This window comes from Coregonus clupeaformis, unplaced genomic scaffold (assembly GCF_020615455.1).
Source record: "Coregonus clupeaformis isolate EN_2021a unplaced genomic scaffold, ASM2061545v1 scaf0200, whole genome shotgun sequence".
Classification (NCBI taxonomy): Eukaryota; Metazoa; Chordata; class Actinopteri; order Salmoniformes; family Salmonidae; genus Coregonus; species Coregonus clupeaformis.
In genome coordinates, this window is record NW_025533655.1 from 420,465 (window position 1) to 492,553 (window position 72,089).

General features: G+C 46.3%; 1 protein-coding gene and 1 non-coding gene across 3 annotated transcripts; both read left to right on the forward strand.

The window, feature by feature from the left end:
* The first annotated feature begins 27,606 nt into the window (after positions 1–27,606).
* LOC121555785 (polyadenylate-binding protein 1A) lies at positions 27,607–34,935 on the forward strand. 2 transcript variants are annotated; one of them, XM_041869622.2, is made up of 12 exons: positions 27,607–28,069; positions 28,170–28,409; positions 30,106–30,299; positions 30,470–30,585; positions 31,027–31,165; positions 31,387–31,488; positions 31,610–31,843; positions 32,121–32,484; positions 32,617–32,730; positions 33,266–33,484; positions 34,242–34,465; positions 34,565–34,935. In XM_041869622.2, exons 2-11 carry the CDS (start codon positions 28,217–28,219, stop codon positions 34,457–34,459), a joined length of 1,893 nt encoding a protein of 630 aa, XP_041725556.2. In that variant the 5' UTR covers positions 27,607–28,069; positions 28,170–28,216; the 3' UTR covers positions 34,460–34,465; positions 34,565–34,935. The 2 variants fall into 2 exon arrangements, with proteins under 2 accessions (XP_041725556.2, XP_041725555.2); XM_041869621.2 differs by having other exon boundaries at positions 27,607–28,409.
* LOC121555786 lies at positions 34,066–34,144 on the forward strand. Its single transcript, XR_005997996.1, has one exon. It is a non-coding gene; the product is annotated as a small nucleolar RNA SNORD72 (small nucleolar RNA).
* Positions 34,936–72,089: the final 37,154 nt, after the last annotated feature.

The window sequence follows — 72,089 nt, forward strand, 5'->3', positions numbered from 1 at the left end:
TGATGTGAGCCATGACCAGCCTTTCAAAGCACTTCATGGCTACAGACGTCAGTGCTACGGGTCGGTAGTCATTTAGGCAGGTTACCTTAGTGTTCTTGGGCACGGGGTCTGCTTGAAACATGTTGGTATTACAGACTCAGACAGGGAGAGGTTGAAAATGTCAGTGAAGACACTTGCCAGTTGGTCAGCGCATGCTCGGAGTACAAGTCCTGGTAATCCGTCTGGCCCTGCGTCCTTGTGAATGTTGACCTGTTTAAAAGTCTTACTCACATCGGCTACGGAGAGCGCGATCACATAGTCATCCGGAACAGCTGGTGCTCTCATGCATGCTTCAGTGTTGCTTGCCTCGAAGCGAGCATAGAAGTGGTTTAGCTCGTCTGGAAGTCTTGTGTCACTGGGCAGCTTCGCTTTCTATCAACGATAGTGTATTGGTTTGTGGTGGTAAATAGACAGCTATGAAAAATATAGATAAACTCTCTTGGTAAATAGTGTGGTCTACATGATATACTCTACCTGTCGGGGAGCAAATCCCTCTCGTCCGACTCATTAAAGAAAAATTATTTGTCCAGTTCAAGGTGAGTAATCGCTGTTCTGATGTCCAGAAGCTCTTTTCGGTCTGTAGTGTATTAGGATTATGTCTTTGTTAATGTTTTTCATGTGGAACTGAAAGGATGTTTATTTTAGTTCAAAAGTAGCCATTTGTAGGGTGACGCCCCAGGGGAGACAGGTGATTGGACAGCAGAGGGAGCAACCCATATTTTTGCATTGTTTATAAGTATATGCTGGAGGGAGAGGGGGTTAGAACAGACAGATTAATTTGGGACACTGTTTCTCCAGACACTGCAGGTCTGTAAACTTATGCTGAAATCTTGTGATATAAATAAAACTTATAATCAAAGTGCAGCCTAAGCGGACTCTTTGTTTGACAGCAATAAGTACCAGCATCGACGCGATACAACAGGTCATAAGAGACGGTAGCAGCAACAAATGTACAAAATAAGTTAAAAACAATATGAAAAAACACACAAAATAGCACGGTTGGTTAAGAGTCCATAAAACGGCGGCCATCCCCTCCGGCGCCATTATCACTCCTCAGTTGTCCAGTGGTGGTGATGGCGTGCCCACTGGAGCCACTTCTTCTTGTTTTTAGCTGATAGGAGTGGAACCTGGTGTGGTCGTCTGCTGCAATAGCCCATCCATGACAAGGACCGACCAGTTGTGTGTTCCGAGATGCCGTTCTGCACACCACTGTTGTACTGCGCCGTTATTTGCCTGTTAGCTTGCACCATTCTTGCCATTCTCCTTTGACCTCTCATCAACGAGCTGTTTTCACCCACAGGACTGCTGCTGACTGGATGTTTTTTGTTCTCTGTAAACCCTAGACACTGTCTGTAGGAGTGAACCATTGTTGTGAACGTGGTGGCGTGAAAATCCCAGAAGGCCGGCTGTTTCTGAGATACTGGAACCGGCGCGCCTGGCACCGATGATCATACCACGCTCAAAGTCACTTAGGTCACAATTGTTTCCAATTCTAACGTTCAATCAAACAGTAACTGGATGAATGTCAGCCTGCTTTATAGAGCAAGCCACAGCCACACTGCCTGTAGGAGCGAACCATTTTCGTGAGCGTGGTGGTGTACCTAATAAACTGGCCACCATGGGCAGCTTAATATTGTGTATATATATATATATTCAATAATAATCATGACATGGGCCTGTTTTATTAATGACTTTTGCACAATTTTTCTGTTGTCATAATAATCTGTATTGAGCATTTGGCTGACCTACGAAGATGGGCCAGCACGGTTTTCTGATTGGCTGAGCTGAGGTGTGGGCCGACCTCGTATTCTGATTGGCTGAGCTGAGGTGGCGTAAATTCACATTCAAAGTCAAATCACGTGCATCATCAGAGGGAATGACGGTGCTTTTAAGACAACTGGGAACTCGAAAAAAACAAGGTCAAATCATAATGTCAGTGATCTTCAGGTCGAAAAGTCGGAGCTCTAGAAAGATGCCAGAGTTTCCAACTTGGATGACCGTTGAAAATTATTTTTCCCAGTCAAGCTAGTTTTTTTCTGAGTTCCCAGTTATTTTGAATGCATTGACGTTGGAGATTTCCGAGTTCCCAGTTCCCGGTTGTTTTGAAGGTGGCATAAAACCCGCCCTGACTCTGTGAGTCACTCAGTCAGAACAGAAAACCCCCGAAAGGTAGTGCTGAGAAAAAGGGCTCTTGATGCCGATGCTGCTAAATGTTTTATTTGGTTCTGCTAGTCCGAGTGCTGTGTTAGATCAGCTGCTGTGGTGCAGTCGAGGTAGGAAGAAAACAGAGAAAGACACACTGACACAGACCATGTCGCCTAGGCCTAGTGTTTACACAGCGGGAAATGCAGAAGTATTTTCTTTTTTTCGCAATGATCAGCTTGTCAAAAAAAATGGACCGGTACAAACTTGAAACCACTTGAAACTCCCGGACAGCAGTTGTGATTGTCCATTCCATATTGTCCATTTTATTTGGACCTGTCCTGTTTTTAGGATATGTTGTTTGTTAACATGACAGCTCATTTTTTATTTGATTGAGCGCCATTTAGTTTAGGCTATTTGATCGGAGAAACCTGCAGAAAAAAAGTGTCCGTCTCATTACATTGTCATACATGTTATCTCCAGCCTGTAGGCTACAGAAAACGTTGTGTGCCAAACAGGTGATGTATAGATTACAATATCCATTTTTTTTAACCGTTTGGAACAACGTAAACAACACTAAATGAAGTATAAGCGGACCAGAGAGTCTGTTAAGCCTTTATAACAGCAAAGACTAAAAACAGTCGCATTCATTCGTGAATGCAATTTCCCGAAATGGAACTGTTTATTGTTTAAGCTAATTATTAAAGGCTCACTTTTTTATTTTATTTTAAAAAACGAAAATGCTTGATTGCATTTCAGATCATGAATGACTCATATGCTGTGTGATGACCTGGACGAATGAATGATTGATTGATAGAGTAGCCGATATAAATATCGAAATAAGGACATTACTTATTATAATGATCATAATAACAGTAATAACGACAATAAGAAGGAGATCAAGAAAAAGGAGCGTTATTTTTATAATTATTATAAATATCATTTTTCGGATAATTTGGAATAAATTATAAATAATACCAGAGAGTTCTAACGAAAAAAAAAAAGTGTAAAGCCTTTATTACAGCAGAGCAAAGATTAAAAACAGACGAATTTGTGAAATTGTTACTTAACAAGTCGTTGTGTGATGCTTGGTGCTCAAGGAATCAGTAGACTATTAAATATGTGGTCCTCTGTAGCTCAGCTGGTAGAGCACGGCGCTTGTAACGCCAAGGTAGTGGGTTCGATCCCCGGGACCACCCATACACAAAAAAAAAAAAATTATGCACGCATGACTGTAAGTCGTTTTGGATAAAAGCGTCTGCTAAATGGCATATTATTATTATTATAAATAAACACTCAAACAGGCAACAGAAGCAAGATCTGTCTTATTTTCTGTAGATATATTGATGATTTCTAAAGCCAAGCCCATTTAACAGTTAAGCTATTGATTACAGACCTAATTAAGTTAGGGTTTCCTCTCTCCTCACTTAGACGATAAGGCGAGGGCTGTTTCCTCTCTCCTCACTTAGACGATAAGGCGAGGGCTGTTTCCTCTCTCCTCACTTCGATAATAAGGCGAGGGCTGTTTCCTCTCTCCTCCCTTAGACGATAAGGCGAGGGCTGTTTTCTCATCTCCTCACTTCGATAATAAGGCGAGGGCTGTTTTCTCATCTCCTCACTTAGATAATAAGGCGAGGGCTGTTTCCTCATCTCCTCACTTAGACGATAAGGCTAGGGCTGTTTCCTCTCTCCTCCCTTCGATAATAAGGCGAGGGCTGTTTCCTCTCTCCTCCCTTCGATAATAAGGCGAGGGCTGTTTCCTCTCTCCTCACTTCGATAATAAGGCGAGGGCTGTTTCCTCTCTCCTCACTTCGATAATAAGGCGAGGGCTGTTTCCTCATCTCCTCCCTTAGACGATAAGGCGAGGGCTGTTTCCTCATCTCCTCACTTAGATAATAAGGCGAGGGCTGTTTCCTCATCTCCTCCCTTCGATAATAAGGCGAGGGCTGTTTCCTCATCTCCTCCCTTAGACGATAAGGCGAGGGCTGTTTCCTCATCTCCTCACTTAGATAATAAGGCGAGGGCTGTTTCCTCATCTCCTCACTTAGAAAATAAGGCGAGGGCTGTTTCCTCATCTCCTCCCTTAGACGATAAGGCGAGGGCTGTTTCCTCATCTCCTCATTTAGATAATAAGGCGAGGGCTGTTTCCTCATCTCCTCCCTTCGATAATAAGGCGAGGGCTGTTTCCTCATCTCCTCCCTTAGACGATAAGGCGAGGGCTGTTTCCTCATCTCCTCACTTAGATAATAAGGCGAGGGCTGTTTCCTCATCTCCTCACTTAGATAATAAGGCGAGGGCTGTTTCCTCATCTCCTCCCTTAGACGATAAGGCGAGGGCTGTTTCCTCATCTCCTCATTTAGATAATAAGGCGAGGGCTGTTTCCTCTCTCCTCCCTTAGACGATAAGGCGAGGGCTGTTTCCTCATCTCCTCCCTTCGATAATAAGGCGAGGGCTGTTTCCTCATCTCCTCCCTTAGACGATAAGGCGAGGGCTGTTTCCTCATCTCCTCACTTAGACAATAAGGCGAGGGCTGTTTCCTCATCTCCTCCCTTAGACGATAAGGCGAGGGCTGTTTCCTCATCTCCTCACTTAGATAATAAGGCGAGGGCTGTTTCCTCATCTCCTCCCTTAGACGATAAGGCGAGGGCTGTTTCCTCATCTCCTCATTTAGATAATAAGGCGAGGGCTGTTTCCTCTCTCCTCCCTTAGACGATAAGGCGAGGGCTGTTTCCTCATCTCCTCCCTTCGATAATAAGGCGAGGGCTGTTTCCTCATCTCCTCCCTTAGACGATAAGGCGAGGGCTGTTTCCTCTCTCCTCACTTAGATAATAAGGCGAGGGCTGTTTCCTCATCTCCTCCCTTAGACGATAAGGCGAGGGCTGTTTTCTCCTCTCCTCCCTTAGATAATAAGGCGAGGGCTGTTTCCTCTCTCCTCACTTAGATAATAAGGCGAGGGCTGTTTTCTCATCTCCTCACTTAGATAATAAGGCGAGGGCTGTTTCCTCTCTCCTCACTTCGATAATAAGGCGAGGGCTGTTTTCTCATCTCCTCACTTAGATAATAAGGCGAGGGCTGTTTTCTCATCTCCTCACTTAGACGATAAGGCGAGGGCTGTTTTCTCATCTCCTCACTTAGACGATAAGGCGAGGGCTGTTTCCTCATCTCCTCACTTAGACAATAAGGCGAGGGCTGTTTTCTCATCTCCTCACTTAGACGATAAGGCGAGGGCTGTTTTCTCATCTCCTCACTTAGACGATAAGGCGAGGGCTGTTTCCTCATCTCCTCACTTAGACAATAAGGCGAGGGCTGTTTTCTCATCTCCTCACTTAGACGATAAGGCGAGGGCTGTTTTCTCATCTCCTCACTTAGACAATAAGGCGAGGGCTGTTTTCTCATCTCCTCACTTAGACGATAAGGCGAGGGCTGTTTTCTCATCTCCTCACTTAGACAATAAGGCGAGGGCTGTTTTCTCATCTCCTCATTCTGCTGCTACCTCCGCCACATTGTTCTCAACACCAATATGCTGGTTAACTTGGCTGCTATGCACATAGCAACATGGTCTAGGAAAAGGCGCCAATTCAACAGCACACTGATGTGTTTCAGAACAGTGGACAGCGACCGCCATCAAAAGAGGAAGAAAATTTGTTATAAAATAATATTATTTTTATTAGTGTTGCACCATTGTTCTTATGTAATATAACCATATACAATTTCAGGAGCACATGTCTTAGACTGATGGTCTGTGCCATCCCCACGGCCTCCATAATGGATCAGTCCACTCAGATAGGAGCCAATCAGACAGACGCCAATCAGACAGGAGCCAATCAGACAGACGCCAATCAGACAGGAGCCAATCAGACAGGAGCCAATCAGACAGGAGCCAATCAGACAGGCGTCTTGTACACCATGATATATTTTATTTTTGCTACCGCTCGACTAAAGAAATCTCGGTCGTCTAACAACCTATCGACCTATCGACCTATCGACCAATCGACCAATCGACCAATCGACCTATCGACCTATCAACCTATCAACCTATCAACCTATCAACCTATCAACCAAACAATCGACCAGTCGACCAAATGGGGTCAGCCCTACTATAAGACTAAGACAGTATAAGGTACTGGGGCCTTTAGGAGCCTGATGGGAATGTTAGGCTCCGTAACATCTTGGCAGGGGCGCAACTTTGGTTTTAGAAGTGGGGGGGACATTCATTATTATTATTATTATTATTATTTTTAATCAGTCGGATAAACACTCCAAACAGCCTACCCGACCGCTCGGAGTCGTCCGCATGGTCTTAAAGCACACCGTTGCCTCGTTTTGTATCACATTTCAATTATAAAACTGGGGGGGGGACAAAAATGCAATTTCAGAATGTGAGGGGGACATGTCCCCCCGTCCCCGTCCCCAGTGAAAGTTGCGCCCCTGCATTTTGGGATAATCTTGACCTTCCAGAATACAACACACACGTTTTCCACTGCCAAGGAGGCCAAGGAGGCTCTAACTTCTTCGAGAAGCACATCAAGCCCAACACACAAGGGGACGAGCCGACAGATCTAGACTAACCCCAATACGACTGGCTCAATATTCTGGTATGTTATCCACACAACATCACACAAGGGGACGAGCCGACAGATCTAGACTAACCCCAATATGACTGGCTCTATATTCTGGTATGTTATCCACACAACATCACACAAGGGGACGAGCCGACAGATCTAGACTAACCCCAATACGACTGCCTCAATATTCTGGTATGTTATCCACACAACATCACACAAGGGGACGAGCCGACAGATCTAGACTAACCCCAATATGACTGGCTCAATATTCTGGTATGTTACCCACACAACATCACACAAGGGGACGAGCCGACAGATCTAGACTAACCCCAATATGACTGGCTCTATATTCTGGTATGTTATCCACACAACATCACACAGCCTAGCCTAAAGCTGTGATGCTTCCCTCAGCATAAGACAATGATGAGGCACCCCCTCAATTGGTAAAAGGAACAATATTATCATTATTATTACCTGGGGCGGCAGGTAGCTTAGTGGTTAAGAGCGTTGTGCCAGTAACCGAAAGGTCGCTGGTTCTAATCCCCGAGCCGACTAGCTGAAAAATCTGTCGATGTGCCCTTGAGCAAGGCATTTAACCCTAATTGCTCTGGATAAGAGCGTCTGCTAAATGACTATTTATTATGTTATTGGACTTTGTTGTTATTATAACGTCTATGGTCCCAGCCTGGTCTCATAAACTAGATGTAACAGAGGAAACGTAAATCCGGGACCCTCAAATTAGTATGATATGTTAGGTTTTGTACAGTTACATAAGACAGAAGGTTACATAAGGAAAAACCTAAAGGAGGGTGGATGGTCAGGGTGGATGAGTAAGTGTATAACACGAATGTCTAGCAACCAAAAGGTTGTGTGTTTGAATCTCATCATGGACACTTTAGCATTTGAGCTAATTAGCAACTTTGCAACTACTAGCATGTTAGCTAACCCTAACCTAACTCCTAACCCTTTAACCTAACTCTTAACCCTAACGGCAGGTAGCCTAGCAGTTAAGTGCATTGGGACAGTAACTGAAAGGTTGCTGGTTTGAATCCCCGAGCCGGCAAGACAGTTAACTCCCAACAACAGCTGCTCCCTGCCCCCAGCAACTCTCTGATTCAGAGGGGTTGTTTTAAATGCGGAAGACACATTTCGATTGAATGCATTCCGTTGTGCAACTGACTAGGTATTCCCTTTCCCTAGTGCACACAAAAAGTCATTTTTAATTCAATCTGTTTTGCATTTTCAACTCTACGGATAGTTTTGTCACAAAAACTGTTGCGTTGAAAAGCGAACGTGCCTCCTCTGGTCTTTGGCACCTGCGCTCTAGCCAACAGCTGGCAGATAGTGCTGCTGCGTGGGTTGGCTAGTCTACATGATGACATTATATTATGGATAAGAGCGAGAATATTTTTATTTGTCAAACGGCAGTCAAGCGTCGATCATCACGTCACCAGAATCAGACCCTGGATATTTATTGGAAAGGAGCATCGAGCTCATCACCGTGCCCTTTCACCGCCCTGTGAAGTTCATCATAAATGATTGAATCTGTAGCCTAATAAACTGCATGGGTTCCTGAGTCGTGGTGGGAGAACCACACACCATGTCATCGCGTTTACTTCCATATGATGGTTATTATATCAATATTTTCCCATAAAGGTGTTTCCACCTCCATTTCTCGCATCATACAGACGGGTTGCTTCCTTGTGTAGCTATAGTGCATTGCATCCCTATTGGCTAAACTGTTTAGGATAGATGGCCAATGGCCAGTCCCATATGGGCTTCCCCCTCCCTTTACATCTCCCAGGGAGGACATGGCCTATAGGCCATGATTCATTATTGTGAAGATCTAGATTATAGACTGATCTAGATTATAGACTGATCTAGACTATAGACTGATCTAGATTATAGACTGATCTAGATTATAGACTGATCTAGATTATAGACTGATCTAGATTATACATACACTGAGTGAACTAAACATTAAGAACACCTGCTCTTTCCATGACATAGACTGACCAGGTGAAAGCTATGATCCCTTATTAATGTCACTTGTTAAATCCACTTCAATCTGTGTAGATGAAGGGGAGGAGACGGGTTAAAGAAGGATTTCTAAGCCTTAGAGGGTGAATGGACAAGACAAAAGATTTCACTGTAGTTATACAAATCTTTGTCTTCATCTTGTTGCAGGTTGAGGGACTAATTTACTTCCATTAGCTACTACTAGCTAGCATGACTATAGCCAGTAACCAGGTAGGGCTTTTGTTCAGTTGTTGTTGAGTTTGGTTTCATTGGCATGTTAACGTAATAATCTCACCATTTTAGCTAACATGAGTATTGATGTTATGTTTGATACCGGAGCTCCCGAGGCGTACATCGAAATCGCTAAACGGTTAACTTGGAAGCAGTGTGCCGATGCGAGTATTACTTTATCAGAAGTACGTCATCAATGACGTCCAAAGCTTCGTTTGATCAATATGCGAGATCCCACTGATTTCTCCGTGGTTCAGAGGCCTTCTTCTTCTTCTTCTGCTTCTTCTTCTTCTTCTTCGGTATATTGGCGTTCGCAGAATTAGTGTGCATCCTACCACCTACTGTGTGGGAGGGAAACAGGATCCCCCCCCAAAAAAAAACAGAACAAACTAAGAAGTCAAAGAAACTGGACATTATTGTGGCTGCGGCAGAAAAGTTTTTTGGGACTTAAGGATTTTACATCTGAATCCTTGTGATGGGTATTTGGCGCCAGAAGATGGCCCTTCCTCCCAGGCTTCCCTTGAGCCTGTGTAGGGATCAGATTTGTTTTATTTTTAACAGAAAGGTTGTTTGATTTACTTTTTTTTGGGGGGGGTGGGGTGTAGTTTGGTAGTTTTTGGTAGAGACTTGAGCTGTACGGTTTCTAACTGGGGCAATGAACGCCACAAAATCCACCTTTTTAACACACAGGGTATCTTTTGACTGGCAGCAGACATGTACTACAGGCTGTGGTGCGTCCACTACCATATCTTCACTAGCATCAATTGTTTTCTCCACTCTTTTAATCGCCTCCACGTAGGAGATTCGATTGACCGCTCTAACTTTTGCCATGTCAATCTCCTTCACCCTTACAGGGCACTCCAGGACCTCGGGGTCATGATCCCCGCCACAATTGCAACACCATTGTCCTTCTACGCACCGTTCTTCAGCATACTCTGTCCGTCTGCACACACTCTCCCTCAATAACTTTAAGCATCAGTTGTCAGAGCAGCTTACCGATCACTGCACCTGTACACAGCCCATCTGAAATTAGCCCACCCAACTACCTCATCCCCATATTGTTATTTATTTTGCTCATTTGCACCCCAGTATCTCTATTTGCACATCATCTCATTCCAGTGTTAATACTAATTGTAATTATTTTGCACTATAGCCTATTTATTGCCTTACCTCCATAACTTGCTACATTCGCACACACTGTATATATATTTTCTGTTGTATTTTTTTTGACTTTATGTTTTGTTTTACCCCATATGTAACTCTGTGTTGTTGTTTTTAATCGCACTGCTTTGCTTTATCTTGGCCAGGTCGCAGTTGTAAATGAGAACTTGTTCTCAACTGGCTTACCTGGTTAAATAAAGGTGAAATATATATATATTTTTAAAATTAAATTTTTAAAAATCACACGCTGCTATTTATTGCTGACCAGCAGATGTCACTAATGTGCATTGTGAACAGATAATGATGCTCCGAGTAATGAACCATTTTTCCAGGCACAATTTGGTGAAAGAGCCGAAGCCTTCAGAAAGCCTCGGTTTCCCATCATTAAACATTAGTATTTTTTTTTTCTTCCTGTCACACTCAAACAGTCTAATGAGTGTTAAATGTGGAAGACACATCTCAGTTGAACGTCTTCAGACTAGCTGTCCCCTTCCCTTTCTACGTCTTCTTCTTTGGTATTATGGCGGTCCGGTTATAGCTGCACGCCGCCACCTACTGTATTGGCTGTGTATCAGCCTAATATTCTGTAGTGTGAATTCATTACTTTGCGAGAAAATTACCCTGGACAGGTGTCTTTTATACAGGTAACAAACTGAGATTAGGAGCACTCCCTTTAAGAGTGTGCTCCTAATCTCAGCTCGTTACTGTCAGTAGCTGAGTGTAGATGCGGTGTGGAAATCAAGCGCAGGAAACACGGGCGTTCGTGAACAGACTTTAGTAAACAAAAGCAGCACCAAACAGGCGAACAGCCAACCCAACCGGGAGGCAAAATACAAATTACGCACAATAAACACGGTGCGTAAAATGACGATAGCGCACACAGTGCGGACTCTCGAAAAACAACAAAACACGAGAGTAATACAGAGAGCAACAGCTTGACAATAAACAATACCACATAACACCTGGCCCCACACACGAAAACTAAATAGGCAACCAAATCAAACACTAACAAGGGACAGGTGTACAAACAGACAAAACCAAACAAACATGAAACATCGAACGGTGGCAGCTAGTACTCCGGGGGACGACGACCGCCGAAGCCTGCCCGAACAAGGAGGAGGAGCAGCCTCGGCCGAAACCGTGACAGTACCCCCCTTGACGCGCGGCTCCAGCCGTGCGCCGATCCCGGCCTCGGGGACGACCAGGACGACGCGGAGCAGGGCGCGTAGGATGACCCCGATGGAACTCGGTCAGCAGGGACAGGTCTAATATGTCCCTCCTCGGCACCCAGCACCGCTCCTCCGGGCCGTACCCCTCCCACTCCACGAGATATTGGAGACCCCCATCCGGCGTCTCGAATCAAGGATGGACCTCACAGTGTACGCCGGAGCCCCTCGATGTCCAACGGGGCGGAGGAGTCTCCTCTATCTCATAGTCCTGGAGTGGACCAGCTACCACCGGCCTGAGGAGAGACACATGGAACGAGGGGTTAATATTCCTGTAATCAATAGGCAGTTCTAGCCTGTAACACACCTCGTTCAACCTCCTCAGGACTTTGAATGGCCCCACAAACCGCCGACCCAGCTTCCGGCAGGGCAGGCGGAGGGGCAGGTTTCTGGTCGAGAGCCAGAATCGATCTCCAGGTGCGTATACAGGCCCCTCACTGCGGTGGAGATCGGCGCTCGTCTTATGCCGACGGATGGCCCGCTGCAGATGAACGTGGGCAGCGTTCCATGTCTCCTCCGAGCGCCGCACCCACTCATCCACCGCAGGGGCCTCGATCTGGCTCTCGTGCCAAGGTGCCAGAACCGGCTGGTACCCTAACACACACTGGAAAGGGGTTAGTTGGGTGGAGGAGTGGCGGAGAGAGTTCTGCGCCATCTCGGCCCACGGAACGTATCTCGCCCACTCCTCCGACCGGCCCTGGCAATAAGACCTCAGAAACCTACCCACATCCTGGTTGACACGTTCAACCTGCCCATTACTCTCCGGGTGGTAACCCGAGGTAAGGCTCACCGAAACCCCCAACCGTTCCATAAAGGCTCTCCACACTCTGGAGGTGAACTGGGGGCCTCGATCAGACACTATATCCTCGGGTACCCCGTAATGCCGGAAGACATGGGTAAACAGAGCCTCAGCGGTCTGTAGGGCAGTAGGGAGACCCGGCATGGGAAGGAGACGACAGGCCTTCGAGAACCGATCCACAACGACCAGGATGGTAGTATTCCCCTGTGAGGGGGGAAGGTCTGTAACAAAGTCCACCGAGAGGTGGGACCAGGGTCGTTGTGGAACGGGCAGGGGTTGTAGCTTACCCCTGGGCAAATGTCTGGGCGCCTTACACTGTGCACACACCGAACAGGAGGAGACATAAACCCTCACATCCCTGGCTAACGTTGGCCACCAGTACTTAGTGCTAAGGCAGTGAACTGTCCGGCCGATACCTGGATGTCCAGAGGAGGGGGACGTATGAGCCCAATAAATGAGGCGATCGCGTACCTCGAGCGGAACGTACGTCCGACCCACAGGACACTGTGGAGGACTTGGGTCGGTGCGTAACGCCCGCTCGATCTCTGCATCGACCTCCCACACCACCGGTGCCACCAGACAAGACTTTGGTAGTATGGGAGTGGGCTCAACGGACCTCTCCTCCGTGTCATACCGCCGAGACAGGGCATCTGCCTTCCCGTTCTGGGACCCAGGGATGTAAGTGATTTTAAACACAAACCGGGCTAGAAACATAGTCCAGCGGGCCTGGCGAGGATTCAGTCTCCTAGCTGCCCGGATGTACTCCAGGTTACGGTGGTCCGTCAAAATGAGGAAAGGGTGTTGAGCCCCCTCAAGCCAATGCCTCCACACCTTTAGGGCCTGTACCACGGCTAACAGCTCCCTGTCCCCTACGTCATAATTCCGCTCCGCCGGACTGAGCTTCTTAGAATAAAAAGCACAGGGGCGGAGCTTAGGTGGTGTGCCAGACCGTTGTGAGAGGACGGCCCCAATACCGGCCTCGGACGCGTCTACCTCTACCTGGAATGGTAAAGCGGGATCCGGATGCGCCAACACCGGCGCCGAGGTAAACAGGTCCTTCAGTCTCCCAAAAGCCCTGTCCGCCTCAGCTGACCACCGCAAGCGCACCGGACCCCCCCCTTCAACAGAGACGTTATGGGAGCTGCCACCTGTCCAAAACCCCGGATAAACCTCCGGTAATAATTCGCAAAACCCAAGAACTGTTGCACCTCTTTCACAGTGGTTGGGGTTTGCCAATCTACGCACAGCTGACACCCGGTCAACCTCCATCTTCACCCCTGACGCAGACAACTGATAACCCAAAAAGGAGACCGACTTCTGAAAGAACAGACATTTCTCTGCCTTGACATATAGGTCGTGCTCCAACAGCCTCCTCAACACTCGGCGCACCAGGGCTACATGCTCTGCTCGGGTAGAACTGTACACCAGAATATCGTCGATGTACACGACTACTCCCCTGTCCCTGCATGTCCCGGAAAATCTCATCGACGAAGGATTGGAAGACTGAGGGAGCATTCATTAACCCATATGGCATGACGAGATACTCGTAATGACCAGAGGTCGTGCTAAACGCTGTCTTCCATTCATCGCCCTCTCTAATGCGCACCAAGTTATATGCGCTCCTGAGATCCAATTTTGTGAAGAACTGAGCACCGTGTAATGATTCCGTCATAGTCGCAATCAGAGGAAGTGGATAGCTGTACTTCACCGTAATCTGATTGAGACCGCGGTAATCAATACACGGGCGCAGACCTCCATCTTTTTCTTCACAAAAAGAAGCTTGAGGAAGCGGGTGAAGTGGAGGCCCGTATGTATCCCTGTCTCAGAGACTCGGCGATGTAAGTTTCCATTGCCTTCCTCTCCTCTTGAGACAAGGGATACACATGGCTCCGCGGGAGGGCTGCTCCTAACTGGAGATCTATCGCACAATCCCCCTGTCTATGAGGCGGCAGCTGCGCCGCCCTAGTCTTACTAAACACCAGTTTCAAATCCTCATACTCGGGGGGAATATGCAGTGCAGGCATTAGATTCGGACTTTCCACCGAGGTCGCCCCTATGGAAACACCCAGACACAGCCCCTCACACTGAGCAGACCACCCTTTAAGAGCTTTCTCTCGCCACGAAATAGTAGGGTCATGGGTAATCAACCAGGGAAGCCCCAGCACCACCGGATACGCAGGAGAGTCAATCAGATAGAGCTGAATCGTCTCCTCATGACCCCCCTGCGTCACCATCTTAAGGGGCGCTGTGACCTCCCTAATCAACCCAGATCCTAACGGACGGCTATCTAGGGCATGTACAGGGAAAGGCTTATCAACGGGAAGGAGAGGAATCCCTAATTCTACACAGAACTGGCGATCTACAAAGTTCCCAGCTGCGCCTGAATCGACTAGCGCCTTATGCTGGGAACGAGGTGCTACCTGTGGAAAACAAACAGGCAAGGTTATGTGAACGACAGAAAGCTCTGGGTAAGTAGGGCGCCTACTCACCTGGGAGGACTCCCCAATGCGTGGCCTGCCTTCACCTCCACCGGGGGACCTTCCCCAACACCTAGCCGCGGTGTGCCCTCCACGGCCACAGTTGGTGCAGGGGACGGCCCCCCTCGGGTTCCTACTCCTCCTTTCTCTAGCGCCAGCACCTCCGAGCTCCATAGGGCTCGGCTCGGAGGTGCTGGAGGGTGAAATGGGCGACCCCCATCCGGGACGTCCACGGGTGGCGAGCAGGGTGTCCAACCGAATGGCCATGTCGACTAGTTGGTCAAACGTCAACCTGGTATCCCTGCACGCCAACTCTCTTTGGACGTCCTCTCGGAGGCTACAACGGAAGTGGTCTATGAGGGCCCGCTCATTCCACCCTGCATCTGCCGCTAGAGTCCGGAATTCCAGGGCAAAATCCTGTGCGCTCCTCATCCCCTGTCGGAGGTAGAACAGACGCTCCCCCGCCGCCTTCCCTTCTGGTGGATGGTCGAACACGGCCCGGAAGCGGCGGGAGAACTCCGCATAGGTGACGGTAGCGGCGTCCATTCTCCTCCATTCGGCGTTGGCCCACTCCAACGCCTTGCCGGTGAGACAGGAGATGAGGGCGGAAACGCTCTCGTGTCCCGAGGGCGCCGGGTGTACGGTGGCGAGGTAGAGCTCCACCTGTAGCAGGAACCCTTGACACCCGGCAGCGGAGCCGTCGTACGCCCTCGGGAGCGAGAGCCGAATCCCACTGGGTTCCGGAATGTGGACAGGAGGACTGACCGATGGGGATGGTCCGGTAGGTGGGGGCGTGGGTACCCCGCTGCTTTCCCATCGGTGGAGAGTGTTCATCACCCGATCCAAGGCGTGACCGATCTGGTTAATCCGGTCCTCCTGCCCACGAAGACGGTCCTCCATGACCTCTGTCGGCGCGGGTGCTCCTGCTGACTCCATGATGAGATGTGGTATTCTGTCAGTAGCTGAGTGTAGATGCGGTGTGGAAATCAAGCGCAGGAAACACGGGCGTTCGTGAACAGACTTTAGTAAACAAAAGCAGCACCAAACAGGCGAACAGCCAACCCAACCGGGAGGCAAAATACAAATTACGCACAATAAACACGGTGCGTAAAATGACGATAGCGCACACAGTGCGGACTCTCGAAAAACAACAAAACACGAGAGTAATACAGAGAGCAACAGCGTGACAATAACCAATCACACATAACACCTGGCCCCACACACGAAAACTAAATAGGCAACCAAATCAAACACTAACAAGGGACAGGTGTACAAACAGACAAAACCAAACAAACATGAAACATCGAACGGTGGCAGCTAGTACTCCGGGGACGACGACCGCCGAAGCCTGCCCGAACAAGGAGGAGGAGCAGCCTCGGCCGAAACCGTGACAGTTACCTGTATAAAAGACACCTGGGAGCCAGAAATCTTTCTGATTGAGAGGGGGTCAAATACTTATTTCCCTCATTAAAATGCAAATCAATTTATAACATTTTTGACATGTGTTTTTCTGGATTTTTTTTGCTGTTATTCTGTCTCTCACTGTTCAAATAACCCTACCATTAAAATTATAGACTGATCATGTCTTTGTCAGTGGGCAAACGTACAAAATCAGCAGGGGATCAAATACTTTTTTCCCTCACTGTATATATATATATATATATATATATATATATATATATATATTTGCGCCCATCTCAGTGAACTAATCCATTGTGGAGGCCTAGACTAAAAGCCAATTTATGCTTGATTTGAAAATGGGGTTGGAGGCTCCATATCGAGGGCATGACGCAATTTCTAAGCCTCCAGAGGCATACAGAGGCCAAACCGAGCTCTGTACCGCATAGCCATGGGCCTCCCAAATGTTGTAACAATGCGGAGGGCTCTGTATAGCTCTGCATTGACATGATATTCTTCTTATCAGGACTTGGACTGAAATAGGTGCCAGTACTCATTTTGGGGGCTGAAACTGTTTACATTTAGGTGCAGGAGCTCCACAATACTTTTGAGCTCATATTCAATAAGAGGAACAGGAGCTCAAGCAGTAGAACTCTGAGGTGCCGGTACTCAGCTCCGGTGAGCTCCAGCCCAAGTTAAACACTGCTTCTTATCCCTTAAATAGCCAACAGCTCTGTCTGTCCCGAGCTCACTGGCGTGGGAAACTCTTAAGGGCCCAGAATATTTTATACAATGTTGCAAATTCGCTAGCTCAAGCTTCCAGACCCAAGTTAATAGTGGATACAATGTTTCAAGTTCCTTGCAGACAGGCCATGTGATGCCAATGTGATTTATATAATATTTATTTTAATCAGGATATTTTCTACCTGCAGGCTGCAATGTTTTTATTTGTTGGCTTTATGTAGGCTATTTTTACATAGTTGGCAATGGCAATAGAAGTACATTTTTAGGTTTGTATAATTTTTCATTTAGATTTTGATAGAATTTTGATTAACCACATGACAATGATTTTGAGATATGAAGACTTCATTATAAATTAAATGAAACTCTTTCACGAACATGTGCATATGAAAACCATCACTGGCACGCAGGTCGGTAGAAATGGTAAGATAAATTGGCATTCCACAATTGGCATTCCGCGTAGCCTATTACCGGCAACTTCAGGAGAGTAACTGCAAAAGCCAGAAGGAGCGGGAGGAGAATAGTTGGGTCAGGTTACGTTTTTTTCTTCTGCTGGTTATCTAGATCTCTGGCTCCCTCTTGAGGCATCAAACCGTAAGCTTAAAGTGTCAGACAAGTTCAGTTGATTTTATTAAAACACATTGGGTGTGTCTATATATGGCAAAATACACGTTTAAACATTTTAAGCAATCGATTGGTTGAAAGAACAGAAGACTTTCGGTCAACTAAGATTTTTTTTAGTCGGGGACAACCCTAAAACCAATAGAATAATCTTAAAATGAATTCTAAAACTCACAGGCAGCCAGTGCAGAGACCTTAAAACCGGTGTAATGTGTGCTCGCCGTCTGGTCTTGGTGAGTACATGTGCTGCAGCATTCTGTATGTTTTGCAGTTGACCAATGGCTTTCTTGGGTAGACCAGACAGGAGAGCATTACATTAGTCAAGCCTGTTTGTAATAAAAGCATGGATGAGTCTCTCTGTATCAGCCTGAGATAGAAACGTCCACACCTTGGCAATGTTCCTCAGGTGGTAAAAAAACTATTTTGGTCACATTCCTATTTTGGTCACCTGGGTTTTTTACCTGGTGTTTTATCTTTATTGCCCGTGAATTACAATGCGTGGCCAGATTCTCTCTCTGTACTTTGGCTCCAATAATATGTACCTCAGTCTTGTCTTGATTTAGCTGGAGGAAGTTGTGAGCCATCCAAGTATTTCAATCACGTACAGTCTAATAATGTATCTGTGGAGCTAAAATCCTTGTGACACAGAAATGTAAAGTTGTGTATCGTCTGCGTAGCAGTGAAAATCAATGTTGTGCTTTCTGATAACGCTGCCAAGGGGTAACATATATAAACTGAACAATACCGGACCCAAAATGGAACCTTGTGGAATGCCACATGTGATGTCTATTTTCTATTTTCTCTTAGGAGTTATGTTCACCAAGGATGACAAAAGGGTGACAGAAAAACTCTTGACCGGTTAAATAGGTCCTAAACCAATTTAGAACTGGACCGGAGAGGCCAACCCACCTCTCCAGTCTGTCCAGAAGGACATCATGGTCAATAGAGGCCAACCCACCTCTCCAGTCTGTCCAGAAGGACATCATGGTCAACAGAGGCCAACCCACCTCTCCAGTCTGTCCAGAAGGACATCATGGTCAACAGAGGCCAACCCACCTCTCCAGTCTGTCCAGAAGGACATCATGGTCAACAGAGGCCAACCCACCTCTCCAGTCTGTCCAGAAGGACATCATGGTCAACAGAGGCCAACCCACCTCTCCAGTCTGTCCAGAAGGACATCATGGTCAACAGAGGTCAACCCACCTCTCCAGTCTGTCCAGAAGGACATCATGGTCAACAGAGGCCAACCCACCTCTCCAGTCTGTCCAGAAGGACATCATGGTCAACAGAGGCCAACCCACCTCTCCAGTCTGTCCAGAAGGACATCATGGTCAACAGAGGCCAACCCACCTCTCCAAGAGCACAAGGACAGAGAGCTGTTTGGCATCTGTGTTGGCTTTAACTAAGGCTGTCTCTTTTCTGTGGTCGGCACGAGAACCAGATTGGATTATTAATTTTTTTATACAGTTGGTACAGCTGTTTGAATTTTGCTTAGAAATGGAAGGTTGGAGATTGGGTTAAGAGCTGAAGAATCTAGATGGCTTTTCTTCAGAAGGGGTTTCACCACGCAGTTCTTAGTGCAGTGGGGAAAGTGCCTGTGAACAGGGAGTGATTAACAATAGCTTGCACTTCTTCAGATATTCAATTAAAAACTGTTTTGAAGAAGGTAGTGGGGATAGGATCGAGAAAGCAGGTAGAAGGCTTAAGTTGTGATGTCACTTTCTTGAGCATGTCTGTGTCAACCAGGGAAAATAAATCCATCGTGCCTTTGCGTGGTAGGCTAGGGCACATATCATCAAACTTCTCACCAGGCCTTGCTTGACTGATACCCAGCCTAATGTTGGTTATCTTATCTCTGAAATATGCCTCAAACTCATCACATTTAGATGTGGAGGAAAGTTCACATAGGTTTGCGGGGGTAGGATTTATCAGGCCATCAATGGTCGAGAAGAGCACATTATTAGTGATCAAGTTTTTTAAATGATCCCGTCTGGCATTTCTAACTGCCTTGTTATATATGCCAAGTATCTGTAGCTGTATCTGTATATGCCAGTGGTCCTCTGTAGCTCAGCTGGTAGAGCACGGCGCTTGTAACGCTAAGGTAGTGGGTTCGATCCCCGGGACCACACATACACAAAAAAAAAAAAATGTATGCACGCATGACTGTAAGTCGCTTTGGATAAAAGCGTCTGCAAAATGGCATATTATTATTATTATCTCTCTCAGAATATCATAATGTACCTACAACTTTGACTTTCTCCACTTCCGCTCTGCCTTTCTGCAATGTCTCTTTAATTGATTAGTTTCCTCACTCATCCAAGGGGCTTTCCGTTTGGATGTGGCCCATCCAAGGGGCTCTCCGTTTGGATGTGGCCCATCCAAGGGGCTCTCCGTTTGGATGTGGCCCATCCAAGGGGCTCTCCGTTTGGATGTGGCCCATCCAAGGGGCTCTCCGTTTGGATGTGGCCCATCCAAGGGGCTCTCCGTTTGGATGTGGCCCATCCAAGGGGCTCTCCGTTTGGATGTGGCCCATCCAAGGGGCTCTCTGTTTGGATGTGGCCCATCCAAGGGGCTCTCCGTTTGGATGTGGCCCATCCAAGGGGCTCTCCGTTTGGATGTGGCCCTTTTCAGCTTTACTGGAGCTATGGCATCAATGGTTGCCCTTCATTTGCTATTAAAGTTATCAACTACATCATCACAAGAGGAAGGCAGAATAGGTGATGGAGTGTTGTTCATACACTCAATTAAATCTGTAGTAACTTCAGAGGTAAGATAGTGTTTCTTAATAATACGTTCAGTATTACCCTGTGCTACAGTGCCTTGCAAAAGTATTCATCCCCCTTGGCCTTTTTCCTATTTTGTTGCATTACAACCTGTAATTTAAATTGATTTTTATTTGGATTTCATGTAATGGACATACACAAAATAGTCCAAATTGGTGAAGTGAAATGAAAAAATAAATAAATAACTGAAAAGTGGTGCGTGCATATGTATTCACCCCCTTTGCTATGAAGCCCCTAAATAGGATCTGGTGCAACCAATTACCTTCAGAAGTCACATAATTAGATAAATAAAGTCCACCTGTGTGCAATCTAAGTGTCACATGATCTGTCACATGATCTCAGTATATTTACACCTGTTCTGAAAGGCCCCAGAGTCTGCAACACCACTAAGCAAGGGGCACCACCAAGCAAGCGGCACCATGAAGACCAAGGAGCTCTCCAAACAGGTCAGGGACAAAGTTGTGGAGAAGTACAGATCAGGGTTGGGTTATAAAAAAATATCAAAAACTTTGAACATCCCACGGAGCACCATTAAATCCATTATTAAAAAATGGAAAGAATATGGCACCACAACAAACCTTCCAAGAGAGGGCCGCCCACCAAAACTCACGGACCAGGCAAGGAGGGCAATCAGAGAGGCAACAAAGAGACCAAAGATAACCCTGAAGGAGCTGGAAAGCTCCACAGCGGAGATTGGAGTATCTGTCCATAGGACCACTTTAAGCCGTACACTCCACAGAGCTGAGCTTTATGGAAGAGTGGGCAGAAAAAAGCCGTTGCTTAAAGAAAAAAATAAGCAAACACGTTTGGTGTTCGCCAAAAGGCATGTGGGAGACTCCCCAAACATATGGAAGAAGGTACTCTGGTCAGATGAGACTAAAATTGAACTTTTTGGCCATCAAGGAAAACGCTATGTCTGGTGCAAACCCAACACCTCTCATCACCCCGAGAACACCATCCCCACAGTGAAGCATGGTGGTGGCAGCATCATGCTGTGGGATGTTTTTCATCATCAGGGACTGGGAAACTGGTCAGAATTGAAGGAATGATGGATGGCGCTAAATACAGGGAAATTCTTGAGGGAAACCTGTTTCAGTCTTCCAGAGATTTGAGACTGGGACGGAGGTTCACCTTCCAGCAGGACAATGACCCTAAGCGTACTGCTAAAGCAACACTTGAGTGGTTTAAGGGGAAACATTTAAATGTCTTGGAATGGCTAGTCAAAGCCCAGACCTCAATCCAATTGAGAATCTGTGGTATGACTTAAAGATTGCTGTACACCAGCGGAACCCATCCAACTTGAAGGAGCTAGAGCAGTTTTGCCTTGAAGAATGGGCAAAAATCCCAGTGGCTCGATGTGCCAAGCTTATAGAGACATACCCCAAGAGACTTGCAGCTGTAATTGCTGCAAAAGGTGGCTCTACAAAGTATTGACTTTGGGGGGGTGAATAGTTATGCACTCTCATGTTTTCATTTTTTTTGTCTTCTTTTTTGTTTGTTTCACAAGAAAAAATATTTTGCATCTTCAAAGTGGTAGGCATGTTGTGTAAATCAAATGATACAAACCCCCCAAAAATCTATTTTAATTCCAGGTTGTAAAGCAACAAAATAGGAAAAATGCCAAGGGGGGTGAATACTTTTCGCAAGCCACTGTATCTAGTGTTTAAAAAAAAGTAAATCTCACTTTTTTGTGCCCCTGGTCTGGAAATGGTCATATTTTTTGAGCTATTTTCAACTTCAGTATCCAAAATGTTCTGGCTGCTCCCATTGGATATAGTCATTTCAAAAGTGTACAACGCTGAAAGTAGGGCTTAGGTATTTAAAAGCTCTCGTATGGTGTTTGTCATTAGAGTTTTGGTGGGCACTATGCTGGCCCAAAGGCTCCATGGTCACAATATAGCTAGATTATCAATCAGAATGTCATGGCAATTTTCTACCACAATTAATTTGACCATGACATGACTGTAAGTCGCTTTGGATAAAAGCGTCTGCTAAATGGATTATTATTATTATTATGGTAACAGAGGAGCTACTGCCTGAAGTCTCTGGATCTGCAGATAGATACAGAGAGGATATTGGCTCAACACTCACCTTCCAATCAGTGTTGGCAACTCGATAGCATTGGAAATGACACCCTTCAAGTACTGAGCAAATGCCCAAATTAATTAAATGGCCTTAATTTGCATTGCGAATGTTGCTTTGATGGTCGTGATCAACAGTACAAATGTATGAGTGGTAATGAAATATTTTTTATGATCCAGCAGAGGGCAGTAATCTACCTTCTATAACTGAGCAGCCCACATGAGCAGGGGCAGGTTGCAGGAGGTTTAGGCTTGAGATCCAAAGGCCTTGAATTCACACAAAATGTGCCTATAATCCAGGGTTTCCCAAACTCTGTCCTCGGGACCACAAGGGGTGTACGTTTTGGTTTTTTGCCCTAGCACTACACAGCAGATTCTATTAATCATCAAGCTTTTATATAATTTGATTCAGCTATGTAGCGTTTGGGCAAAAACCAAAATGTGCGCCCCTTGTGGTCCCGAGGACAGAGTTTGGGAAACGCTGCGGAATCCAAATGGAGCAGTTTGAGGGGCATTACTCGGTGTTAAGTCATTAAACCCACAGCCACATGTCTGAAACGTTTTACCTGCTGTCACTATACTATCCACCTAAAGTGCAACACATCCTCCTGTTTCCTAAAAAGAAATATGAACACAGAGCAGTTTACAAGCTACATGTCAAATATAACACCAGAATTGGATGACCTTCCCTTAGATATAAATCAACACAAGAAAAAAAACACTATAGATCTGGAGAGAAAGTTACTTTGCCAAATGTGAGATGTCTATCTCTAAACCTGTTGGAAACACGTATGACATGTGTATTAGCAGATAATGGCAATGCCCCATTCTCCACATATCTACCAGTGATATCAATGCTGTGGCAATGCATATTGATATGGCCTATAGTGGTGACAGACTGTACTGTCAAACAAAGCTGAGAGTGAAAGACTATTTGAGATGCACACGTCCACGAGTAAGTCTTTGTCAGAGCTAACAAGCCACAACTGAACGACGTATGTCATTTTGTTTCTAAACTCAGTTAAAAAAAACTGTAGACTATTTTGTGCTTAACTTTCAGAAACATGAACTTTAAGAAACATTAACACTAGAAAAAAATGGTTCTGAAAAATGTCAAGGTAGGAGATCCTTCATCACAGCCAGGGCTTCCCCCAGACTGACCACCCGCTGGGTTTCTGGTGGACCCTCTGCCGAGCACTTTAGGCACTGTGATGAGTTCTGTGCCCACTCTCTCCCACAGGCATAGCACCCCCTTCTGGTTATTGTGATAAAATTCATAATGCAGTTTCAAAATTGATATAGCAAGGTAAACGATCCTGGATGAAATGAACACATTTACGAAGAGGGAATGACATAGGAGGACTATCTAGGGGGGGCTAGGCGAAATGGGAAACAGGGAAACATGGTTTCTGGGGGAGGATGACGGTGGATGGGTGGGGACTGGGGCAGCAATGGGTTGGGGTTATCTTTGTATGCATTTCTTTGATTGTTTTTGTACCTGTAACCCCCGCCTTTGAAAAAAAAGACGGTCACAACCAAAAATTGAGTTAGAACCTATTAAACCTGCTCAGGAGGGAATGGCATCTCTTCCTCCTACAAAGGGATTCTTGCAACCTTGTTACAGGCTTTGGTTTTTCCATTTATATTCTGATTGGTGTCACCTCGTTAGTCAGTCTGTATTACACCTTGCTGGTTGGTCCTCTCGTTAGTGGGAAGGTGTTTCACCTGTGCTGGGCCAGGTGCTATTTAAGAGCGGCTGGCCCGATGCTCTACTGGTCTTGAGAGATGTGGAGGGTTAACGCCGTTAGTTGGCGCACCCTGGTTGAGTTCTAGTCAAACAATCCTGTATCGGTTCTTTCCTGTTCTTGTTTTGCTCCACTTTTTGGTTTGCTTCCTGTCTTTCAGTTTTGGTCTGGGGTTTTTTAATTTTGTTTGTCTGTTCTTGGGCAAATGTAGTGGGCGCTCATGGTGGGGTCTTTTAGGTCCCAGTTGTTGTTGCTAGTCAACTTCCAGTGGACCCCCCATGAGTGTCTCTGAACCCCTCCTGAACCCCTCCTAAAACCCTGCCTGTTTTGGTTGTTGGTCAGTGACTCTTTGTTAGTTCCCCTTTCTATTTGAGTGACAATTTTTGCTTTTCTTGCTGGTGAACGTACAACCTCAACACAATGACCTAGTAATATAGAGGAAAGATACACCAGAATTGGAATCAGAATGACCATATTTCAGGTCTAGGAGTGCCCAGGGGGAAGGGTGTAGGGGCTAGGGGTCTAGAGTGATATATGCTGTCGTTACAGTCAGTGTCTCATTAGAACCCTCTCATTGGGCTCCTCAGTGACTCATTAGAACCCTCTCATTGGGCTCCTCAGTGACTCATTAGAACCCTCTCATTGGGCTCCTCAGTGTCTCATTAGAACCCTCTCATTGGGCTCCTCAGTGTCTCATTAGAACCCTTTCATTGGGCTCCTCAGTGTCTCATTAGAACCCTCTCATTGGGCTCCTCAGTGTCTCATTAGAACCCTCTCATTGGGCTCCTCAGTGACTCATTAGAACCCTCTCATTGGGCTCCTCAGTGACTCATTAGAACCCTCTCATTGGGCTCCTCAGTGACTCATTAGAACCCTCTCATTGGGCTCCTCAGTGACTCATTAGAACCCTCTCATTGGGCTCCTCAGTGACTCATTAGAACCCTCTCATTGTTCCTAGGTGGAATGCATGACATACACAACCAGGACCTTAGCAACCTTGTTGCATTCCGCTCAGGCACACCGAGAGTGACGACTGAGAGTGAGACAGACTATTGTTGACGTCATCACTCCTTATCAGTGAGACTGGATCAAATCAAATCAAATTTTATTTGCCACATGCGCCGAATACAACAGGTGTAGAGATTACCGTGAAATGCTTACTTACAGCCCTTAACCAACAGTGCATTAATTTTTTTTAATAAAAAAGTAAAATAAAACAACAACAAAAAAGTGTTGAGAAAAAAAGAGCAGAAGTAAAATAAAATAACAGTAGGGAGGCTATATATACAGGAGGGTACCGGTGCAGAGTCAATGTGCGGGGGCACCGGCTAGTTGAGGTAGTTGAAGTAATATGTACATGTGGGTAGAGTTAAAGTGACTATGCATAAATAATTAAGAGTAGCAGCAGCGTAAAAATATGGGGTGGGGGTGGGTGGGGGGACAGTGCAAATAGTCCAGGTAGCCATGATTAGCTGTTCAGGAGTCTTATGGCTTGTGGGTAGAAGCTGTTGAGAAGTCTTTTGGACCTAGACTTGGCGCTCCGGTACCGCTTGCCATGCAGTAGCAGAGAGAACAGTCTATGACTAGGGTGGCTCAAGTGAATTTTGAGGGCCTTACTCTGACACCGCCTGGTATAGAGGTCCTGGATGGCAGGAAGCTTGGCCCCAGTGGTGTACTGGGCCGTACGCACTACCCTCTGTAGTGCCTTGCGGTCGGAGGCCGAGCAGTTGCCATACCAGGCGGTGATACAACCAGTCAGGATGCTCTCGATGGTGCAGCTGTATAACTTTTTGAGGATCTGAGGACCCATTCCAAATCTTTTCAGTCTCCTGAGGGGGAATAGGCTTTGTCGTGCCCTCTTCACGACTGTCTTGGTGTGTTTGGACCATGATAGTTCGTTGGTGATGTGGACACCAAGGAACTTGAAGCTCTCAACCTGTTCCACTACAGCCCTGTCGATGAGAATGGGGGCGTGCTCAGTCCTCTTTTTTTTTTCTGTAGTCCACAATCATCTCCTTTGTCTTGGTCACGTTGAGGGAGAGGTTGTTATCCTGGCACCACACGGCCAGGTCTCTGACCTCCTCCCTATAGGCTGTCTCATCGTTGTCGGTGATCAGGCCTACCACTGTTGTGTCGTCGGCAAACTTAACGATGGTGTTGGAGTCGTGCCTGGCCATGCAGTCATGGGTGAACAGGGAGTACAGGAGGGGGCTGAGCACGCACCCCTGAGGGGCCCCCGTGTTGAGGATCAGCGTGGCAGACGTGTTGGGGAGACTGGAGACGTGAGAAACTCTGGGTTTTTATTAACATATCTATAGATCCTGAACCCAGCCACACCTCCCACTGGGGTAAAACAATAGAAATACACTGAAGCAGACCCCAGGTTTGGGCTCAGACAGGTATGGTTACTGTATTCTATTATTTTCTCCTACTGACTGCTCCCCCTGGTGGCTGTGAGAGGAAGGAGCAGGCTGAAGGTGTCCTTGAACAGATCCTTCTCTACTGTGGGGAAAAAACATGAAAACTAAAACCACAGATAGAACAATGAGCCAGATACTTCACCGGATGTATAAATGTGAAGCATCTGGTTGGTGTTTCCACTCACTACCAAATATGGTGATGAGAGGAAGCCCAGTGACCGGCAGTGGGAGAATTGTATCAATGAAACATTTGATCTCCATACAGTTTTCTGTTTCCAAAACAAGAATCAATAACAAACAGAGTGGGCTGCGTTTTTAAAACTTGAAATGAGTTATTGTACACTCGCACTTCACATAGTAGGCGTTCCGTAACGGAAATATGCAAATAAATGCTAGAACACGCCAATAGAATCTCACTAGCTCGTGATCGGCTCTGCCCACCTCCTTGCTTGTTCTGTCCACTATGATTCATTTGCTCCCATTTTAAACGACAAGCTTTGGTCTATCTTGGGTTAGTTCTAAAAAAATGTTTTGCTAAAACAACTACTGCATGCATACTGCATCACACAAAATGGTTGTCATTCAAGGGATATGACTCAAAATGACATCATCTGCTGATTTACCAGACTGACTCCCTCATCAGCAGGGAAGGAAATTAACACCAGCCACCAGCTGGTAGAGTTTGGCATTGGCTGGTTGAATGTATATTCTTACCAGGCACATTGGCGGGTTGTCACTCAGTTCAATCCAAAGCCCACATGCAAAACATGTGCATGCGTTTTCTATGATTTATCTTCATTATTTTCGGAAGAAAATGTGGGCATCCACCAGCCAGCCTGCTCATCAGTTACCATCTGTGATAACTACGTTTCTGTCTTGAACCTGTGTATGCTGGTTTTTTTCCCGTGACTTCCCCCTGTTACAGATAGGTAGAAAACCTCAAAGACCAATGGCTGTGTTACATTTGGTGATGAGAGCAGCAATAGCGGTAAAATAATGCATTTTTCAAGGAATAGTTTTTGGTAGAATTGAAGGGGGAAAAAAAAAACAGTGTATTGATCATAGAGGTATTGATTTATAAGATCTCGTGTAGATAGGATGAGATTACGCGAGAGGAACGGCGAGATGTGGGTTTAGGGGGGTTCCACACCACATGACCGCGCTCTCATTCCCTTCTGCGTAGCGACGCTAGAGTGTGTTCCGGAGCTAGACTCGGCACACATTTTATTATCAAAAAACAAAAAACTAAAAAAATAAACACAGGGGAAGAATATTTTTGTAAGAAAAAAAAAAACTCGGTGAAGCAGGACTAACAAGTAACCCGTCGAAAATAGGACGAGAATTCGAAGAAGGCCATTTTGCTCCCTTGATAACATTATCGTTGAAGGCGTGGGTGATTTCATATTGATAGCTAGCTAACTGCTGCGGAAAAAAATACTTTTTTTTTTTTATAGATATAACTAGCAGTTTATCGGAATTGTCGATATCGCATCTGTTGTTATTGTAACGTTAACTAGTCGTAGTTTAAGAATATTGTAACTACTAGCAACTTTAGTCCGAAATTATTTTCCCAGAAGGTAACGTTAGCCGGCCCGCATTGCTTTTTAGGCCTGATTGCGAGGTAACGTTAAACCTTTTTAGCAAATAACGAATCTTCGGCGTCACCAGAGACCATTTTGCAGACGTTAGCCTGACAACGTAACGTTTTTTTTTCCCCCCAGCGTATTTTTATTTAAAAACGTCGTCTTGACAAAACAAGCCAGCAGACATGAATCCGAGCGCGCCCAGTTACCCGATGGCCTCACTCTACGTCGGCGACCTGCACCAGGATATCACCGAGGCCATGCTGTACGAGAAGTTCAGCCCCGCCGGGCCTATCCTCTCCATTCGAGTCTGCAGGGACATGATCACTCGTCGATCCCTCGGATATGCCTACGTTAACTTCCAACAGCCAGCCGATGGTAAGAATTGATGATTTAAAAAAACAACGTATTTCATGTTAATTTATGGATGCGCCAATGAAAATATAACATGACGTGGCTCGCACGTTCACGTTGCACCAAAAATGGCAACCCGTGGGATGAATAACATTAGGTCATCCAGTTGGACTTGGTTTCAGTTCAGCTAGCTATGTAGGCCAACTAGTCTTTGAGTGTCCTAATTTGCTGTAGCGTTAGATTCAATGATTCATTGGAGTATCAGCTGCATCACTGCTACAATATGACTCTCAGATCCACCTCTACGCAGACGACACCATTTTGTATACATCTGGCCCTTCATTGGACACTGTGTTAACAAACCTCCAAACGAGCTTCAATGCCATACAACAATCCTTCAGTAGCCTCCAACTGCTCTTAAACACTAGTAAAACTAAATGCATGCTTTTCAATCGAACGCTGCTGGCACCCGCCCACCCGACTAGAATCACCACTCTCGACGGGTCTGACCTAGAGTATGTGGACAACTACAAATACCTAGGTGTCTGGTTAGACTGTAAACTCTCCTTCCAGACTCACATTAAGAATCTCCAATCCAAAGTTACATCTAGAATCGGCTTCCTATTTCGCAACAAAGCCTCCTTCACTCATGTTGCCAAACATGCCCTCATAAAACGGACTATCCTACCGATCCTTGACTTAATAAATAAATAAATAATATGCCATTTAGCAGACGCTTTTATCCAAAGCGACTTAGTCATGCGTGCATACATTTTTGTGTATGGGTGGTCCCGGGGATCGAACCCACTACCTTGGCGTTACAAGCGCTGTGCTCTACCAGCTGAGCTACAGAGGACTTCTGCGATGTCATTTACAAAATAGCCTCCAACACTCTACTCAGCAAATTGGATGTAGTCTATCACAGTGCCATCCGTTTTGTCACCAAAGCCCCATATACTACCCACCACTGTGACCTGTACGCTCTTGTTGGCTGGCCCTCACTACATATTCGTGGTCAAACCCACTGGCTCCAGGTCATCTATAAATCACTGCTAGGCAAATCCCTGCCTTATCTTAGCTCATTGGTCACCATAGCAGCACCCACCAGCAGGTATATCTCACTGGTCATTCCCAAAGCCAACACCTCCTTTGGCCGCCATTCCTTCCAGTTCTCTGCTGCCAATGACTGGAACGAACAGCAAAAATCTCTGAAGCTGGAGACTCTTATCTCCCTCACTAACTTTAAGCATCAGTTGTCAGAGCACCTTACCGATCACTGCACCTGTACACAGCCCATCTGAAATTAGCCCACCCAACTACCTCATCCCCATATTGTTATTTATTTTGCTAATTTGTACCCCAGTATCTCTATTTGCACATCATCTCTTGCACATCTATAATTCCAGTGTTAATACTAATTGTAATTATTTTGCACTATAGCCTATTTATTGCCTTACCTCCATAACTTGCTACATTTGCACACACTCTATATATATATATATATTTTTTTTTTTACCCCATATGTAACTCTGTGTTGTTTTTTATCGCACTGCTTTGCTTTATCTTGGCCAGGTCGCAGTTGTAAATGAGAACTTGTTCTCAACTGGCTTACCTGGTTAAATAAAGGTGAAATAAATAAATACAATATTCTCCCCCCACATACAATGGAGCAGTTTCCTTCAACAGCATTCTAATGGTATGGCTCCCGATATGTTCCTAGCTGAACGTGCCCTGGACACCATGAACTTCGACGTCATCAAGGGGAGACCTCTGCGCATCATGTGGTCTCAGCGCGACCCTTCCCTGAGGAAGAGTGGGGTGGGCAACATCTTCATCAAGAACTTGGACAAGTCCATTGACAACAAGGCCCTCTACGACACCTTCTCGGCCTTCGGCAACATCCTCTCCTGCAAGGTAGGCTGAGAGATGGTTCTGGCCGTGTGGCTGCCATATGCTGTGTTGTTCAGCATGCCGAAACAATGCAGTGGTGTTGGTTGAAGTATGTGTTGAATTGAGTCTGTTTTGATATGCATGATGTTTTAAAAAAAACAATTGCCTGTGCTCTTTAATGTCCTTTCTCCAAGGTGGTTTGTGATGAGAATGGCTCAAAGGGCTATGGCTTTGTGCACTTTGAGACCCAGGAGGCTGCTGAAAGAGCCATTGAGAAAATGAACGGCATGTTGCTCAATGACAGAAAAGTGTAAGTGTGATCAAGTCCACCTTTACCAACTTGGACATATTAAATAATAGATGGGTCCAACGTTAGTGCAGCAATAACTCAAACGTACAGAGATGTAACCGAGTTGTAAAAGGGAACTGGTTTTCATTTAACTCCTGGTTCAAGAATGGTTAAATAATAGCAGGATTTGTTTTTGTGTGAGTTCTAACTTTAATCTTACTAACTCAGGTTTTTCTCAAGTCAACTAATATAGAACGGTTGCTCTGTATCCTTGTGCTTCTCTACTCACTGCCTTGTCAAACTCAATACTCTTCCCTGGGGTTTAGTCTAGATGGTGGTTAATGTAGATGTAACCAACGTTACCAAGCTCGTGTTTCTCTCCCCCCTCTACAGATCGGTAGCCTTTTCTACACCACTGTTCAACTGACAATATTATTTTATTAACACACACACACACAACAGGTTCGTCGGACGCTTCAAATCCCGCAAAGAGCGCGAGGCCGAGCTTGGAGCCAGAGCCAGAGAGTTCACCAATGTGTACATCAAGAACTTTGGAGAAGATATGGATGATGAGAAGCTGAGGGAGCTGTTTGGGAAATATGGTAAGTGTCTGCCACGTGTCGTGTGTCACCCCCAGGGATGTATTCACTAGGACGCTACCAGGACGAAGCGGGGTGGGGGCCTACCTCGTGATGTCCAATAAGAAATGTTTTGTCAAATGTAATGAATGAGTCCAGGCCCAGATGTGTTGATAGTTCCTCTTGTAGTAAATGTTGGTTCCGTAGAATTAGAATTTGATGCCGTTTTGTGTTGGACTCTATCGTTCCGGGACCGGCCCTGAGCATCAGGGTGATGACGGACGACAGCGGGAAGTCCAGAGGGTTCGGCTTCGTCAGCTTTGAGAGGCATGAGGATGCTCAGAGGGTGAGTTGGGCCATACGTTTCCTTATCATCACTGTCTGGATGTTCAAAAGGGCTGAGTGTCCTGGAGAACAGGGTTTCTGACCTCAATGGGACCACCTGGATCCTTATATTTTCTCCTCAGGCTGTAGATGAGATGAACGGGAAGGATTTTAACGGCCGTCAGGTCTACGTGGGCCGCGCCCAGAAGAAAGGAGAGCGCCAGACGGAGTTGAAACGCAAGTTTGAACAGATGAAACAGGACCGCATGACCCGCTACCAGGGGGTCAACCTGTACGTCAAGAATCTGGACGATGGCCTCGACGATGAGCGTCTAAGGAAGGAGTTCTCTCCCTTCGGTACCATCACCAGTGCCAAGGTAACCTCCCTGAGTCAACGTCACCCTCTGATTGAACATTACCTGGAGATGTCAGGAGAAACTTGGGGGATTAAAAATGTAGAATTGCATTGTTAACTTACAACTGTATTAGCACAGTGTGAGAAATGAACTCTACTATATCAGTTGTCTGGGGAGAGAGAGAACTGTGGTGTTAAGCTTATTGCCTGCTCTGCATAGCAGAGAGTCTACAACCGCTGTCATTCAGGTTCAGATACCACTTTAAAAACCACTGTGTATCTAATGTACCTCTCTATAGGTGATGATGGAGGGTGGCCGCAGCAAGGGCTTCGGCTTCGTGTGCTTCTCCTCCCCCGAGGAGGCCACCAAGGCTGTGACGGAGATGAACGGGCGCATCGTGGCCACCAAGCCGCTGTACGTGGCGCTGGCTCAGAGGAAAGAGGAGCGCCAGGCTCACCTCACCAACCAGTACATGCAGAGGATGGCCACCGTCCGGCCCGTACCCAACCCAGTCCTCAACCCCTACCAGCCTGCCCCTCCCTCTGGGTACTTCATGGCTGCCATCCCCCAGACTCAGAACCGTGCCGCCTACTACTCCACCAACCAGCTGGCTCAGCTGAGACCAGGCCCACGCTGGGCCACCCAGGGTGTCAGACCACAGCGTAACTATCTGCATAGTTGACATTTTAGAATTTAACTGCTCGTTTGGTGTGTCAACAGTTCCACTGGAGACTAGAACCTAATTCTCCATCCAGGAAGTTGTTAGATTTTGAATGGTTCCCTTCTACTTCCAGACTTCCAGAACATGCCCAACGCCATGCGTCCGTCCGCCCCCAGACCCCAGACCTTTGGCGCCATGAGGCCCTCGTCCTCTCAGGTGCCACGCATGATGGCCGGCCAGAGAATGGGTGAGTTTAGCTGGTAACCCAGCCCTGCACATAGCTTGGGGATTTTCACAACCACCTCTCATCTTGCTACCATTTACCTGATTATACTGTCTGTTAAAAGATTTTTAAGCCTTGAGACAATTGAGACATGGATTGTGTATGTGTGCCATTCAGAGGGTCAGTGGGCGAGACAAAATATTGAAGTGCCTTTGAACGGGGTATGGTAGTAGGTGCCAGGCGCACCGGTTTGTGTCAAGAACTGCAACGCTGCTGGGCTTTTCACGCTCAACAGTGTCCCGTGTGAATCACGAATGGTCCACCACCCAAAGGACATCCAGCCAACTTGACACAACTGTGGGAAGCACCATCCCTGTGGAACGCTTTCGACACCTTGTAGAGTCCATGCCCCGACGAATTGAGGCTGTTCTGAGTGTAAAAGGCGGGCGCAACTCTATATTAGGGTGGTGTTCCTAATGTTTTGTCCAACTCAGTATGTCTTGAATATATGAATCTCTCTTGGATGTTGAGCGACTTCCTCCTCCTCCTCTCTCCTCAGCCACCCAGGCCCTGGGCCAGCGGCCTGCCGGGGCGGCGGCTGCATCCCCGGTGAGGATGCCCCAGTACAAGTATGCAGCAGGCGTGAGGAATCCCCAGCAGCACATGGCCAGCCAGCCCCAGGTAATGCAGCAGCCGGCTGTCCACGTCCAGGGGCAGGAGCCTCTGACTGCCTCCATGCTGGCCGCTGCTCCTCCACAGGAACAGAAGCAGATGTTGGGTGAGTTTTTCTTTTTTAAAGTCCCTCTCTTCTGGTCGCTTCTCTTTTTACTGGCCTTTCCGATCTCCAGCTCCTTCAGTTAAAGGTGCTACACGTTGAATTTATTAGAATTTGTGCGTTGTGAATTTCAGAGAATGTCCATAATACATCTGCAGTAATAGTGGAATGATAAGTGTTTCACAATGTTACTTACCCGCCAGTGTTGTGATTGGCTGTGATATTCGCCAATTGATTTCTCCCGCCATTTCCTGGTTGCTGAAATTCGAATAGTTAGCCTAATTTCAATTTATGTGACAAAACAAGCAGTCATTGTGTAGAGAATCATTGTACCGCTGTGAAATATATATTTTCCATAACCAAACGTATTGTATTTTCAGCTGTTTGAAGCTGGTGTACAAAACCACAAGTAAAAGACGCAAAAACTAAACTTCATAACGGGAGGCACAGAACAGATCTACCGCTTCTTAGACTGGCGTTGAATGAGAATGTCATATCTATAACTCACATTTCTATATGAATGTTTGCGGGTCGCCCAAAAAGTTGCATATTGCAGCTTTAAAAGACGATCAACATTTAGGTGCTCTTTGTCAATGATGTTTTCAGTAGAAATGTCTGAACATATGAATTTCAGTGATTCTTATTTTTTGACTGAGACAAGACCCCCCCCAACCTATTACATAAATGGCTGGTGATCCTCTTTCTGTGTCTGGGTCTTTTCCTGATGGTGGATTCTCTCCCCCCCCCACTCCCTCTGCAGGTGAGCGCCTGTTCCCCCTCATCCAGAACATGCACCCCAGCCTGGCTGGAAAGATCACTGGCATGCTGTTGGAGATAGACAACTCTGAGCTGCTCCACATGCTGGAGTCTCCCGAGTCTCTCCGATCCAAGGTGGATGAGGCTGTCGCTGTGCTGCAGGCCCACCAGGCCAAGGAGTCCGCCCAGAAGCCCACCAACCCTGCTGGAGTCCCCAGCTAAGAACTGGTAAGAACCACTTAGAATGTAAATGTTGTATTGTTTAAGCTGTTAAAATGTTACATCGATGTTAGTATGCTACTAATGGTCATGTGTTTTTTGTTTCAGAGACGGAAATCCTTAACTTGCTTCACCGAAGAAAATTTTAGAAAAAATTTAAACATGGAAAAAAACGGAAAACTCTGAAAACATCGCAAAATGATAAAGTCTTTCTTTACAAAAATGAATACACGTTCTGCCAGGTCTAGAGAAGATGAAGCTAGTCCTTGTTATTAAAAGTACAAAAGTTGACAAAAAAAATTGCAAAGCTATCAATTAATTGAAAACGTTTGACAAATGTGACCACAACATTCCATTGTTCTATTTCCTCTTCCTGTCAGTACTCAGAATATCAGCTGTTCAGAGATAACAGATAGCTGACTACTTTGAAAAGTCATTTGGATTGAAAACTGCTTAATAAAGCGATCAAACACTTAAAATGGCTGCCTTTTCCTTGAGATAGTGCATGAACATTCATCAAACCTCTGTAGATTAGTGGATGGCGTTCACGTTATAGTACATCTACTGAAAGGCAGAAGTATTAAGATTATGAGCAATAGTGTTTTCCCACTTTAGTGCACTGTAGTAGGTCATTGAAACACTGAATTGTACTTTGTGAAAATGGTTATTGCAGAGCACTAGCATGGAGTGGCAGGAGCTGAAGTCATCCACTAGGTGGCACTGTAGTTTACTGAAATAATGGAGCTGAATGTGGTGTGCATCTCCAGTTTAGAGATATCCCATCATCTCTGATCACCAGTCGCTTTACGACCTCCCAAATATGGTCTCACTGTCTTCTCTGTAAACTGAGTGTATTCTTCAGAGATGACCAGCGATGTTAAAGGCAGAGGAATGACTAGGCAGCCAGTAATCTTACGTCTGTGACCCTCAGAGATGACCAGCGATGTTAAAGGCAGAGGAATGACTAGGCAGCCAGTAATCTTACGTCTGTGACCCTCACTCCAGTGCTGTGTGTAGTAGACCAGGCCATGTGATTAGAGGCATTCATAAAAGCTAGGACCGCCTTGCATAATTCACTACCAAGCCCCAGTGTAGCAGTGCATTTTATTATTTTTTGGACTACGATACGTGTAATTTAATTCTAAAGGGTGGCAGTAATATGCCAATATATTTGGTGTTTGTAGGATGTGTTACCAAACCAAACAGGAGAGTCACAACTGGCAGATACTGAACAGAGTTGGTTAGTTTCCAGAACTCCCAGTGAGCATCCAGAAAAAGCTGCTTTTTTTTCTGGCTTTTCCTCAACCAGTCCAGACTGTCCAACTGAACTCTGTCCTTGACCTCTCTTGGTTCTGTAATGGTTTATATTCTACCGTAGTGTCATCTTGTCTGTTTGCAGATTATTCAGCCAGTGCTACGCAGTATACCAGTCATACAGAATGGCTCTATTCTCTAGTATTAGCTAGTACAGTGAGGGAAAAAGTATTTGATCCCCTGCTGATTTTGTACATTTGCCCACTGACAAAGAAATGATCAGTCTATAATTTTAATGGTAGGTTTATTTGAACAGTGAGAGACAGAATAAAAATTTTAAAAATCCAGAAAAACATGTCAAAAATGTTATAAATTGATTTGCATTTTAATGAGGGAAATAAGTATTTGACCCCCTCTCAATCAGAAAGATTTCTGGCTCCCAGGTGTCTTTTTATACAGGTAACGAGCTGAGATTAGGAGCACACTCTTAAAGGGAGTGCTCCTCATCTCAGTTTGTTACCTGTACTCCTAAGTGGCGCAGTGGTCTAAGGCACTGCACTGCATTGCAGTGCTAACTGTGCCACTAGAGATCCTGGTTCGAATCCACGACCGGGAGACTCATGGGCGGCGCACAATTGGCCCAGCGTCGTCCAGGGTAGGGGAGGGAATTGCCGGCAGGGATGTAGCTCAGTTGATAGAGCATGGCGTTTGCAACGCCAGGGTTGTGGGTTCGATTCCCACGGGGGGCCAGTATAAAAAAAAATATGTATTCACTAACTGTAAGTTGCTAAATGACTAAAATGTAATGTAAAATGTATAAAAGACACCTGTCCACAGAAGCAATCAATCAATCAGATTCCAAACTCTCCACCATGGCCAAGACCAAAGAGCTCTCCAGGGATGTCAGGGACAAGATTGTAGACCTACACAAGGCTGGAATGGGCTACAAGACCATCGCCAAGCAGCTTGGTGAGAAGGTGACAACAGTTGGTGCGATTATTCGCAAATGGAAGAAACACAAAAGAACTGTCAATCTCCCTTGGCCTGGGGCTCCATGCAAGATCTCACCTCGTGGAGTTGCAATGATCATGACAACGGTGAGGAATCAGCCCAGAACTACACAGGGGGGATCTTGTCAATGATCTCAAGGCAGCTGGGACCATAGTCAACAAGAAAACAATTGGTAACACTACGCCGTGAAGGACTGAAATCCTGCAGCGCCCGCAAGGTCCCCCTGCTCAAGAAAGCGCATATACAGGCCCGTCTGAAGTTTGCCAATGAACATCTGAATGATTCAGAGGAGAACTGGGTGAAAGTGTTGTGGTCAGATGAGACCAAAATCGAGCTCTTTGGCGTCAACTCAACTCGCCGTGTTTGGAGGAGGAGGAATGCTGCCTATGACCCCAAGAACACCATCCCCACCATCAAACATGGAGGTGGAAACATTATGCTTTGGGGGTGTTTTTCTGCTAAGGGGACAGGACAACTTCACTGCATCAAAGGGACGATGGACGGGGCCATGTACCGTCAAATCTTGGGTGAGAACCTCCTTCCCTCAGCCAGGGCATTGAAAATGGGTCGTGGATGGGTATTCCAGCATGACAATGACCCAAAACACACGGCCAAGGCAACAAAGGAGTGGCTCAAGAAGAAGCACATTAAGGTCCTGGAGTTGCCTAGCCAGTCTCCAGACCTTAATCCCATAGAAAATCTGTGGAGGGAGCTGAAGGTTAGAGTTGCCAAACGTCAGCCTCGAAACCTTAATGACTTGGAGAAGATCTGCAAAGAGGAGTGGGACAAAATCCGTCCTGAGATGTGTGCAAACCTGGTGGCCAACTACAAGAAACGTCTGACCTCTGTGAATGCCAACAAGGGTTTTGTCACCAAGTACTAAGTCATGTTTTGCAGAGGGGTCAAATACTTTTTCATACAGAATGGCTCTATTCTCTAGTATTTTCTAGTATACCAGTCATTCAGAATGGCTCTATTCTCTAGTATTATCTAGTATACCAGTCATATAGAATGGTCCTATTCTCTAATATTTGCTAGTATACATTCTGTGTTGTTACATCATTCAACCCAAATAATGAAAACCAAAATCGAAAACCATGATTTTTTTTCTTCATCTAACTGAAACCGAAACAGACCTCAAAAAGCACCAATCGCTCAGCACTGTCGGGGGCATGGACTCTACAAGGTGTCGAAAGCGTTCCACAGGAATGCTGGCCCATGTTTACTCCAATGCTTCCCACAGTTGTGTCCAGTTGGCTGGATGTCCTTTAGGTGGTGGACCATTCTTTATACACACGGGAAACAGTTGAGCGTGGAAAACCCATCAGCGTTGCATTTCTTGACACAAACCGGTGCGCCTGGCACCTACTACCGTACCCCGTTCAAAGACTCTTAAATATTTTGTCTTGCCCATTCACCCTCTGAATGGCACACATACACAATCTATGTCACAATCGTCTCAAGGCTTAAAATTACTTCTTTAACCTATTTCCTCCCCTTCATCTACACTGATTGAAGTGGATTTAACAGGTGACATCAATAAGGGATCATAGCTTCCACCTGGATTCACCTGGTCAGTCTATGTCATGGAAAGAGCAGGTGCTCCTAATGTTTTGTGTACTCAGTGTATATTTAAGCAATGAGGCCCGGGGGTGTGTGGTATATTGCCAATATACCATGGCTAAGGGCTGTTCTTAAAGCACGACGCAACGCGGAGTTCCTTGATACATCCCTTAGCCGTGGTATATTGGCCATGTACCACAAACCCCTGAGGTGCCTTATTGCTATTATAAACTGGTTACCGACATAAATAGAACAGTAAACAAGTAGTTTTGAGTCATACCCATGGTATATTGTCTGATATACCGTGGCTGTCAGCCAATCAGCATCCAGGACCCAAACTAGCCGGTTTATAATTATAAACTGGGTGGTTCGAGCCCTGAATGTTGATTGGCTGACAGCCATGGTATATCAGACAATATACCATGGATCATTTATTTGTACTGCTCTAATTACGTTGGCAACCAGTTTATAATAGCAATAAGGCACCTTGGGGGTTTGTGATAAATGGCCAATATACCACGGCTAAGGGCTGTGTACAGGCACTCCGCGTTGTGTCGTGCTAAGAACAGCCCTTAGCCGTGGTATATTGGCCACATACCACACCTCCTCGGGCATTATTGCTTAAATATATGGTTCTGCTTTTTTTTCAAGTTTTTATTTAATCAAACGTGAGATTGAGATTTTCTCTGGTGTTTACAGAACAACTGGTGCTGTGAGATCAGGATATCAGGATTCAATGTTGCTGTGAGATTAGGATATCAGGACCTGCTTAGAGAAAGCAATTGTAACAGTAGAGCAAAGGATCGCAATATATATAGGAAAATGAATGGCTGTAGTGTTGCCATTATAATGAGAACTTGATGCATGGAATGCTAAGGCATAAATGTATGATAGCGTGTATTCATATTTTAGCTAATGGGGATCCTAATAAAATACTAAACTTTTACTTTCAGCTAGAAAACTCAACAACAGTAAACTCAGTTTATTCCAGGTCAGTTATTATAAAGATATTACTGACTTGACTGAGCCGCAAGTTGACACCAGGGAATCCTCTCTCCTCTCCACTTCTAACTCCTGGGTTTTTGGCCTTTGACAGACAGGCCTGTCAGATTTATGTCTGTAACATGGGCAAACAAATTCCTTGAAGCCTGAAAGTTTCCAAAAGCATCTCTCAACTCTGACAGTTTTGAGAAACGTGAATAATGTAAACCATGGTAGGTGCAATGAAAGGACTCTTTTGTAGACTGTAACAGTAACATAGAGGAGTTTTGGATCGTTCTGTGTAAATGACACTTTAACACTGTGTGTATTTAAAATGACCATGACTATTACAACGTTAGCTTGTATAGGACTTTGCATGATTGATGGTAAGGGTATTACTTATTTTTCATATGAAAGTCAACATCTTGTAATGCCATCCTCCATACTTTTACGACGACTGGTCGAGATCTCGCGAGAAGATTTGAACTTAGTGTTTGGAAGAGAACGCGACGCGAGACTGAACAACGAAGCGAGAAGTCTTTTGATCAGGACAGAGAGGAAGAAGGTGGGACCGACGGACGAGGTGGAAGACAGAAAAAAAGTATATCAACGAAGGATTTCTCGGCGGCTTGTTGACAAGAAAGAACGTTATTTTGTTGACCAGGAAAAACGGCATTACAGTTGGTAAACGGTACGTTAACAACACTTGAAGGCGTTTCTAGGCTAGCTGTCGTCCTGAACATTCCATCCAGTTGCTAACGTAGCTAGCTAGCTAAACATCCATCTGGCCGATTATTCTCTGTCTGCCTCTCGCAGGGACAGTGTTTACATTTTACAGATATGCAACACAACCATCAATACCCTATTTGTATCTCCATTGGGGTTAGTTATAGAAATCTTTGGTCAGACGGTGGATTTAAATTGTTATGAAACAAGCGATTGGCATGACTCTACAGTAATACCATTTTGGGGGGCATATGCTGTGTCCCTAGAAAATAAATCGCCCAGTTAATAATTGTTGTAATTGTTGCGACTATGGTTTTTAACTCTGCCACTCTAGCATGTTTTTGGGGCACAGTTGATGGCGCGCTGGGCTTCATTACATTGGTGTCAAAGGTGAACGGACGTTGCATCCACTAATTAACCTGTGTTCTTGGCCGGTGAACTCGTCCCTGTAACAGTATGTTTGTACTAGCACTTGTATTCCGCCATGCTAGCTTTCGCCCTCATGTTGGTGGTATCTAACACATTCATAGACGCTAACTACACTACATCGCCAAAAGTATGTGGACATCTCATTCCAAAATCATGGGCATTAATATGGAGTTGGTCCCCCCTTTGTCTGCTATAACAGCCTCCGCCCTTCTGGGAAGGCTTTCCACTAGATGTTGGAACATTGCTGCGGGGACTTGCTCCCATTCAGCCACAAGAGCATTAGTGAGGTCGGGCACTGATGTTGGGCGATTAGGCCTGGCTCGCAGTCGGCGTTCCAATTCATCCCAAAGGTGTTTGATGGGGTTGAGGTCAGGGCTCTGTGCAGAACAGTCAAGTTCTTCCACACCGATCTCGACAAACCATTTCTGTATGGACCTCGCTTTGTGCACTGGGGCATTGTCACGCTGAAACAGGAAAGGGCCTTCCCCAAACCGTTGCCACAAACTTGGAAGCATAGAATCGTGTAGAATGGCATTGTATGCTGTAACGTTAAGATTTCCCTTCACTGGAACTAAGGGGCCTAGCCCGGACCATGAAAAACAGCCCCAGACCATTATTCCTCCTCCACCAGGGCTCTACAGTGCCACCATTTTACTCGCATATGCTCCTAAATATTTTGCGGGTGCGACTTGGATTTAAAATGAAATATTTTTAATTGTGCTCCTTAATTTCTTTGTGTACGCCTACATTTTTCAACTTAGGCACGTGCTCCTTGTAAAAAAAGGTCCGCGTAGAGCCCTGTCCTAAACCCTGTATTTTGTAATTAATAATAATAATAATATGCCATTTAGCAGACGCTTTTATCAAAAGTGACTTACAGTCGTGCGTGCATACATTTTTGTGTATGGGTGGTCCCGGGGATCGAACCCACAACCCTGGCGTTGCAAGCGCCATGCTCTTCCAGCTGAGCTACAGGAGACCTGTCCTAAACCCTGTATTTTGTAATTGCTGGCAAATATTATCATTAAAGGGGCAATCTGCAGTTACTACATCACTTTTTGGACTTATAAATGCCCCGTGAGCTTAGTTCAACTGTTAATCCTGTAATTATCACATGAACTGTGTTTTCTGGTCCTTGTGTTTGACGACCCTAATCACTTTACTGTTTGTTTTTCTTTACACAGACTGAGCGCAGGGATACTGTATCTCAAATCAAATCACATTTTGTTGGTCACATACACGTGTTTAGCAGATGTGATAGCGGGTGTAGTGAAATGTTTGTGTTTCTAGCTCCGACAGTGCAGTAATTTCTAACAAGTAATATCTGACAATGTCACATCATATACCCAATACACACACATCTAAGTAAAGCAAAGGAATTGAGAATATATCAATATATGGACGAGCAATGTCTGAGTGGCATAGACTAAGATACAGTATATTCAGTTGAAGTCGGAAGTTTACATACACTTAGGTTGGAGTCATTAAAACTATTTTTTTCAACCACTCCACAAATTTCTTGTTAACAAACTATAGTTTGGCAAGTCGGTTAGGACATCTACTTTGTGCATGACACAAGTCATTTTTCCAACAATTGTTTACAGACAGATTATTTCACTTATAATTCACTGTATCACAATTCCAGTGGGTCAGAAGTTTACATACACTAAGTTGACTGTGCCTTTAAACAGCTTGGAACATTTCAGAAAAGAATGTCATGGCTTTAGAAGGTTCTGATAGGCTAATTGACATCATTTGAGTCAATTGGAGGTGTACCTGTGGTAGGGGTGGGCGATATGAGCTAAAATTCATATCACGATATTTTCCACTGTCCAGACGATATCGATATGATATCACGATATATGACGTAAAAAAATATGAATCACATTTTAATATCCCTTCTTGGTTAAATTATATTAGTTAAGGAAAAATATGTATTTGAACCTTATATAACCAGAAAGAGTGAGGCATTGGACCGTATGGACCTGAAAAGTTTTTATTTGTATTGTGCAAACATGCATTCCGTAAACATGAGGTAGGTAGGCCATATATATATATATATATATATATATAAATTAGATATTAAGTAAAATTAAATAAAAAATAACAGGAGATAAAGAAAATAAGGTAATTACAAATTCAAATACGTGTGTTTGTTTTGGCTACGGTCCGTAGATATGTAAAAAAACTAACCGTTTGAAACTAAACCTTTCAAGCCTCAACCATCAATTATCAACAATATCAACAAATCTTCACTAGAACTTTCTTCACAAGTTCCGTGCCAGGAATACCAGCATGTTGACTGTTTCTGGCTTTAGTGCTGCCCTGTGACATGTCACCACATTGCCCCCAGTGCTGAATGCCCTCTCAGAGGGGGCACTTGTGGCAGGGATGCATAAGTATTTCTTTGCCAGACAACTCACACGTGGAAAATTAGATCCGTGAAATCGCCACCACTCCAAAGGATCAGACTCGCTGTCTGCTGCCGTTGCCAGAATGTAGCTATTCAGCTCTTGCTCAATGATCTGCCTCTCTGAACATGAGGCAGGTGCACTGCTGGTCTGCTTAAAGAAGCTCCCAAGGCTCTTCTTGGGCTTCTTGCCTGATTGATGAGCAGTGGAAGCTTCTTTCTCCCTGTCAGTGTGATCCTCTGCAAGAGACGATTTTCCCAGGGCTGTGTTCTCCACCAGGAGGGCTTCGGTCTCTGAGGCAGCTCTCACCTTAAAAATGAAAATAATTAAACTTTATTTGTATAGCACCTTTCATACATAAAATGCAGCCCAAAGTGCTTTACATTTGAAGCAATAAAACAAGAACAAATGAATAAATACCTTAATGTCCTCCAGTTTCTCAGCGGACATGTACCTGGTCTTGAACCTTGGATCTAGAAAGGTAGCCATGGAGAGCAGCTCATCTGTTGCAGGGTCAGTGTACTTGTTATTCAAGTAATCAAGAACCTTGATCTTGATCTCTTTGGTCAGTTCTGTATCGTCCTTGCTCAGATTTAGAACCTCTGCATTTAACAGATTGATGACAGGCTTCAAATAGGACACGCTCACATACGCTTCTCCTGACAGGGCATCTGTAAAGTCCTGGAGTGGCTTCAGTGCTGCTGTGACTGATTCCAAGACCTGGATGTCTTGCCAGGTAGGTACAAGGTGCCGTGTCTTTTTGTCCCCTGCCAGGACCTGTGTAATGGCCTTTTCCTGCTCCAGGACTCTTTCCATCATTTTCAGACGAGATCCCCACCTTGTCGGAGATTCTGTGATGAGCTTGTGCAGGGGCAGGCTTAGTTCATTCTGTGCTGTCATCAGGGCCTTCTGCTTTTTCCAGCTGTATGAGAACGTGCTAACCACCTTTTTGCAAACCCCTGTGGCCCGGGAAATCGCACACCCCTGTGGCCCGGGAGCGTTTTGGACACTCCTCTCTGGAAATTGGGAATAAGAAATCAAAATAATAGGGTGAAAAATAATCGAATCACAATACAATAATAATTAATAATAATGCATTTTTATATAGAAATCACAATACAATATAACTTTTAATCTTTGTTTGAGGATTTACGGCATTTACATTCAACTGTTACACATTTTACAAATCTGATGTGCTTAGATTTAGCCTACGGTACATGGCTGATGTGAGCTGTATTTTTCTTAATAATAAGCATCATACAGGGTAGGCCTAGGCTACAGTCCTGAAACTTACCAATAGCATTGTGCAGCCTGTGTCCGAAACATCCAAGGTTTGCCCACTTGTTCAGCTGCAATGCCTTGATCATGTTCGATCCGCTGTCGGTCGTCATACAAACTTGACGCGACTCTTTTAATCCCCAGGACGACAGTATGTCCCTCAGCCCACCTGCAATTATTTCCCGGTGTGGTCGTCTGGGAAATAAGACGTCTGTAGGCACTTACTTTTCAGTTTCCAGTCACCGTCTATGTAATGGATTGTGAGGCTTATATAAGGTTCTGTGGTACGACTTGACCATAGATCGGCAGTAGTGGAGAAGAATGGAATGTTATTTATCTCACTGTAAACTCTGTCCCAGCATTCTGTGTAAAGCTGTGGCAGGCATTTTTGGCTAAAATATTTGCGGCTCGGGATCTCATATCTTGGGTCCAGAGTTTGAATCAACTTTCTGAACCCCTCTTTCTCCACAGTTTGAATCGGTACCATGTCCTTCGCTATGTGATTTGTAATCGCAGCTGTGATGTCTATCCATTTTTTGCTCGTCTTCTCATAGCAAGTACCGGCAGCAAATGATGATATAATTGATTGTTGAGTGCGAGTCTGGCTTGTCTTCGGGCGAGCTCCTGGGCTTACTGTCTCACGCATTCTGGTGCATTGTTCATACTCACGGACATGTATGTTTTTAAGTGATTGAACAGGTTGGTCGTGTTTCCACCTTTTGCTAAGACAACACGACGACACAACTTGCATAGGGTAGTGTTTTGGTCGGGGTCGGAGATTTTAAAGCCAAACCAGTTCCAAACAACAGAGGTGCCCCCTTTCTTCTTAACCAATTTATCCTCCTGCTCTTGAGCAACATCAATTTCTGTGTTTTCGCTCATCCTGGATTGTAAAGTTTTCCCCCAATAGTTAACCTGCCTCCTAACTGCAGCTGCCTGCACACTTCTTTGTTGCTAGCACTACATGCGTGCAACAAGTGCATGCGACGTGCGCTCATAAAAATAGGTCAACATATTAACATACATTCTTTTATTCGTAAGAACCAAGAAAGGTTGGATAAAAAAAAAAAAAAAGATGTAGCTACTTAGTACTATCACTCAGTTGAAATTTGGAACAAAAAAATATTGATGCAAAATTCGAATTTATGAATTCTGAATAAATCGCGGTATCCATGATATTGCTAAATCCATATCATGGCGCGGCACAATACCGGTTTTTACTATCAAACCGGTATATCGCCCACTCCTAACCTGTGGATATATTTCAAGGCCTACCTTCAAACTCAGTGCCTCTTTGCTTGACATCATGGGAAAATCAAAATAAATCAGCCAAGACCTCAGAAAAAAAATTGTAGACCTCCACAAGTCTGGTTCATCCTTGGGAGCAATTTCCAAATGCCTGAAGGTACCACATTCCTCTGTACAAACAATAGTACGCAAGTATAAACACCATGGGACCACGCAGCCGTCATACTGCTCAGAAGGAGACGCGTTCTGTCTCCTAGAGATTAACATACTTTGGTGTGAAAAGTGCAAATCAATCCCAGAACAACAGCAAAGGACCTTGTGAAGATGCTGGATGAAACAGGTACAAAAGTATCTATATCCACAGTAAAACAAGTCCTATATCGGCATAACCTGAAAGGCTGCTCAGCAAGGAAGAAGCCACTGCTCCAAAACCGCCATAAAAAAGCCAGACTACGGTTTGCAACTGCACATGGGGACAAAGATCGTACATTTTTAAGAAATGTCCTCTGGTCTGATGAAACAAAAATAGAAATGTTTGGCCATAATGACCATCGTTAGGTTTGGAGGAAAAAGGGGGTAGCTTGCAAGCTGAAGAACACCATCCCAACCGTGAAGCACGGGGGTGGCAGCATCATGCTGTGGGGGTGCTTTGCTGCAGGAGGAACTGGTGCACTTCACAAAATAGATGGCATCATGAAGAAGGAAAATGATGTGGATATATTGAAGCAACATCTCAAGACATCAGTCAAGAAGTTAAATCTTGGTCGCAAATGGGTCTTCCAAATGGACAATGACCCCAAGCATACTTCCAAAGTTGTGGCAAAATGGCTTATGGACAACAAAGTCAAGGTATTGGAGTGGCCATCACAAAGCCCTGACCTCAATCCTATAAAAAAATCTGTGGGTAGAACTGAAAAAGCGTGTGCGAGCAAGGAGGCCTACAAACCTGGCTCTGTCTGGAGGAATGGGCCAAAATTCACCCAACTTATTGTGGGAAGCTTGTGGAAGGCAACCTGAAACGTTTGACCCAAGTTAAACAATTTAAAGGCAATGCTACCAAATACTAATTGAGTGTATGTAAACTTCTGACCCACTGGGAATGTGATGAAAGAAATAAAAGCTGAAATAAATCATTATCTCTACTATTATTCTGACATTTCACATTCTTAAAATAAAGTGGTGATCCTAACTGACCTAAGACAAGGAATTTTTACTTGGATTAAATGTCAGGAATTGTGAAAAACTGAGTTTAAATGTATTTGGCTAAGGTGGATGTAAACTTCCGACTTCAACTATACATATGAGATGAGTAATGCAAGATATGTAAACATTATTAAAGTGACGAGTGTTCCATTTATTAAAGTGGCCAGTGATTTATAATCTATGTATATAGGCAGCAGCCTCTAATGTGCTAGTGATGGCTATTTAACAGTCTGATGGCCTAGAGATGGAAGCTGTTTTTCAGTCTCTTGGTCCCAGCTTTGATGCCCCTGTACTGACCTCGCCTTCTGGATGATAGCAGGGTGAACAGGCCGTGGCTTGGGTGGTTGATGTCCTTGATGATCTTTTTGGTCTTCCTGTGACATCGGGTGCTGTAGGTGTCCTGGAGGGCAGGTAGTTTGCCCCCGGTGATGCGTTGGGAAGACCGCACCACCCTCTGGAGAGCCCTGTGGTTGCGGGAGTGCAGTTGCCATACCAGGCGTTGATACAGCCCGACAGGATGCTCTCAATTTTGCATCTGTAAAAGTTTGAGGATTTTAGGTGCCAAGCCAAATTTATTCAGCCTCCTGAGGTTGAAGAGGCACTGTTGGGCCTTCTTCACCACACTGTCTGCGTGGGTGGACCATTTCAGATCGTCAGTGATGTGTATGCCGAGGAACTTAAGCTTTCCACCTGCTCCACAGCGGTCCCGTCGATGTGGACAGAAGCGTGCTCCCCCTGCTGTTTCCTGAAGTCCACAATCATCTCCTTTGTTTTGTTGAGTGAGAGGTTATTGCCCTGGCACCACACTCCCAGAGCCCTCACCTCCTCCCTGTAGGCTGTCTCATCGTTGTTGGTAATCAAGCCTACTACTGTTGTGTCGTCTGCAAACTTGATGATTGAGTTGGTGGCGTGCTTGGCCACGCAGTCATGGGTGAACAGGGAGTACAGGAGGGGGCTGAGCACACACCCTTGTGGGGCCCCTGTGTTGAGGATCAGCGAAGTGGAGGTGTTGTTTCCTACTTTCACCACCTGGGTGCGGCCCGTCAGGAAGTCCAGGACCTAGTTGCACAGGGCGGGGTTCAGACCCAGGCCCTCGAGCATAATGATGAGCTTGGAGGGTACTATGGTGTTGAATGCTGAGCTATAGTCAATGAACAGCATTCTTACATAGGTATTCCTCTTGTCCAGATGGGATATGGCAGTGTGATGGCGATTGCATCGCCTGTGGATCTATTGGGGCGGTAAGCAAATTGAAGTGGGTCTAGGGTGTCAGGTAAGGTAGAGGTGGTATGATCCTTGACTAGTCTCTCAGCACTATCATGATGACAGAAGTGAGTGCTACTTTATTGGGTACAGGGACAATGGTGGCCATCTTGAAGCATGTGGGGACAGTAGACTGCGATTGGGAGAGATTGAATATGTCCGTAAACACACCAGCCAGCTGGTCTGCGCATGCTCTGAGGATGCGGCTAGGGATGCCATCTGGGCCGGCAGCCTTGTGAGGGTTAATACGCTTAAATGTCTTACTCACGTCGTCCATGGAGAAGGAGAGCCCACAGTCCTTGGTAGCGGGCCGCTTCGGTGGCACTGTATCATCGTCAAAGCGGGCGATGAAGGTGTTTAGCTTGTCCGGAAGCAAGACGTCGGTGTCCGACGTGGCTGTTTTTCATTTTGTAGTCCGTGCTTGTCTGTAGTCCCTGCCACATAAGTCTCGTGTCTGATCCGTTGAATTGCGACTCCACTTTGTCTCTGTATTGACGTTTTGCCTGTTTGATTGCCGACGGAGTGAATAGCTACACTGTTTGTATTCTGCCATATTCCCAGTCACCTTGCCATGGTTAAATGCGGTGTTTCACGCTTTCAGTTTTGTGCGAACGCTGCCGTCTATCCACGGTTTCTGGTTAGGGTAGGTTTTAATAGTCACAGTGGGTACAACATCTCCTATACACTTCCTGATAAACTCAGTCACCATATCAGGATATACGTCTATTATTCTCTGAAGCTACCCGGGAACATATCCCAGTTCGCGTGATCGAAACAATTCCGATTGGTCAGACCAGCGTTGAATAGTCCTTAGCACGGGTACTTCCTGTTTGAGTTTCTGCCTATAGGAAGGGAGGAGCAAAATGGAGTCGTGGTCAGATTTGCCGAAAGGAGGGCGGGGGAGAACCTTGTAGGCATCCCGGAAGTTGGAGTAGCAGTGGTCGAGTGTTTTAGCAGCACGAGTACAACAGTCGATGTGTTGATAGAACTTAGGCAGCCCTTTCCTCAAATTTGCTTTGTTAAAATCCCCAGCTTCAATAAATGCAGCCTCAGGATATGTGGTTTCCAGTTTGCATAAAGTCCAGTGTAGTTCCTTGAGGGCCGACGTGTTATAACCAAATAAAATTCTCTTCAGAGATAATACGGTCGGCATTTGATTGTGAGGTATTCTAGGTCGGGTGAACAAAAGGACTTGAGTTTCCTGTATGTTATCACAATTAAACCATGAGTCGTTAATCATAAAATATACACCTCCGCCCTTCTGCTTCCCGGAGAGATATTTATTCCTGTCTGCGTGATGAACTAAGAACCCAACTGGCTGGACCGACTCGGAAAGTATATCCCGAGAGAGCCATGTTTCCGTGAAACAGAATATGTTACAATACCTGATGTCTCTCTGGAAAGAATCCCTCGCCCTGAGCTCGTCAACTTTATTATCCAGAGACTGAACATTAGCGAGTAATATACTCAGAAGCGGTTGGGTGTGCACGCCTCCTAAGTCAGACTAGTATACCGCTCCGAGTACCTCTCCTCCGCCGGCGTTGTTTTGGGTCGGCCTCTGGAATCAGTTCAATTGCCCTGGGGGGTGCGAACAAAGGATCCGCTTCGGGAAAGTCGTATTCCTGGTGGTAGTGCTGGTAAATTACCGCCACTCTGATATCCAATAGTTCTTCCCGGCTGTATGTAATAACATAAAATAAAATCTGCCCTAATAACGTATGAAATAATACATAAAAAAAACAAAATAATGCAAAGTTCCCTAAGAGCTAGAAGCAAGGCAGCACTCTGTCGGCGCCATTTTCGATTACACATTAGGAAATCCTTCCCTTGGTACTAAGTACATAAGGTTTCTAGAAGAAGAGTTTGATAGCATTCAGTTCAGCTCCAGTGGCCAGTGTATGATTGGGGGCATCTGTTATCTATGTGTTTGTTAAGCAGGAGAAACTGGGGGACTGACATTCTGTTATTCAGCCAGCTCTGTGGAAACTGGGGGACTGACATTCTGTTATTCAGCCAGCTCTGTGGAAACTGGGGGACTGACATTCTGTTATTCAGCCAGCTCTGTGGAAACTGGGGGACTGACATTCTGTTATTCAGCCAGCTCTGTGGAAACTGGGGGACTGACATTCTGTTATTCAGCCAGCTCTGTGGGAAACTGGGGGACTGACATTCTGTTATTCAGCCAGCTCTGTGGAAACTGGGGGACTGACATTCTGTTATTCAGCCAGCTCTGTGGAAACTGGGGGACCGACATTCTGTTATTCAGCCAGCTCTGTGGAAACTGGGGGACCGACATTCTGTTATTCAGCCAGCTCTGTGGGAAACTGGGGGACCGACATTCTGTTATTCAGCCAGCTCTGTGGAAACTGGGGGACTGACATTCTGTTATTCAGCCAGCTCTGTGGAAACTGGGGGACTGACATTCTGTTATTCAGCCAGCTCTGTGGAAACTGGGGGACTGACATTCTGTTATTCAGCCAGCTCTGTGGAAACTGGGGGACTGACATTCTGTTATTCAGCCAGCTCTGTGGAAACTGGGGGACCGACATTCTGTTATTCAGCCAGCTCTGTGGAAACTGGGGGACCGACATTCTGTTATTCAGCCAGCTCTGTGGAAACTGGGGGACTGACATTCTGTTATTCAGCCAGCTCTGTGGAAACTGGGGGACTGACATTCTGTTATTCAGCCAGCTCTGTGGAAACTGGGGGACTGACATTCTGTTATTCAGCCAGCTCTGTGGAAACTGGGGGACTGACATTCTGTTATTCAGCCAGCTCTGTGGAAACTGGGGACTGACATTCTGTTATTCAGCCAGCTCTGTGGAAACTGGGGGACTGACATTCTGTTATTCAGCCAGCTCTGTGGAAACTGGGGGACTGACATTCTGTTATTCAGCCAGCTCTGTGGAAACTGGGGGACTGACATTCTGTTATTCAGCCAGCTCTGTGGAAACTGGGGGACTGACATTCTGTTATTCAGCCAGCTCTGTGGAAACTGGGGACTGACATTCTGTTATTCAGCCAGCTCTGTGGAAACTGGGGGACTGACATTCTGTTATTCAGCCAGCTCTGTGGAAACTGGGGGACTGACATTCTGTTATTCAGCCAGCTCTGTGGAAACTGGGGGACTGACATTCTGTTATTCAGCCAGCTCTGTGGAAACTGGGGGACCGACATTCTGTTATTCAGCCAGCTCTGTGGAAACTGGGGGACCGACATTCTGTTATTCAGCCAGCTCTGTGGAAACTGGGGGACCGACATTCTGTTATTCAGCCAGCTCTGTGGAAACTGGGGGACTGACATTCTGTTATTCAGCCAGCTCTGTGGAAACTGGGGGACTGACATTCTGTTATTCAGCCAGCTCTGTGGAAACTGGGGGACTGACATTCTGTTATTCAGCCAGCTCTGTGGAAACTGGGGACTGACATTCTGTTATTCAGCCAGCTCTGTGGAAACTGGGGGACTGACATTCTGTTATTCAGCCAGCTCTGTGGAAACTGGGGACTGACATTCTGTTATTCAGCCAGCTCTGTGGAAACTGGGGGACTGACATTCTGTTATTCAGCCAGCTCTGTGGAAACTGGGGGACTGACATTCTGTTATTCAGCCAGCTCTGTGGAAACTGGGGGACTGACATTCTGTTATTCAGCCAGCTCTGTGGAAACTGGGGACTGACATTCTGTTATTCAGCCAGCTCTGTGGAAACTGGGGGACTGACATTCTGTTATTCAGCCAGCTCTGTGGAAACTGGGGGACTGACATTCTGTTATTCAGCCAGCTCTGTGGAAACTGGGGGACCGACATTCTGTTATTCAGCCAGCTCTGTGGAAACTGGGGGACCGACATTCTGTTATTCAGCCAGCTCTGTGGAAACTGGGGACTGACATTCTGTTATTCAGCCAGCTCTGTGGAAACTGGGGGACCGACATTCTGTTATTCAGCCAGCTCTGTGGAAACTGGGGGACCGACATTCTGTTATTCAGCCAGCTCTGTGGAAACTGGGGGACTGACATTCTGTTATTCAGCCAGCTCTGTGGAAACTGGGGGACCGACATTCTGTTATTCAGCCAGCTCTGTGGAAACTGGGGGACCGACATTCTGTTATTCAGCCAGCTCTGTGGAAACTGGGGACTGACATTCTGTTATTCAGCCAGCTCTGTGGAAACTGGGGGACTGACATTCTGTTATTCAGCCAGCTCTGTGGAAACTGGGGGACCGACATTCTGTTATTCAGCCAGCTCTGTGGAAACTGGGGGACCGACATTCTGTTATTCAGCCAGCTCTGTGGAAACTGGGGGACCGACATTCTGTTATTCAGCCAGCTCTGTGGAAACTGGGGGACTGACATTCTGTTATTCAGCCAGCTCTGTGGAAACTGGGGGACTGACATTCTGTTATTCAGCCAGCTCTGTGGAAACTGGGGGACTGACATTCTGTTATTCAGCCAGCTCTGTGGAAACTGGGGGACCGACATTCTGTTATTCAGCCAGCTCTGTGGAAACTGGGGGACCGACATTCTGTTATTCAGCCAGCTCTGTGGAAACTGGGGGACCGACATTCTGTTATTCAGCCAGCTCTGTGGAAACTGGGGGACTGACATTCTGTTATTCAGCCAGCTCTGTGGAAACTGGGGGACTGACATTCTGTTATTCAGCCAGCTCTGTGGAAACTGGGGGACTGACATTCTGTTATTCAGCCAGCTCTGTGGAAACTGGGGGACTGACATTCTGTTATTCAGCCAGCTCTGTGGAAACTGGGGGACTGACATTCTGTTATTCAGCCAGCTCTGTGGAAACTGGGGGACTGACATTCTGTTATTCAGCCAGCTCTGTGGAAACTGGGGGACTGACATTCTGTTATTCAGCCAGCTCTGTGGAAACTGGGGGACTGACATTCTGTTATTCAGCCAGCTCTGTGGAAACTGGGGGACTGACATTCTGTTATTCAGCCAGCTCTGTGGAAACTGGGGGACTGACATTCTGTTATTCAGCCAGCTCTGTGGAAACTGGGGGACTGACATTCTGTTATTCAGCCAGCTCTGTGGAAACTGGGGGACTGACATTCTGTTATTCAGCCAGCTCTGTGGAAACTGGGGGACTGACATTCTGTTATTCAGCCAGCTCTGTGGAAACTGGGGGACCGACATTCTGTTATTCAGCCAGCTCTGTGGAAACTGGGGGACCGACATTCTGTTATTCAGCCAGCTCTGTGGAAACTGGGGGACTGACATTCTGTTATTCAGCCAGCTCTGTGGAAACTGGGGGACTGACATTCTGTTATTCAGCCAGCTCTGTGGAAACTGGGGGACTGACATTCTGTTATTCAGCCAGCTCTGTGGAAACTGGGGGACTGACATTCTGTTATTCAGCCAGCTCTGTGGAAACTGGGGGACTGACATTCTGTTATTCAGCCAGCTCTGTGGAAACTGGGGGACTGACATTCTGTTATTCAGCCAGCTCTGTGGAAACTGGGGGACTGACATTCTGTTATTCAGCCAGCTCTGTGGAAACTGGGGGACCGACATTCTGTTATTCAGCCAGCTCTGTGGAAACTGGGGGACTGACATTCTGTTATTCAGCCAGCTCTGTGGAAACTGGGGGACTGACATTCTGTTATTCAGCCAGCTCTGTGGAAACTGGGGGACTGACATTCTGTTATTCAGCCAGCTCTGTGGAAACTGGGGGACCGACATTCTGTTATTCAGCCAGCTCTGTGGAAACTGGGGGACTGACATTCTGTTATTCAGCCAGCTCTGTGGAAACTGGGGGACTGACATTCTGTTATTCAGCCAGCTCTGTGGAAAACATCTTAGGGAGAAGATGGTGTCTGACTGACTGTTCGGAAAAGCCCAAATTCCTTGCAGTTGGTGCATTTCCTTTGAGAATTTACCCCAGTGTTTTACCCAAAAGGCTTAAACCTTTCAGTTTCCACTTCCGCAGGCTGGCACCTGTGTCTCACTGGGCCGTGGCTCTGGGTACCTTTCAGCTGGCATTTACATAACAATGGCTAACTGTGAACTTTAACACCTTCTCACAGAGGTTGTTGATTCTGCTCCACACAAGTCTTTAGTGGCACACACCTCCTCCATACACAATTAATTACATTTTAACTGGACAATATTCATATTTACATTGATTGTTTTGTAGGGAAAAAAATAATACCTTTGCGCAATCTCAGTATGGACCAGTATAAAAAAGAAAGAAAAATAAGTGAATGTATGCATCACTACTGTAAGTCACTCTGGATTCGAGCGTTTGCCTGATGACTAAAATGTAAATGTTGTTATCACTTTTGAACAGTCAGCAGGCTACAGTTGTTGGCCCCTATAAAATTGGTTCCGCCTAATTGAAGATGCAATGGAAATGCAAATATAAAATCACTGTGCTCCGTTTGGCATATAAACAGCATGATTGGATAGCTTTTTATTTTTTCCAAAAAAATGTACCTGATTTTTGTCTGACAGTAGTTTCAGAGGAAAATGCAACTGCATGTGGGTTTCTTGACAAAGCTGCCTTATTCCAGCCATCTCTGCTGTCCCTTTTGGTTTACACCTGGGCATAAGAGGACAGGGCAGCACTTCACAGCTCAGTGTGTAAAATACTCACTTAATCTCCTAACCATGATGTGTTGAGATTAAACAGGTTCTTTATATAGGGGTGCTAGGGCCCAAGCAAGCTGCTGCAAGTTTATCTGCCTGGATGTTTGTCATTAAACGGCTCTAAATGTGTCCAAACCAGCACAGTGCTGCCTGCCTGGTTACATTTACATTTTAGTCATTTAGCAGACGCTCTTATCCAGAGCGACTTACAGTTAGTGAATGCATACATTTATTTTATTAATTTTTTCCTACCCCCTGTGGGAATCGAACCCACAACCCTGGCGTTACAAACGCCATGCTCTATCAACTGAGCTACATCCCTGCCGGCCATTCCCTCCCCTACCCTGGACGACGCTGGGCCAATTGTGCGCCGCCCATGAGTCTCCCGGTCGCGGCCGGCTGCGACAGAGCCTGGATTCGAACCAGGATCTCTAGTGGCACAGTTAGCACTGCTGGTTAGATGGCTGTTATCTCAAATCAACTCAAATCAAAATTTTCACATGCTTCACCTGTAAACAGCAGGTGTAGACTAACAGTGAAATGCTTATGGGTCCATTTTCAACAATGCAGAGTTAAAGATGAGATAAAATATAAATAGTTACACCGTGAATAACATATAAAAATAAAGAGTAAAAATATATATCGGCAGTACCAGTACTGAGTCAATGTGCAGGGGTACCAGGTAATAACATGGCTATATACAGGAAGTAGCAGTACTGAGTGGATGTGCAGGGGTACCAGGTAATAACATGGCTATATACAGGAAGTACCAGTACTGAGTCAATGTGCAGGGGTACCAGGTAATAACATGGCTATATACAGGAAGTACCAGTACTGAGTCCATGTGCAGGGGTACCAGGTAATAACATGGATATATACAGGGAGTACCAGTACTGAGTGGATGTGCAGGGGTACCAGGTAATAACATGGCTATATACAGGAAGTAGCAGTACTGAGTGGATGTGCAGGGGTACCAGGTAATAACATGGCTATATACAGGAAGTAGCAGTACTGAGTGGATGTGCAGGGGTACCAGGTAATAACATGGCTATATACAGGAAGTAGCAGTACTGAGTGGATGTGCAGGGGTACCAGGTAATAACATGGCTATATACAGGAAGTACCAGTACTAAGTGGATGTGCAGGGGTACCAGGTAATAACATGGCTATATACAGGAAGTACCAGTACTAAGTGGATGTGCAGGGGTACCAGGTCATTGAGGTAGCTATGTACTGTACATGTAGGTAGGGGTAAAGTGACTAACAGCACCGTATGTGGTGAAAGTGTGTGTAGAGTCCAGTGTGTGTGTGTGTGCATAGTATGTGCAAGAGAGTTAGTAAAAAAAGGTTAATGCAGGTATTCCGGACAGCCATTTGATTAGCGATTTAGCAGTCTTGTTTAGCAGTTCTTATGGCTTGGGGATAGAAGCTTTTCAGGGTCCAGACTTGGTGCATTGGTACCGCTTGCCATGCGGTAGCAGAGAGAACCATCTGTGGCTGTTTGGGTGGCTGGAGTCTGAAAATGTTTTGGTCCTTCCTCTGACGCCGCCTGGTATAGAGGTCCTGGATGGCAGGGAGCTCGGCCCCAGCCCCTGGTATAGAGGTCCTGGATGGCAGGGAGCTCGGTCCCAGTGATCTACTGGGCCTCAACCCGCTCCACTACAGCCCGTCGTTTCCTGTAGTTCACGAATAGCTCCTTTGTCTTACTGATGTTGAGGGAGAGGTTGTTGTTCTGGCACCACACTGCTAGGTCTCTGACCTCCTCCCTATCTGACCTCATCGTTGTGTCGTCGGCAAACATAATGATGGTGTTGGAGTCATGGGTGAACAGGGAGTACAGGAGTGGATTAAGCACGCACCCCTGAGAGGCCCCCGTGTTGAGGATCAGCATGGCGGATGTTGCCTACCCTCACCATCTGGGGGCTGCCCGTCAGGAAGTCCAGGATCCATTTTCAGAAGGAGATGTTCAGTCCCAGGGTCCTGAGCTTAGTGATGAGCTTCGAGGGCACTATGGTGTTGAACGCTGAGCTGTAGTCAATGAACAGCATTCTCACGTAGGTGTTACTTTTGTCCAGGTGGGAAAGGGCAGTGTGGAGCGCAATAGAGATTGCATCACATGTGGATCTGTTGGGGCGGTTTGTGTGTTAGAGTGGGTCCAGGGTGTCTGGGATGATGGTGTTCATGTGAGCAGTGAGCAGCCTTTCAAAGCATTTCATGGCTACAGACGTGAGTGCTATGGGCCGATAGTCATTTAGACAGGTTACCTGTGGTCTGCTTGAAACGTAGGTATTACAGACTGGCTCAGGGAGAGGTGAATATACTTGCCAGCTGGTCAGTGCATGCTCCGAGTACACGTCCCGGTAATCCGTCTTGCCTTGTGAATGTTGACCTGTTTTAAAGGTCTTACTCACATCGGCTACTCAGAGCGTGATCACACAGTCGTCCGGAACAGCCGGTGCTCATGCGTGGTTCAGTGGTTCGTCTGAGAGATTTCTTATAAGCGTCCGAGTTGGTGTCCCGCTCCTTGAAAGATTCAGCTCTAGCCTTTTAGCTCATTGCGGATGTTGCCTGTAAATCCATGGCTTCTGTTTGGGATTAGAGCCCAACCAATTTTATCGGTTGGCCAATATTATCGGCCAATATTAGCCTTTTTCTATCGGCATTTAATCCACCGAATAAGACCGATTTATAAGAGGAGGAGAAAACGCGCTGGAAAAAGCAGTTCATAGAAATTGACATATTTCTTTGCATTTAATTATTTGTCCTGAAGAGGGCGCTCTTCACATGGCTATAAGCCTATCTTGTCATGGCGCTACAGCAAGGCTGGACACCCAACGCAACTGCACCAGTCGGAGTCCAGAGGAGAGTGAACTAGCTGTTACTGCTTCTACGGTGAGTCCTGAGGAGATAGACGCTTGCCAGCTCAACCAAGTGCCAAAACCGCACCCTGGCCATATACTGTTCGGTGAAGTGTCATGGTTGGGTGTTGGGTGTCGTGACAAACAGTGGACGCTATGCCCAAATGTAAAGCAAGTGCCGTGCTAAGAACGTTCAACTCCGTGGTAACGTTAACGTTACGGCCCTTTAGTGAAGCCAGCGAAAACTGCTGTGTTATATTTGCTCTGTTGTGAAGGGTATTCCTCAAGCTCTGTCATTCAAATGTTTTCAGAGACACAAAAACAAAAACATAGGCGGTTATAAAGTAGCGCTTCATAGCTACGTTTTGATGTATGGGTTCATTGTCACTTGTCTGGGACTGGTCCCAATTCACATTTCACCACCCCCATTTCCATGACGAGTGCTAGCTAGCCAGCTAATAATATAATATGCCATTTAGCAGACGCTTTTATCCAAAGCGACTTACAGTCATGTGTGCATACATTGTTACGTATGGGTGGTCCCGGGGATCGAACCCACTACCCTGGCGTTACAAGCGCCGTGCTCTACCAATTTGAGCTACAGAGGACCTCAACTAGCTGTGTGAGTGTACATGACGCCGTTCACTGAGGGTTAGTGCTAGCCGGGATCCTTGGGACGTCCCTACACTAAACCTTTACTCTAACCATAACCCTTACCTAACCCGAACCTTAACCCTGACCGTAACCATTTTAAATGTAAACTTCAATGGGGTGGGGACGTCCCAATGATTCCAGATAGCAAGGACCGTTCACTGAGGCAAGAGGCAGCGCTGTGCCAGCGGCAAATTTTGTGATTTGTAATGGTTTTCCTTTCAAGTGGCAACTACCAGAATAAAGTGTCTACAGCGCTACAACCAATGAAAACGTAGCTAAATATCAATACAGTGAGAATGTTTCCTATGTCGTTGTTTTCCTGCTGGCGAGCATGAGGCAGCTCAGTCTTCAGAGGCAAAGCTTTTGCTGGAATCGGTGCTGTTTATCCTCCTTTTCACTAGAGTAACACAGTTTTCCATTAACAAATTGTCTTTCTGGTGCTCCTAAATTCTTTCCTCAAATTTAAGAAATCAGTTTAATGACTATCTTTTGTAGCGTTGTTTTTAAGCACAATCCCATACAGCTATTAATAACCAATATATATGCCAATATTTTTTTAAATAATCGGAATCGGTATTGGATCCCAAAATCCCATATCGGTTGGGATATGTCGCTGTGGGGTCGATGTAGTCGATGCACTTACTAATGAAGCCAGTGACTGATGTGGTAAAACTCCTCAATGCCATCGGATGAATCCCTGAACACATCCCAGTCTGTCCTAGCAAAAACAATCCTGTAGCTTAGCATCCGATTCATCGGACCACGTGTCACTGGTACTTCCTGTTTTGAGTTTTTGCTTGTAAGCAGGAATCAGGAGGGGATGGCGTTATAGTCAGATTTACCAAATCGAGGCAGAGCCATCTTGCCTGGCTGTCTATCATTAAACAGCTCTAAATGTGGTCAGGCCAGCACGGCGCTGCCTGCCTGGCAAGATGCCTGCCTGGCGAGATGCCTGCCTGGCGAGATGCCTGCCTGCTAGTCCAGATGAACCGTAGGAAACGTCTGGGTCAGCTCTGCACATTGAGTCCTAATCCACCTGGAGTCCTACATTATACAACAGAGAGGCAGTATTCACAAGGCCCAGTACTGTGATCATTACATCCCTGTGGTGGGGCCTACCAGGGAGGCCCTGTCAGGTTTAAATGAACTGGGACACCCATTCTCTCTCCTGTTAATGTATAGACAGAGTGCAGCAGAGAGGAGGGAGTGTGTCCCACTGCCCTAACCCTCCTCCCTGTCTGTTCAGAGAGTCGGCCTGCACTTCCTGCTTCCCCTGGGCTGAGGATGAAAACGTCCACCGTGTGTTAGTTTGGCAGCTGAAAGGTTGTCCTGTGACTGTGAGTGGCTGACTGACTGGTGGTGGCACTGTAGCTAAATTAGAACGAAACATTGTTTGGTGTTGCCAAAAGCATGCTTGTTTCCTAGCTTTTTAAAGGGGGCAGAGACGGCATCCTGTCAAAAGAACAAATGAAGTAGAGAGAATAAAGTTATTTGAATTGAATTGAGGCCACTACATGAACCAGAATAGTAGTGCCCTTCTCATATCACATATCATATCTAAGCAGGCGTAGCCTAAGTCCACTCTCAGCACAAGGTCCTGGCCTGTAGTAGAGGTTGTAGGAGTGGACACGTTGTTTGCAGAGCGCACAACCCAGGCTACACAACCCAGGCTACACAACCCAGGCTACACTTGTGTTTTGGTTTATTTCATTCCATTTACAAGTTGTCAATTTATTCATTGTCTTTTGTTTGGAGAACTCCTGTCAATCTTGAGTAAGGACACGCACCTGATTACGCATATAACTAGGCCTAGGCTACCTGGCCTGCGCGTAAAGGTAGGCTTATTTGGGGATCTGATACTATTTCTGATTGTCTTAACTCACCATCACTGTGGAGCTTCTCAAAGTCATTTTTTTCTTCGCCTCGAAAAGCAAGTAAACAAAGTCTGTTTTTACATCCATTGAGAATGACAATAGTTCCTCAATGTAGCCTATTTGAAAAATCTTTCCAGCTCTCTCCCTTTCGATAACCACTCAGCATGAAAGGGGAAAAAATGTCATGCTCTAAAACCGGTCCTACGAGGTCCTACAGCTGTGTCTGTCTGGGCCCAGAATATTTTATACAATGTTGCAAGTTTGCTAGCATGAGCTTCAGGCCAGACCCAAGTTAATTGTTGATACAATGATTTAAAGTTCCTTGCAGACAGGCAATGCATAAGCCAACGTGATTTATAGGATATTTATTTTTATCAGGATATTTTCTACCTGCGGGCTGCAATGTTTTTATTTGTTGGCTTTATGGAGGCTATTTTTACATATTGGCAATGGCAATAGAAGTTACTTTTTAGATTTGTATCATTTTAATTTGTATAGAATTTTGATTAACCACATGACATTGATTTTGAGATTTGAAGACTTTATTATAAATTAAATGAAACTGTTCCACAAAAAATGTGCATATGAAAATCATAACTGGCACGCAGATCAGTGGAAATGGTACGATAACTTGGCACTCCAAAAGGAAAAGGTTGCCGACCGCTGGCGTAGCCTACTACCGGGCTACAGCATGCCGACCGCTGGCGTAGCCTATTACCGGGCTACAGCATGCCGACCGCTGGCGTAGCCTATTACCGGGCTACAGCATGCCGACCGCTGGCGTAGCCTACTACCGGGCTACAGCATGCCGACCGCTGGCGTAGCCTACTACCGGGCTACAGCATGCCGACCGCTGGCGTAGCCTATTACCGGGCTACAGCATGCCGACCGCTGGCGTAGCCTACTACCGGGCTACAGCATGCCGACCGCTGGCGTAGCCTACTACCGGGCTACAGCATGCCGACCGCTGGCGTAGCCTACTACCGGGCTACAGCATGCCGACCGCTGGCGTAGCCTATTACCGGGCTACAGCATGCCGACCGCTGGCGTAGCCTATTACCGGGCTACAGCATGCCGACCGCTGGCGTAGCCTATTACCGGGCTACAGCATGCCGACCGCTGGCGTAGCCTACTACCGGGCTACAGCATGCCGACCGCTGGCGTAGCCTGTGCCGGGCTACAGCATGCCGACCGCTGGCGTAGCCTATTACCGGGCTACAGCATGCCGACCGCTGGCGTAGCCTACTACCGGGCTACAGCATGCCGACCGGCTGGCGTAGCCTATTACCGGGCTACAGCATGCCGACCGCTGGCGTAGCCTATTACCGGGCTACAGCATGCCGACCGCTGGCGTAGCCTATTGCCGGGCTACAGCATGCCGACCGCTGGCGTAGCCTATTGCCGGGCTACAGCATGCCGACCGCTGGCGTAGCCCTATTACCGGGCTACAGCATGCCGACCGCTGGCGTAGCCTATTACCGGGCTACAGCATGCCGACCGCTGGCGTAGCCTATTACCGGGCTACAGCATGCCGACCGCTGGCGTAGCCTACTACCGGGCTACAGCATGCCGACCGCTGGCGTAGCCTACTACCGGGCTACAGCATGCCGACCGCTGGCGTAGCCTGTTACCGGGCTACAGCATGCCGACCGCTGGCGTAGCCTATTACCGGGCTACAGCATGCCGACCGCTGGCGTAGCCTACTACCGGGCTACAGCATGCCGACCGCTGGCGTAGCCTATTACCGGGCTACAGCATGCCGACCGCTAGCGTAGCCTACTGCCGGGCTACAGCATGCCGACCGCTGGCGTAGCCTACTGCCGGGCTACAGCATGCCGACCGCTGGCGTAGCCTATTACCGGGCTACAGCATGCCGACCGCTGGCGTAGCCTATTACCGGGCTACAGCATGCCGACCGCTGGCGTAGCCTACTACCGGGCTACAGCATGCCGACCGCTGGCGTAGCCTATTACCGGGCTACAGCATGCCGACCGCTGGCGTAGCCTATTACCGGGCTACAGCATGCCGACCGCTGGCGTAGCCTATTACCGGGCTACAGCATGCCGACCGCTGGCGTAGCCTATTACCGGGCTACAGCATGCCGACCGCTGGCGTAGCCTACTACCGGGCTACAGCATGCCGACCGCTGGCGTAGCCTATTACCGGGCTACAGCATGCCGACCGCTGGCGTAGCCTACTGCCGGGCTACAGCATGCCGACCGCTGGCGTAGCCTATTACCGGGCTACAGCATGCCGACCGCTGGCGTAGCCTATTACCGGGCTACAGCATGCCGACCGCTGGCGTAGCCTGTTACCGGGCTACAGCATGCCGACCGCTGGCGTAGCCTACTGCCGGGCTACAGCATGCCGACCGCTGGCGTAGCCTATTACCGGGCTAGAGCATGCCGACCGCTGGCGTAGCCTATTACCGGGCTAGAGCATGCCGACCGCTGGCGTAGCCTATTACCGGGCTACAGCATGCCGACCGCTGGCGTAGCCTATTACCGGGCTACAGCATGCCGACCGCTGGCGTAGCCTACTACCGGGCTACAGCATGCCGACCGCTGGCGTAGCCTACTGCCGGGCTACAGCATGCCGACCGCTGGCGTAGCCTATTGCCGGGCTACAGCATGCCGACCGCTGGCGTAGCCTATTACCGGGCTACAGCATGCCGACCGCTGGCGTAGCCTACTACCGGGCTAGAGCATGCCGACCGCTGGCGTAGCCTATTACCGGGCTAGAGCATGCCGACCGCTGGCGTAGCCTATTACCGGGCTAGAGCATGCCGACCGCTGGCGTAGCCTATTACCGGGCTACAGCATGCCGACCGCTGGCGTAGCCTATTACCGGGCTACAGCATGCCGACCGCTGGCGTAGCCTGTTACCGGGCTAGAGCATGCCGACCGCTGGCGTAGCCTACTACCGGGCTACAGCATGCCGACCGCTGGCGTAGCCTACTACCGGGCTACAGCATGCCGACCGCTGGCGTAGCCTATTACCGGGCTACAGCATGCCGACCGCTGGCGTAGCCTATTACCGAGCTACAGCATGCCGACCACTGGCGTAGCCTATTACCGGGCTACAGCATGCCGACCGCTGGCGTAGCCTATTACCGGGCTACAGCAGCGGGAGGAGGGGAGGTCGGATAGGGAACAGGTTTTTTTCTTTCTATATTGATCTCTGGCTCCCTCTTTAGTAAATTGTCTTAATTTTTTATTGCAGTGCTTAAAGCATCAGACAAAGTAGCCTACATATAGGTGTATTCAAACAAAATTTAGACCAATCGATTGGTCAAAAGAACAGACGACTCTCGGTCGACCAAGATTTTCTTTAGAACAATTATATTGTAATCTAACAGCACACATTTGGCACACACACACGCAGCGCTTGCTCCTTACGTTATTTTTCTTGATCTCCACAACTAGTCAAATTTATTGCACACATCTGAGTTCCCCTTTACCTCCTGAGCAACCAGTAAACATTCCCCCGTTTCGTGTTTGTTTGTCAAGTCATCTGCATCCATTTTGCTGTTACGGTGTTCAGAGTTTGTTATAACCAATTTATTGATGTGATTATGATATGCTATAGGTCAGGCTCTATTGGTCACGTGCATGCGATGCATACATGTGTCACGTAAAGAGAGCAAGGGTTGCAGGGCGGCAGGTAGCTTAGTGGTTAAGAGCGTTGTGCCAGTAACCGAAAGGTCACTGGTTCTAATCCCCGAGCCGACTAGGTGAAAAATCTGTCGATGTGCCCTTGAGCAAGGCACTTAACCCTAATTGCTCCTGTAAGTCGCTCTGGATAAGAGCGTCTGCTAAATGACTAAAATGTAAATGTTGAGGGAATAGGTTATGTTTTTCCCTAAACGAATGAGGGATTTCGATAACAGAACTTTTCAGTCAGAAATGGCTGTAATTATATTGCAGCTTTAGTAACACGGACAGTGCGATGAACCCTGCAGCATGTTTTACACGGTTCAGCAAGTCTGAGCCCGGCCTGGCACAATCAAATCAATTGCGGGTGGACTCCCTCAAGTCATTTGTGTGTCTTAATTATTTAATTGAACAGTGTTCTTAAAGCATCAGACAAGCTCAGTGCATATAGTTGATTTGATTAAAACATATTGAATGTGTCTATATATATATATATACATACAGTGGGGAAAAAAAGTATTTAGTCAGCCACCAATTGTGCAAGTTCTCCCACTTAAACATATGAGAGAGGCCTGTAATTTTCATCATAGGTACACGTCAACTATGACAGACAAAATGAGGAAAAAAATTCCAGAAAATCACATTGTAGGATTTTTAATGAATTTATTTGCAAATGATGGTGGAAAATAAGTATTTGGTCAATATCAAAAGTTTCTCAATACTTTGTTATATACCCTTTGTTGGCAATGACACAGGTCAAACGTTTTCTGTAAGTCTTCACAAGGTTTTCACACACTGTTGCTGGTATTTTGGCCCATTCCTCCATGCAGATCTCCTCTAGAGCAGTGATGTTTTGGGGCTGTCGCTGGGCAACACGGACTTTCAACTCCCTCCAAAGATTTTCTATGGGGTTGAGATCTGGAGACTGGCTAGGCCACTCCAGGACCTTGAAATGCTTCTTACGAAGTCACTCCTTCGTTGCCCGGGCGGTGTGTTTGGGATCATTGTCATGCTGAAAGACCCAGCCACGTTTCATCTTCAATGCCCTTGCTGATGGAAGGAGGTTTTCACTCAAAATCTCACGATACATGACCCCATTCATTCTTTCCTTTACACGGATCAGTCGTCCTGGTCCCTTTGCAGAAAAACAGCCCCAAAGCATGATGTTTCCACCCCCATGCTTCACAGTAGGTATGGTGTTCTTTGGATGCAACTCAGCATTCTTTGTCCTCCAAACACGACGAGTTGAGTTTTTACCAAAAAGTTCTATTTTGGTTTCATCTGACCATATGACATTCTCCCAATCCTCTTCTGGATCATCCAAATGCACTCTAGCAAACTTCAGACGGGCCTGGACATGTACTGGCTTAAGCAGGGGGGACACATCTGGCACTGCAGGATTTGAAACCCTGGCGGCGTAGTGTGTTACTGATGGTAGGCTTTGTTACTTTGGTCCCAGCTCTCTGCAGGTTATTCACTAGGTCCCCCCGTGTGGTTCTGGGATTTTTGCTCACCGTTCTTGTGATCTTTTTGACCCCACGGGGTGAGATCTTGCGTGGAGCCCCAGATCGAGGGAGATTATCAGTGGTCTTGTATGTCTTCCATTTCCTAATAATTGCTCCCACAGTTGATTTCTTCAAACCAAGCTGCTTACCTATTGCTGATTCAGTCTTCCCAGCCTGGTGCAGGTCTACAATTTTGTTTCTGGTGTCCTTTGACAGCTCTTTGGTCTTGGCCATAGTGGAGTTTGGAGTGTGACTGTTTGAGGTTGTGGACAGGTGTCTTTTATACTGATAACCAGTTCAAACAGGTGCCATTAATACAGGTAACGAGTGGAGGACAGAGGAGCCTCTTAAAGAAGAAGTTACAGGTCTGTGAGAGCCAGAAATCTTGCTTGTTTGTAGGTGACCAAATACTTATTTTCCACCATAATTTGCAAATAAATTCATAAAAAATCCTACAATGTGATTTTCTGGATTTTTTTTCCTCAATTTGTCTGTCATAGTTGACGTGTACCTATGATGAAAATTACAGGCCTCTCTCATCTTTTTAAGTGGGAGAACTTGCACAATTGGTGGCTGACTAAATACTTATTTTCCCCACTGTATATATATGGAAAAATGCACGTTTAAAAATGTTGACCAATCATATTAGGAACCCATGCTTGTTGCATCTTTAGATCCTCTTTCTACATTTCTTAGGGATATTTTCATCTCTGTCACATGTCTTGCATGTGCAGTGCGCTTTTGACAACAGTTGAACCTAATGCCTTGTGCGCATTGCTGCGTTTATAATCTGAATAAATTTTTATCAACAGTTTTTAAAGCGAAATGTTCTCATCTGTTGCATCAGCCTCATTGCTAATTTACTGTCCCAGAGTCTGTTTTGGAATAGGCTATTTATTTCTCGAACAGAAAGACAAGCTGACCAATAGAGTAGGTCAACTTTTCTACTGTGGGGGATAAAAGGTTGACATAGGCTAGTGATTCTGCTGTTCGTTACTAACTAAACTAAAACTAAACGTGGACAGTTATTCTAACATCTTCAAAGTGCGCATCGGAATTTGGTAAGGACGCACGCCGTTGCATCCTGGAGTTGCATCTTCTGTGAAGATGAATTAGCATAATCGAAATGTGACTAACCTGTACTCCCGCCCATTGACTTGGTACCCCCTGTATATAGCCTCGTTATTGTATGTAATTTTGTTACTTTTTATAAATGTTTTTACTTTTAGTTTATTTAGTAAATATTTTATTAACTCTATTTATTGAACTGCATTGTTGGTTAAGGGCTTGTAAGTAAGCATTTCACGGTAAGGTCTACACCTGTTGTATTCTGCGCATGTGACAAATAAAATTTGATTTGATTTGAAAATTTGATTTGATTTGTGTAATTCTGAGCACCGTGGGTGGACGCCCTAATCAGGTTACGCACCCAATGCGTATGGGTCCGGTAAATTTCTCAAATGTCCGTTAAATGAAAAACGCTGCCGGTCAAATGTCTGGCGCCTCATTTTCCTAACCTGAACTCTGGTGAGGACCCGTGTGTGACCTCTCCGTTTCCACCCCTAAGGTGTGACCTCTCCGTTTCCACCCCTAAGGTGTGACCTCTCTGTTTCCACCCCTAAGGTGTGACCTCTCTGTTTCCACCCCTAAGGTGTGACCTCTCTGTTTCCACCCCTAAGGTGTGACCTCTCCGTTTCCACCCCTAAGGTGTGACCTCTCCGTTTCCACCCCTAAGGTGTGACCTCTCCGTTTCCACCCCTAAGGTGTGACCTGTGACCTCTCCGTTTCCACCCCTAAGGTGTGACCTCTCCGTTTCCACCCCTAAGGTGTGACCTCTCCGTTTCCACCCCTAAGGTGTGACCTCTCCGTTTCCACCCCTAAGGTGTGACCTCTCCATTTCCACCCCTAAGGTGTGACCTCTCCCTTTCCACCCCTAAGGTGTGACCTCTCCGTTTCCACCCCTAAGGTAAACCCAGCTGTAGAGTTTGGTCCTGGGTGGGGGTTTGACACGTCACGGTGCTGTTCATACACCAACCAGGTTTATACGGGCAGAATAATAATGGAGATTGTTTTGAGTGGGAAGGTGCTGGTTCTTTAGTGTGAATGAGTGCTGGACTTGCCATGTGTCGGCCATTTTGTAGCTTGAAAATGTTCTAGGCAGCAACACATGTAGAGCATAGCCCAGTTTCCCATAGTGATGGTCCTTAGGCTTACCCGTGTAGAGCAGAGCCCAGTTTCCCATAGTGATGGTCCTTAGGCTTACCCGTGTAGAGCAGAGCCCAGTTTCCCATAGTGATGGTCCTTAGGCTTACCCGTGTAGAGCAGAGCCCAGTTTCCCATAGTGATGGTCCTTAGGCTTACCCGTGTAGAGCAGAGCCCAGTTTCCCATAGTGATGGTCCTTAGGCTTACCCGTGTAGAGCAGAGTCCAGTTTCCCATAGTGATGGTCCTTAGGCTTACCCGTGTAGAGCAGAGCCCAGTTTCCCATAGTGATGGTCCTTAGGCTTACCCGTGTAGAGCAGTCCAGTTTACCATAGTGATGGTCCTTAGGCTTACCCGTGTAGAGCAGAGCCCAGTTTCCCATAGTGATGGTCCTTAGGCTTACCCGTGTAGAGCAGAGCCCAGTTTCCCATAGTGATGGTCCTTAGGCTTACCCGGGGAGAGCAGAGCCCAGTTTCCCATAGTGATGGTCCTTAGGCTTACCCGTGTAGAGCAGAGCCCAGTTTCCCATAGTGATGGTCCTTAGGCTTACCCGTGTAGAGCAGAGCCCAGTTTCCCATAGTGATGGTCCTTAGGCTTACCCGTGTAGAGCAGAGTCCAGTTTCCCATAGTGATGGTCCTTAGGCTTACCCGTGTAGAGCAGAGTCCAGTTTCCCATAGTGATGGTCCTTAGGCTTACCCGTGTAGAGCAGAGCCCAGTTTCCCATAGTGATGGTCCTTAGGCTTACCCGTGTAGAGCAGAGTCCAGTTTCCCATAGTGATGGTCCTTAGGCTTACCCGTGTAGAGCAGAGCCCAGTTTCCCATAGTGATGGTCCTTAGGCTTACCCGTGTAGAGCAGAGTCCAGTTTCCCATAGTGATGGTCCTTAGGCTTACCCGTGTAGAGCAGAGCCCAGTTTCCCATAGTGATGGTCCTTAGGCTTACCCGTGTAGAGCAGAGCCCAGTTTCCCATAGTGATGGTCCTTAGGCTTACCCGTGTAGAGCAGAGTCCAGTTTCCCATAGTGATGGTCCTTAGGCTTACCCGTGTAGAGCAGAGTCCAGTTTCCCATAGTGATGGTCCTTAGGCTTACCCGTGTAGAGCAGAGCCCAGTTTCCCATAGTGATGGTCCTTAGGCTTACCCGTGTTTTAACGCTTCATCTTTTCTACAACGACCAGAAGATGTAACATGCGTTTCCCAAAACACCACGCAGAGAGAACGTTCCGTAGGAGCGTCGTTGAGGCATGTGTCGATACCGATAGGGTTGAAAGAAAGGCAGCGCTGCTCTCGGGTCAGCTTTCTCCATTCAAATCTTACTTTAATATTATAATTATTTCACAATACAGACGACGAATCCGCTTCTAGAGAGATTATCACTTACTGCTGCAAATATTGAGGCGGCTTATTCTAATGCTTACCCAATAAAAATTCACAGAATCACCGATTTGGCACATCATTGCGCTCATGTTAGGCTACACATCATGAGCTATAGGCTTTTGAGACAAATTACAGATAGTAGCCTACATGTAGCAAAACAGAACTCCATTTGTTTAACATTAAATGCATTTCAATATGATTGTGAAATAGGCCTATAGCCTACTGTATTTCAATTTAAAGCAGTCATCTTGGTTTTCATCTGAAGCATCTTTTTATAAGTTGCCTGCTTGTATCAATTGCAAAGACATTGCCAACTTTGTATTTGTAGTCAACTTTGTTCTGTTCGGCTCTCACAGAGAGACAGATAACCATGTGATTCTATGTTGAGCAGAGATCTGTGTATTACCTAGTGGTTTCCACGTTCTGATTCAACTATATTGCTGCCTGCCCCGCAGAACACAATGTTACTCAGAGACACAAGCCAGGCTTCATCCGCTCTGTCCTCAATCCGGGTGCACTCCATTTCATTTGAATAAAATTAAGGAAATCATTTGAAATTCAATTGCCTGATAACTTTTATTTCCTGAATTGATATGGACTCCAACCCTTGGCTTGTCCTAACCCAAACCATAGACCTCACAGTGCAGTGCTCTGTTTCCCAGGCTAATGTATCGTTGTTGGCAGATTGTGTGTTAGTGGAATTCAAGGTGGGTGTTCCACTGAACCGTATGTGAGCCAACCAAGCAGCTCTCTGGGTACAGCTGTGTGGCTGCTGAGAGCAGGAGGAGAGTGGTGGTGTCTGGAAATATTACCTCATCTTATTATACAGTCCAAGTTGTCCTTGTAGTACTCTCCTTTCTAAATCTGTAACATTGGGCCACCTTGAAAATGTACTGTCTCAGTGTTTATGTTGTGTGAACTTTAAGGCAGGGACACTTCCGCTGAACAGGCGTGGTAATGATGGGGATTCAGACTGCTGAACAGGGGTGGTAATGATGGGGATTCAGACTGCTGAACAGGGGTGGTAATGATGGGGATTCAGACTGCTGAACAGGGGTGGTAATGATGGGGATTCAGACTGCTGAACAGGGGTGGTAATGATGGGGATTCAGACTGCTGAACAGGGGTGGTAATGATGGGGATTCAGACTGCTGAACAGGGGTGGTAATGATGGGGATTCAGACTGCTGAACAGGGGTTGTAATGATGGGGATTCAGACTGCTGAACAGGGGTGGTAATGATGGGGATTCAGACTGCTGAACAGGGGTGGTAATGATGGGGATTCAGACTGCTGAACAGGGGTGGAAATGATGGGGATTCAGACTGCTGAACAGGGGTGGTAATGATGGGGATTCAGACTGCTGAACAGGGGTGGTAATGATGGGGATTCAGACTGCTGAACAGGGGTGGTAATGATGGGGATTCAGACTGCTGAACAGGGGTGGTAATGATGGGGATTCAGACTGCTGAACCGGGGTGGTAATGATGGGGATTCAGACTGCTGAACCGGGGTGGTAATGATGGGGATTCAGACTGCTGAACAGGGGTGGTGATGATGGGGATTCAGACTGCTGAACAGGGGTGGTAATGATGGGGATTCAGACTGCTGAACAGGGGTGGTAATGATGGGGATTCAGACTGCTGAACAGGGGTGGTAATGATGGGGATTCAGACTGCTGAACAGGGGTGGTAATGGTGGGGATTCAGACTGCTGAACAGAGGACCATGTTACCCCCATATTGTGTCTCTCTCACTCCAGAAGCGACAACATTTGAGCCTATTTTTTTTTTGTAGCTATTTAACGACTGGCAGAGACTAGGGTTGAAGATGGTTCTGGCAGGGTTTAGGTTGTCCTCTTCCAGGACTGGGCCAAACAGGCAAACATAACCTAATCTAGGGCTGGGTGATATGGCCCAGAAATCTGATCGCTTATTTTTGGGTGCCCAAATTGCCAAGAGTGTGCAAAGCTGTCATCAAGTCAAAGGGTGGCTACTATGAAGAATCTCAAATATAACATATATTTTGATTTAACACTTTTTTTGGTTACTACATGATTCCATGTGTGTTATTTCATAGTTTTGATGTCTTCACTATTATTCTACAATGTAGAAAATAGTAAAAATAAAGAAAAACCTTTGAATGAGTAGGTGTGTCCAAACTTTTGACTTGTACTATATATATATATATATATATATATAGTACAAGATATACACACTACCGTTCAAAAGTTTGGGGTCCCTTAGAAATGTCCTTGTTTTCATGAAAACATACATGAAATGAGTTTGAATAGGAAATATAGCAAAATAAATAGGAAATGTAGTCATTGACAAGGTTAGAAATAATGATTTCTACACCCTCATGTCTGTCTCCAACTGTTTGAACAACATGGACTGTTTAGATGTTGAAATCAAGTGGCCTACCTTGAGTTGTTTTCATGCTCACTGTACCTTTCTAAAACAGACTAGACAGCTAGCACATAACAGTATGTGGCTAAAAGGCTGCTAGCGGCACCACAAACTGAGAATTAATTTTCCACAATCATGTTCATTGATACTCTCATTTTAGTAGGATTTGCTCCATTCAAAATGTTGTGAGATGAGACATATAAAAAGGGTATCGTTAGAAGGGGAATCAACTGATTCTGTTGGACCCAAACCTCAAATGCAAATAGCGAGTTGAAACTGCTTGTTGTCAGAGAGGAAGAAGAGATCCTTCATCTTTGTTGTTGAGTGTGAGGGGAGGGGCTTGGTGCCTGGAGTGGGAAGGTACACAGAAGGAGGAGGAGGGGCTTGGTGTCTGGAGTGGGAAGGTGCACAGAAGGAGGAGGAGGGGCTTGGTGTCTGTGGAGTGGGAAGGTACGCAGAAGGAGGAGGAGGAGGGGCTTGGTGTCTGTGGAGTGGGAAGGTACGCAGAAGGAGGGGCTTGGTGTCTGTGGAGTGGGAAGGTACGCAGAAGGAGGAGGGGCTTGGTGTCTGTGGAGTGGGAAGGTACGCAGAAGGAGGAGGAGGGGCTTGGTGTCTGGAGTGGGAAGGTGCACAGAAGGAGGAGGAGGGGCTTGGTGTCTGGAGTGGGAAGGTACGCAGAAGGAGGAGGGGCTTGGTGTCTGTGGAGTGGGAAGGTACGCAGAAGGAGGAGGGGCTTGGTGTCTGTGGAGTGGGAAGGTACGCAGAAGGAGGAGGAGGGGCTTGGTGTCTGTGGAGTGGGAAGGTACGCAGAAGGAGGAGGAGGGGCTTGGTGTCTGGAGTGGGAAGGTACACAGAAGGAGGAGGAGGGGCTTGGTGTCTGTGGAGTGGGAAGGTGAACAGAAGGAGGGGCTTGGTGTCTGGCTCTGTACTCCAGAAGTATATATGTTCCTTTGTGAACTCTGACCCAGCAGAGTTTGTCTGTTGTTTTGTCAGTGTCCTCTTCTCAGAGAGGCCTCATGTCGGGACCTTTCAGGGGCCCTCGAGGTACTTCTGAAGCGGTTTTGAATTTTTCAGACGGGCTCTCTTCCTCTGGCCTCAAGGATCCTCTGAAACCGGTGTCAGCTTCAAGGGCTAACCTAAAGGC

Excerpts from the sequence above, each read along its gene's own strand:
- LOC121555785 (XM_041869621.2), top strand. The coding sequence starts at position 28,217 with ATGAATCCGAGCGCGCCCAGTTACCCGATGGCCTCACTCTACGTCGGC. Across the intron at positions 31,166-31,386 it reads GGGAGCTGTTTGGGAAATAT|GTTCCGGGACCGGCCCTGAG; the intron begins GGTAAGTGTCTG and ends TTGGACTCTATC. Across the intron at positions 32,731-33,265 it reads GATGGCCGGCCAGAGAATGG|CCACCCAGGCCCTGGGCCAG; the intron begins GTGAGTTTAGCT and ends CTCTCTCCTCAG.